This window comes from Bos taurus, chromosome 9 (genome assembly GCF_002263795.3).
Source record: "Bos taurus isolate L1 Dominette 01449 registration number 42190680 breed Hereford chromosome 9, ARS-UCD2.0, whole genome shotgun sequence".
NCBI classification, from domain to species: Eukaryota; Metazoa; Chordata; class Mammalia; order Artiodactyla; family Bovidae; genus Bos; species Bos taurus.
The window spans coordinates 102,542,956-102,601,864 of NC_037336.1; the positions used below are offsets into that span (position 1 = coordinate 102,542,956).

The 58,909-nt window shown below is 56.0% G+C and overlaps 1 protein-coding gene across 1 annotated transcript; it reads right to left on the minus strand.

Annotated features, from left to right (window-relative positions):
• Positions 1-8,831: 8,831 nt before the first annotated feature.
• Positions 8,832-19,429, minus strand: DACT2 (dishevelled binding antagonist of beta catenin 2). The gene is made up of 4 exons (XM_024997160.2): positions 19,131-19,429; positions 13,115-13,247; positions 11,725-11,988; positions 8,832-10,955 (listed from the first exon to the last, which is right to left on the minus strand). The coding sequence occupies exons 1-4, from the start codon at positions 19,365-19,367 to the stop codon at positions 9,433-9,435; spliced, it is 2,157 nt and encodes a 718-aa protein (XP_024852928.1). The 5' UTR covers positions 19,368-19,429; the 3' UTR covers positions 8,832-9,432.
• Between the last annotated feature and the right edge of the window lie 39,480 nt (positions 19,430-58,909).

Here is a 58,909-nt window from a genome sequence, read left to right on the forward strand (position 1 = left end):
ATAAAATATTGAAAACAAATTCAAATAAACTCAATAATCTTCAATGGACTTAATTAGCCATTAAAATATGAGGGACGGAACCCGTGTAAAACAGCATCAGAGGCCGGTTGAAAGTAAACGTATAAATAGATCTGTCAGGAAGCACAAAGCACAGAGGGCGGGGGCTGTGACAGGCGACGGGCTGAAGAGATTTTCAAGAAAGAAGCCTTATCAGCGACATCAGCCTCCAGCGCAGTGATGAAAGGAGCCATTCACCAGGGAAATAGAGTGCTCCAGGGCAGAGACCTCGCAGGACAGGCTTCAGTGCGCCCAGCAGACGGGGCAGCCGCCAATCCACCGTCAGGGACTTGTCATCACACCTTCTTCAGGGACTCACTTTGAGTAGAGGCAGGTGAGCTCTGCCCCAGACACCTTCTGGAGGGTCTCCGAAAACTGGCCAAGGAGGCCACAGAGACGCCTCCACAAACAGGAACCAGAAGCAACGAAACAGGAGAGCCCTTGCAGTCAAGGCTGGTTCTCAGACCTCACAACACCTGAGGAATGAGCAACACCCAGGCAACCGGCAAGCCCACTGCTGTTTGTGAGTTTCTAAAGGCCGTCTGAGTAAATCACAGGTCAGAGAAGAAGGAATAATGGAAACTAAAAACATTTCCCACTGGCACCGGGAATGCACGGCTTCTCAGAGCTGCAGGATTTAGTGAATGCAGTGTGAGGCTGAGCCTCAGCTGAGCACAGACTCAACCCTAAGAAAAACAGAGAGGAGGGGGTGATGAAATGGGAGCAGAAGTTAACGAAACAGGACAGGAAGTGATGTCCAGAGCACCGCACACGTGAGGCGGGATCTTCGGAAACCGGGGTTCCATGGATCCACTTCTGGCAACGTCCACCAGACAAAAAAACTTTAAAAGACCAAAACAATTTCTTTTTGCTAAACTGAATAACATTGCTAGGCCTCTGGCAAGACCACACAAGGACAAAAACCAGGGAAAACAGAAATGAGCAATGATGCAAATTAAAAAGTAGAGCCATGAGTGCAGTCATCATGCTTAAATCTCAAGGGAAAATGTGAGCAAGTCTGTTGCTAAGGTTAAAAACTTGGATGAAATGGAAAATTTCCCAGTATACATTTACAAGCTGACTCGAGAGGCAATAGAAAAGGACGCGGCTGACAAGCGTAAAGAAAATGAAGAAGCTCTGAAAAGCGCCCCTCCCCACCACACGCAGGTGATTAAACACGGCGGTCCACCTGTATGATGGCGAACAAAGGGCTCCTGCTTTTCAAAGACTGCTCTCTGACAAGCAAGAGATGGAACCCTCCAGGGAGCAGCCCAGGGACTGGGAGAGCTTTGTTGTGATAATCAGACTGGCAGAGCACAGAAAGGGATTTTATAGGCCAGTCTCATTTATGAGCAGGAGATGCACAATGTTAGCAGACTGATTGCAGCAATGCACTCAAAAAGCCCATATAAGCATTTCAAGTCTTGACTTGGCAAAAATATGAGGGGTGGGAGTAAGGTGGGGTAAGATGAAAAGAGGGGCTTCCCTGGTGGCACAGATGGTAAAGAATCCTCCTGACAGTGTAGGAGACCTGGGTTCCATCCCTGGGTCAGGAGGATCCCCTGGAGCAGGAAATGGCAGCCCACTCCAGTATTTTTGCCTGGGAAATCCCATGGACAGAGGAGCCTGGCGGGCTGCAGTCCATGTGGTCACAAAAGAGCTGGACACGACCGAGTGACTAAACAACATGAAAAGACTTCTGTTGAAACCACTTGGCATTTTGAAAGTCCTGCTTTCTACTTCTGCGTATGTTTAAAACTTTCCACAACACAATGATTTACAAGTGTGAGCAAAACCTTCACAGTCAGTATTCTTCATTCCACGCACAGTTGGGTTAACGTTTCCTTAATGCAATTCATTTTACTAACAGATTAAAGGAGAAAAGAACGTGATTGTCTCAAAAATACTCAAATTTCACACTATTTTCAATATCTTTCGTGTATACAAGTCAGAAGAGAATTTTTCCTTTATCTAAAAATAATATATTTACCAAAAATCAATCAAAAATTGTGAGATATTAGAAAGGCTTACTTTACAATGAAAAAAGAATGCACACTAACTTTCATTACATGGTTAGTGAAAGCCAGGTGGGCCTGCAGACCTCCCCCGGGAGCCACGGCCTGACCTTGGCAAGACGCCCCCGACAGATGGGGTGACCCAACTACCCGCCCGTGCGCTTGCTTTAGGTCCCCCAGCTTTCCCGTGTGGTGTCAGGGTAAGAATCCACCTTGTCTGCCTCACACCTTTGTCCTGAGAGACACAGGGAGACCCTGGGGAGATGACATGTGAAAGGTGCTAAGTGAACATTAATCATTAACCGTAGGTACTTGTTAAAGATAAACAGCAAATAATACACCCCGGTCATTGCCAAGTACGCTGTGAGTCTGAGTTAATTAATACCTCTCTCAACCTAGAGAGCTGACTTCCTCTCAGCTATAGGCTTCTAATAATCCTCCGATTAACTATTTTTCCTAAATTATATGTAAAAGCACAATCTTCACCCTAAACGGGCTTCTGATATCATCCATTTCCCAGCTAATCCAGGGGCCGGTTTGGGTTTCCACAGCCTCCGTGTGAGTCATGATGGAGGTAAGCTGCACAGAGAAGTTAACTCTTTTATTTTCTGCTGTCTTTCCTGACCACCTCCGGTCTTTTTTGAGTGAACTTATAAGAGCTCCTGAGTAGCAGTTTTAAACACAATAGACTCTGTGAACCCGCCCATCTCTGCATCCTAACCACGCCACTGCTTCCAACAGTTTGACAAAATGAAAAGATATTTGATGGCAAATAAGATAAATAGAAAAACAATTTAAATGAAATTCAACTCCAGGAACTATCATTCTCCCTCCCTGATGGCATCACCAACTCGATGGATGTGAGTCTGAGTGGACTCCGGGAGTTGGTGATGGACAGGGAGGCCTGGCATGCTGCAGTCCACGGGGTCGCAAAGAGTCGGACACGCCTGGGCGACTGAACTGAAACTCACAACTTGGAGTGAGTCTCAGGATCCGTGACAGAGTCGGATGAAACAAGTGTTGGTTTAGAATCGAGCAAATCACCATGGCTGGTCCTCCCAAGCACAGGGTTTCCACGGCGCCCTTAGGGAGCTGCGTCTGGAACCCGTCAGCCCGAGGACATACACGGCAGCACAGGGGGCGTTCGCTGTCTGTGGCCTCTGAGGCCGTCCTTGTAAATGCCCCAAAGTGAGACTCTGTGTTTGACGATTTCTCAGCAGCTTGTCTGGTCATCAAACACCAACCCGTTCTGGAGGAAGCTGCCGCAGTGCTGGGCTGCTCCAAGGCTTGATCTCGGAGACCCGGGGAGACAGCCTGGAGACACGTGAAGTTTGGGAGTGTCAAGGAGGGGAAGGCGTGCTCTTCAGGACTGTTAGGACCATACAGGTGCCGAGCAAATGGCAGGGAACAAGCGCTTTCCAGCTGATGACAAGCTGCTCTCTAGATGTGGCTCAGAGAGCCACTGTCAGAAGCGCTTTGCGAGATGAACATGGCGGGAGCGCCCTGGCGTCTGTAGGTACCAGACCTACTCAAGCTGGGGCGGAGTCCTTGCTTGGCCTCTGAGCATCAGCTGAGCACTTAGTGCTAAAACAAGCCCCCTGGTGCGTCTGTTCAGTGTCCCTGGGGATTAGAAATGACTCTGTCTACGGACTTTCCTTGGTGGGGGGTGGCAGAGGAAGAGGCTTCCTCCCTGTGATGCAGCAGCCCCGCTGAGCCGGCCTCCAGGCTCCTCCTCCCTCTCCGTAGGAGGATGCAAACTGCAGTGGGGACACGCCTGCTGGCGGGCAGGCCGCAGGGAGGGCCCCGGCTGACACCACGGCTGTCCCCTCCACACTGGCCACCCAGGAGGTGATGAGTGTCACAGAGACTGATCTGAGACTCCAGGCTGTGTGCGTCATCCAGCCAGTGGTGTGGAAACTGGTCCAGTGGTGTCTGATGGGACTACGGCATGGAGATGGAGGAAGACGATTAAGGAAAATGAAGTCAGAGTGCACGGGGGTTAATGATTTGCTGCTTCGTTTGCTGGGGGCTTTATCCTTGGTTAGGAGATCATGGCTGCTGCTGCTGCTGCTAAGTCGCTTCAGTCGTGTCTGACTCTGTGCGACTCCATAGACGGCAGCCCACCAGGCTCCCCCGTCCCTGGGATTCTCCAGGCAAGAACACTGGAGTGGGCTGCTATTTCCTTCTCCAAAGTGCATGGGGGTTAATGATTCGCTGCTCTGTTTGCTGGGGGCTTTATCCTTGGTTAGGAGATCATGGCTGAGAGAAACATAAAAAGGGAAATAAAATGGAATGAACAATAAAAGAGAATGAAATAATAAAAGGGAAATAAAATGCAAACGTGGTAATAAAAATGTTGGCCAGGAGTTCTTGTTTCTGTAGGGAGGTTCTTCTTAGAGATAAGAACGTATCCTTGTTTCAGCGAGAATTCTCACTTCTTACTGGGGTAAGGGAATGACGTTAGGAAAATGCTTCAGTCTCCTTTGGACCCTGAGTCGCTTCTGCTCATGGGTGTCTTCTGCAGGGCACCGCGCCCCTAAACCACAGAAGGGCCGTGAGCTGCGTGTCTGGCCTCGAGCACACCCCTCCTCAGCATCTCCCGCCTCGACAGGGACAGACCTCCTGACACTTCTCAGACCCACCTCTGCAGAGGTGGTCACAGGCCTCTCCAGACACGAGCCTAGCAAGTTCTCCCGGTGTCTGAGAGCCTGAACACGCACAGGTCAGCGGCCAGACCTCCCGTGAGCACGGGGCTGGAGGCTCAGCCAGCGCCTACCTGCCAGGAAGACCCCGCTCCCGCTCATCTTCAGCAAACATCCCAGGAAGCAGCCCGAGGCCAGCCTGCAGGATGTCGGGTCGTCCACGACGGGGTGCCAGGCGCGGCTGTGACGGGCCGCCCCGACCCCGCAGGACTGACCTGCGGCAGATGCTGCCTACTTCCTGTCCTGCTCCCAGCTCAGGGCCAACCGGAGGACCCCGAGTGCGCCCTCCCAGGCTCATGGGACCCCCACTCCTGCTGACCCCTGCAGCGCCCCCTCTGCCTCCAGTACTCCTGCCTTCCTTCCCAGGAAGCTCCCCCACCCGTCTGCCCAGCCTCTGCCGGACGCTGACCCCTGGCTTCAGCAGCCCTGCGTGGACAGCCCCCACTGGGGGTGGTCTTCTCTCACTCCCACGCCTCGAGGACTCCCACGTCCAGGATGAGATCTGGACTCTCTGGGAGCACCCCGCTGGACCCACTCAGCCTCCCTCCCACCCCAGCTCCGCGTGCCTGCTCGGCCGTGGCCTCCTTCCCCACTGCCCCATCTCCCCCAGCTAAACCTCTAACTGCGCTGTCTACGTGGAGTCCAAACACTGTTCCTTTGGGCCCGGGTGCCAGGCATTGACCTCTTCAGGGGCTGCTAGGTCATCCTTAAGAAGACTCTTGAGAATCCCTTGGACTGCAAGGAGATCCAACCAGTCAATCCTAAAGGAAATCAGTCCTGACTACTCATTGCAAAGACGGATGCTGAAGCTGAAGCTGAAGCTCCGATCCTTTGGCCACCTGATGCTAAGAGCTGACTCATTGGAAAAGACCCTGATGCTGGGAAAGATTGAGGGCAGGAGGAGAAGGGGACGGCAGAGGATGAGATGGATGGCATCACCGACTCGATAGACATGAGTGTGAACAAACTCTGGGAGACAGTGCGGGACAGGGAAGCTGGCGTGCTGCAGCTCATGGGGACGCAGAGTCGGACACGACTGAGCTCCAAAGAGCAGCGGCAGCAGGTCACCCTTGCTGGCTGCGTTTCCTCCAAGTGGACAAAGCTTCCCCAAAACCGGCGTCTTGGGTTTCCGTACCCAAGCCCTAGCAGCTGGTGCGGTTCCTGTGAACAGCAGGGGCTCAGTGAAGGGGCCTGAGTGCAGGCAGCGGTGAAGACAGGCTCTGGGTGGTCACCCAGCCACCCCCTGGTTGTGGGAGAAGTAGGCAGGGGGCGAGTCTCTCCTCCCTGCAGCCGTCTGTGCTCTCTTCCTCAGCTCTTCCCCCTCCCGCTCTGTGCCTGCTGACGGGCTGTGGGTGTGGAGCCACCCCCTCTTGGGGTTTAAACTACAGGGATTCTGAGATGGCAGTGCTTGTGGGCGCGGGTTTATTCTGGATCTGCAGGGGCACCGCCCGCGTGAGCTCTTCCCACGTGGGCAGTTCCCCCGGGGCCCCCACCTCAGGACTCGTCTCTTCCCCAGGACCCCCTCTAATGCCATCCCACGGGAGGTCAGGGGGTCAGCGCAGGAACCCGGGGATAAGCACATTCAGGTGGTAATAGGAGAAAAACCTGCTCCCTTAAATCAAACAAGGCTGTTTGATAAAATGGCTGAGGTATCTTCCTGATACAATTACATGTTTTTTTCTAATTTTTATGAATTAGCTATTCTTATCTGTTTAATTTCTATCTTAGTTTGACTTTGATACTTGAAGAACTAGTTTATCCTTTATATATTCTCTTTCTTGCTAGAATATTTGTATTTCAGTCATGCTGGAAATTACAAATGCTTCCTAATGATCTCAACAGTCAGAGAGTAAATCTCTTTTTTTTTTTTTTTGGCTTCAGGGATGGGGAAATAGCTCACCCACCTTCTAATGCACTGGAAGGACCCCCATCGTTGAGTATTCCTCCGCCCTCCCCGTCACAGGCCACCTTCAGCCCAGAGCAGCTGCCTGCTTTGTCTTCCCTTCATCCTGAGCAGTTACGACCATATCTGTTCCGAGGAAAAACATGCTAAAAACACAAATTATTCAGGCAAATACATGGAATGTCTCAGTTAATCTCTGTTTCTGCACACTCTGCCCTCGACCTTCTGCCTTCCCTGAGCATCTTTCTTCTCTGAGTTTCTGGCACCTCTGGGCTGGGGGCGGGCTCTGTCTACTGTCGCACATGTTCTCAACTTTGATTCTGTGCCTTTAGGTATTTTCCACAGAGCCTTCCCCACAGCGCTTGCCAGCCTGCCTGTGCTGCTCCCAGGGGCCAGAGACCCTCGCCGTCTGTCTGCCTGATTCGCTGTCTGTCTGGCCCTCTATCTGCTCTTTACCTGGCCGTAGCCTCCTCTGCGACCGTGACCTCCTGGGCTGTCCAGGAGGACAGGCTGTTGGCACAGTTGATCACTGGTTGGTCGGTTGGCATGGTTACTTTGCTGGTTATTGGCACGGTTGATCGCTGGTTGGTGGGGTGGTATGGGTACTTTGCTGGGTTATTGGCACGGTTGATCACTGGCTGGTCGGTTGGCATGGTTACTTTACTGGGTTTTGGCACAGTTGATCGCTGGTTGCTCAGACAGGCCCAGCATCTTCTGGGTGGGGACGCATTCCTATCTGGCTCACTTCAGAGGCTGAATCATGAGGAAACAGCCTGGCTTCCGAGAAAGAGAAGCACTGTCAGGACACCCACTGCACCCCTTTTGCACTGACCCTGCAAGACCTTAGCCAGAGACAGAGCCCGGGGGCTCTCTATGAAGCAAGGACAGTCCCTGATGACGACAAAGGAAGTCTGCACTTTGCAAATGCGGCACTGCGGCCCCTGAACTGGGAGAAGCTCTGCCCGATGCAAGAGAGGACGTCAAACACAGCAGGACACGCACTGTGAAGGGAGCCTCACGGCCGTTTCTCCAGGGTGCTCAGTGAGGGGCGCAGGCTGTGGACACTGTGAGGACCGGGGCAGGGCTGGCCTCTCAGCCCCTGGATCCTCTCACAGGACCCCCACCTGCTCAGGGACCCCTCCCCTCTCAGGCCACATGGATGAGAATTAGACCATTAAAGAGAATGTCCTATGAGCTGTGCTGTGGTCACTCGGTCATGTCTGACCCTTTGTGACCCCCTGGACTGTAGCCTGCCAGGCTCCTCTGTCCACGGGATTCTCCAGACAAGAGTACGCTCTCCTCCAGGGGGGATGTTCCCAACCCAGGGATCGAACCCAGGTCTCCTGCGTGGCAGGCGGACTCTTTACCAGCTGAGCCACCAGGGAAGTCCATGAACACTGGAGTGGGTAGCCTGTCCCTTCTCCAGGGGACCTTCCCGATCCAGGGATCAAACCAGGGTCTCCTGCGTGGCAGGTGGACTCTTTACCAGCTGAGCCACCAGGGAAGTGCCTGTCCCATGTACAACCTTTTACCAAAAAACCCACCACTGGTAGGTTTGGCTTCTTCCTCCAAATATCAATACAGCTTTAGAAAAAGCTTAGGAAGACCCTTTCAAGTGGATTCCATGAGGCCCACGCGGGAATTCTATCCAGACTCAGCGGAGGCCTGGGTATCGACGTCTGTGCCCAGCCCTTGGAAACAGCGGCATTTTAGAGGCTGTACAGAAAGCAGTCCTTCTGTTCTGCCCTCACTTCTGGAAACCACCCAGTCTGAACAGATGAACTTCTTTATTCTAAAATGTTAATCTCCAAAGAGTGCCTCTTGAGACTGTTTGTTCATGACTATCTAGTGTCTAGTATAAAATCTACTATTTCAGCTTGCTTTCTTGTTGTCTGCCTTCAAAAGTTTCTGCCAATCTGTGCATTTAGCCCAGGAGGGGCCGACGGAGCCCAGACCCCCTGAGGCTTCCCAGGGGGGACGCCCCTGCCCCCCAGGCCTTCTCTCTGCCTCCAAGCCATAGAAGCAGCCTGGAAATTTTCAGGGTAAAGTGCTCTACAAACTAAGATGCTCTCAGCAAACAGATTCCCCGAAAATCCCACCTTCTGGAAAAGCTGAGGGAAATTTCCTTTGAAAAATAAACACCACGGACAAGGGTTTCTTTTCAAAAGCACTTTTATGCTCAACACAGGAGCGCTGGAGACTGCGGCGTGGACTCACACGAAGCGCGTCCTCCCCCCGGGGTGAGAGGGCGTCCTCACGGTGTGAAGGACAAGGGTTTGCTGACCACCAGCTATGTTCCTGAAGGGGGAGGCTACAGGCTCAGACTGACTTGCAAAGACAACACATTGCCGGTGTTTATTCACCTGGAGCATCTGACAAGGATGCATATTCCAGCCCCGTTTCTCGAGCACAGCGCTGCAGCCATCGGGTTCACCGCCCGCCCCCCGACGTGCACAGGACTGAGGGCACCCATCCCGGGCTCGGGGCACAGGGCCTGGGAGGCTGGATGTCAGGCCTGCAACCCTGGAGTCCTGGAGACATCCACTGGGCCCTGTGGGCGACGCACCAGAGTCACAGCCTAACCCAGGGGCAACTGCCCAGGGACACCCCGGCAGCTCCTCTGAGGGGACCCCTGTCAAGGGGCGGCTTCTGGGTGGGACCAAGCAGAGGTGTCAGACGGCAGCCTGCACACCAAACCCCGAGCGAGGCTGGGTCAGTCCTCGGCCGGAGGCCCCTCTGCCGGCGGGCCCGCCCCTCACACCATGGTCATGACCTTCAGGGCGGCCGGCTGGAACCTGCGGATCTTCCTCTTGAGGGCCTTGGAGGCCTTGACGCGGCACAGCCTGGGCACCGGGGGCAGGGCCAGCCTGGAGCTGCTGCGGGCTCGCTGGCCCAGCCGCCTGCCGCCCCCCGAGTCGCTGCCACTGGACTCGGCGTCCCCGAAGCGGCTGGTGGTGTGGTCGCTGGCCTCGTCCCCGCTGCTCTCGGCCGCAGTGGAGAGGAGCAGCGAGGCGCACTCGGCCGAGCGCTCCGAGCCGTCCGACGCGCTGCGGGCGCGGGCATCCTGCAGGGCTGGCAGGGGCCTAGGCCTGGCGCACACAGGCCGTGGGCCGCCCCCTCTCCGGGCCGCGGGCCTGTGGGGCCCCAGTCCGGGATCCGGGCGCGCCCGGGCTGAGACGTCCGCCGAGGACCGCCACCGGCGCTGCCTCTTCCGCGCCACCCCGCCGGACGCCCCAAGCGGCGCGGCTTCCCAGGGGAACAAGGCCTGAGCCGACGCCCGGTGAGCCTCCCGCCGCGCCACCAGCAGGGGCACGAAGAAGGACACAGGGTACAGGCTGGACTCGGAGCAGGACCGGCCGGGCGCCTCTGCAGCCAGCGTGGGCCTCCGGGGAGCAACCCCCGACTCTGGGGGCGGCCGGGGGATCCCGAGGGCGCCCCACTGCAGCTGCGGCCTCCCGGGCCCTGGCGTCTTGTTGCTGGGCCCCCTCCTGACCGTCACAGGCTTGGTCTTGGGGGGCCCCGGGGGGGAAGCTCCACTGGCGACCAGGGCAGGGTGGATGCAGCGTCCGTCCACGCGCCCACTTGGCCACCTGCCTCCGCCCGGCCAGCCAGCGAGCACCGACGGCTGAGCAGGGCAGCGGGGAGCGGGGGCCCGGCCACAGGCCAGCTGGGGGGCATCTGGACAGGCCTCCAAGTGCACATGGCCGTGACATGGGCCACGTGCCCCCTCGGGATGGCTGCTGGGGCGTGGGGTGCCTACAGAGGGTGTGGGTGGCGGCCGGGCGAGGCCGTCCCCACTGGCAGCCCCGCTCACCACCGCCCTTCCGGGGGTGCAGGCCGGCTTCTCCAGTCCACCTTCACCGTCCACCTTCCGGGCCCCGAGCTGCAGCGGGGCTGGGGACGCCTTCCCTCTGGGGGGCCCCCGGGCACTCCCACAGGCCCGCAGCCGCAGCAGCCGCTCAATGTAAGCTGCGGCTGGGCCAGCCTCGAAGGCCAGCCCAGGACGCACGGAGCTGGGGCCTGCGGGGCTGGCGGGGGGCGGGTGTGGGGGCGCGTGGCCCTCGCTCTGTGGCGTCTCCCTGGCCAGAGCGAACAGTGGGCTCTGCAGGGCCACGGCGTGCAGTGGGCTGGGGTAGGGATACACCTCCCGGCCACCCCGGGACACCAGGTCACACTGGTACTTGGGGTCCACACCGTGGCAGAGGAAGGGAGCGGCCGTGGGGTGTGCCCCGGCCTTCTGCAGCCCCACATCGGCTGGCAGGATCCTTTCAAGGTCACCTGGGAAGGAGAAAAAGAGGGATGCGTTGAGGAGGGAAGACGCAGGCACTGCCCTGGGGCAGGAAGCGTCCCCCGCCCAGCTGCGGCGGGACAACCCTGGCCCCGCACACGCGGTGTCTGGACACGCGGGCAGCCTCCGCACGTCCACCACCTGGGCAGCTCCAGCCACAGCCGGCGGGGCGAGGCCGAGACCCTGACGCTCAGTTTCCGCCCTCGTGCGGCAAAGGTGCAGAGACGCAGCGAGAAGCAGGGTCGGGGACAAGGTCACAGGGCAGACCGTCCCTGAGACGTCTGCAGATGCGCCCACATCCGCCGGCTCAGGTCCAGCACCAGGAGTGAGGGGTCTCTCCTTTCGGGACCATCTGAGGGATGGGGAGTGTGGGGACCGTCTGCGGGCCGGGGTGGGGGAGCCACGGGTGAGCTGAGCTCTCTCCACATCCATGCCCAGCTCTGCTCCAGCCTGGTCCCAGGCCGGCCACGGAAGGGTGTGGACGGATGCTTGTTTTAAATAAATAAACGTGCTTTTCATCACCACAGCCCTGCTACGACGAACAGAAGCAGGCCTTTGATTCCTCTGTCCATCCAAAAGCCCACGGAAACCCTGGAGCAGCCCCTGTTGGGGTGGAAGCCCCCTACAAGCACAGGGCTCCCTGTTCTGTGCTTGGCAGGTCGGGGCCGCCCCCACCGGGATGTGAGCTCGGGGCTGCCCCCACCTCCTCAGGGGGGGCTCGAGGGCCCAGGGGGTCCCCCACCGTCTGGCTCTCCTCACCTGTGGACACCGGCCGCGGCCGGGGCTCCTCCTGGAATAGCTGGCCTGGCTCCTCCTCGCTGGCCGGGGGCCCCCACGCAGGCAGGGGGACCCCACACACGGCGGTCTCGTCAGCCGACCGGGGCCGGCAGTCCCCCGAGCCAGGCCTGGCCTTGGGGGCGGCGGGCAGCAAGGTGCCCAGGGAGCAGGACACGTGATCGCTGCACACGGATGTGCAGGAGGTGGACAGGGAGCAGGAGCCGCCGTCGCTCAGCTCGTAGAAGCCTGGTGGGGGACACAGGTGCTCAGTGTGGTCCAGGGGACCCCGTGCGAGGGGGCTGTGGGGCTCAGGGGGGTTCCCGGGGCGGGAATGCCCAGGACCCCCGCTGCCTCCTTCCCCTACCCCGACCCGGGGGGTCAGCGGGCCCTCCAGCCTCGCCCACACCCCCGCCCACCACCTGCTCACCACCTGCTCACCCCTCTCTGGGATGACTGGCTCACTCCCCAACGTGACCACTGGCGTCTGGCCCTGGGAGTGGGACCCTCTTCTCCCCTCCCTCCTTGAGCCCCTCAAACTCCATCTGAGGCATCAACCAGAAAAGGGGTCGCGTTCAGGGAGGCCCCAGCCCGGCCCTGCTACAGGCCTGACAACCCAGCCAGCGGAAGGATCTTGCAAACAGAAAGACAGAAAGACGCGGCAGAGAGCACTGTCCTTGGGGAGACGCTGGTCTCCCGGGTTTGCTGTCTGAGCTGCTGTCTAAGCCTGGCACCTGGAGAGGAAGCCAGGTGCCCAGGACCGTGTCAGTCAGAAGGCTGCCAATCATTGCTGTGTGGCCCTGAACGAGCTCGACACAGGTCACACAGGCCGCGGTTCTGCCCTTAGGCTGCATAAACCCACGGCCTCAAAACTCGCCGTGCTACCACACAAAAGCCGCTATCTGCAGCTCCCACATCGGCTCCACCCAGACACAGCCCAGAACGTGCCTCGGCCCAGAGAGAGGAGAGTAACTCACGCAGTTTCTTCCCCCCAAAGCAGCTAAACTAAACTTCCCAACTAAACAGCGCACGCAGCACTCTCTTCTTTTCTCCTGTGAACGCTCAGGCGCGTCCGACTCTGTGCGACCCCAGGGACTGTGGCCCACCAGGCTCCTTTGTCCATGGGATTCTCCAGGCAAGAATACTGGAAGGGGTTGCCGTGCCCTCCTCCAGGGGATCTTCCCAGCCCAGGGATCGAACCCGCGTCTCTTGTGTCTCCTGCATTGGCAGGCGGGTTCTTTACCACCAGCGCCCTTTGGGAAGCCCCCTTTCTTCCCAATCGCACTTAAATACAAGCATTGAAAGCATTCGGATCCTTCCGTGATGCGCGCTGACCCCGGGGCCCGAGCAGCGGTGGGCTCGCCGGCCGGCGTACCTGAGCTGGGTCTGCTGTCGCTGTCCGCGGTCTCGCCGGGGCCCCTGCGCACGTCCAGCTGCAGCGCGCTGATCTGCCGGTCCAGCTGGTCCAGGTGCGTCTGCAGGCCGACGTCCTGGCGTCTCAAGCGGTCCTACGAAGGGACAGAGCGGGGCACGGACCCATTCTGAGTACAGACCAGGAGGCTGGGGCGCCTCATGAAGCCACCTCACATGTGGCAACCTCCCCAACCCCCCGACAAACCCCGGCCTGCAGCCCCGCTCCCCGCCCCGCACACGGCCTCCCGGCCCTCCCGCCAGCTCCTCTTCCCAGGTACAGACGCTGGAATCAGCAATAGTCACTTAGACATCTTCCTTTTTAAGGAGACAGGGTAACGCAGCTTATGAGAGAGGGACTGGGATCTAAACCAGCCCCAGGTCCCCAACTCCAGCAGGAGCCCGGAGGGTATTTTCAAGGTCTTTCCATCTCTGCAAGAGCCCGCTGCCCCGGGCTCGCGCCCCGTGGACCCTGCGTCTGGCGCCTGTGCCACCACGTCCCTTCACGGCGGTCCGTCCGTGGCACCAGGGGGCTGGGCTTTCAGCTCCTCGGGGGGGGAACAGGAGAGTCCCCAGGAGAGAAAAAGGGCTCCACCTTCTGCAGAGCTGTAGCCTACATGGCGCAGCTGTGCCCCCCTGTTGGCTCAGATGGTAAAAAGTCGCCTGCAACGCAGGAGACCTGGGTTCAATCCCTGGGTTGGGAAGATCCCCTGGAGAAGGGAATGGCAACCACTCCAGTATTCTTGCCTGGAGAATCCCATGGACAGACGAGCCTGGTGGGCAACAGTCCCTGGGGCCACAGAGAGCTGGACACGACAGCTGTGGCATCTCAAGGATCAAAGACCAGACTGAACAAGCAGGCCCTTGGAACGGAGGCAGAGAACAAACCAGACCCTCATCGTCCTTCCCTCCCCTGTGTCCTGGCCGTTAACAAACCTCAGGTCCTTCCGAGCAGCGTGACCTGTCTCCCCTCCCACCGCACAGGGAGAAGGTGCTTGCCTTCCTCTCCCGCACCCAGCGCACGACCCACGAGGCCCCATCCCGCGCCTGGCACCCTGGCATAAGACGCAAGGACCTGCTCAGGGTGGGCCCTCCCTTGAGCCGGCCTGCTGTTGTAACAGCGTCTCCCACACAATAAACCCCATTCTCCTCTCGTTCTGCTTCACGTCTGGAAATTCTTTTCCAGCCCGCGCATGGACCACGACATGAGCAACGCACACACACACGGCTCGCACAGGAGGCGCTGAGGATGGCCCTGCAGGGCTCCAGGGAGCGGGACGGGCCTGCAGGAGGGGGTGCCCGGCGCCGGGGCAGGTGCAGCCTGTGCTGCCCAGCGCCCTCTGGTCTCAGGGCCCACCTCCCAGCTCTGTCCCGCTCCAGGCTTTGGCTGCCCCGGCTGTGAGATGCGTGACTGTGAGTGCTAACTACACGCGTGTGCGTATCATGTAACACACACACGTGTATGCGGCCAATGCTTACCACACATGCCCACACGCGTGCACACACGAGTCACATGCATGTGAAACGGCACCCGTGTTTCACAAACGCTGACGCCCTTCCTTCAGTGAGAAAACTGCGCCCCGCTGTCGAGGCTCACAGCCTAAATCTCTCGTTTTGATTACCAATGAAGTTCAAGGCCAATAATTAGTGTAATTATATGGGTCTTCCTGTAAGAAGGTGGTTAATTGTATTTCTGTTTATTATATAGGAAATGAGTAATTACTTCAGCAATTTCAATAATACGAGAAGCCAGTCCCAGAGCAGGTGGCAGCAGCTGCTGATCCTCATGGGACGACGCCGTCGGCACGCTGCTCCGGGTTAGGGGCCAAGAGCCCGGCGCCCGGTGGGTGGACCCATCCTGTCCAAGTCCACTTTCCCCAGGACCCGATGCAGGGGTCTCAGAACAACCCCCACGTTTTGCAGCAAGACAGTCTCCAGCCTCGTGGAACAGTATCTGTAATCGTAACACTGTGAAAGGCAGTCCTGAGTTTATTCACGTCTTACACACTCAGAACCACCGAGACCTCCTGGCCACCTTTGTCCCTGAATGTTCTCACAGAGGGAAACCCTCCCCAGGTGGACGGCCCAACCTGAGAGCTGGGGGCAGGCTCCAGGACAGGCTCCAGCCAAGGAGAATCACTTAGATTCAAACAAAGGGAGTTTTTCCTGCAGGAGGCCCTGGGGCCGCTGGAAGCCTCAGCTGCCTGCTCAACCACACTTCAGGGTTTAAACTCAGCGACGAGACCACCTCCCTCCCCAGCCTCAAGCCCCTTCCTCCTGAAAGAGGCCCCCTCTGGCTTTTTCCTCCCTCTCCAGCCCCGTCCCCCTACCAAAACTGACCCTGGCCTGTCTGTGCTGGAATAAATGCTCTGCGATTACCGTGTGCCTGGCCTGGCTGCGGCTGGCGGTTTCTGTTTAATGTCGAAAGGCCCTGGTACCTTCCAGGGAATGACCATGTCCCCAGGACCCCGCCGCAGGGCAACAGGGCGTCTCACCCCGATGCACACCGTCCTCCATGGGGGGTTGTGTCTCTGCTTCTCCGTGGGCTCTAAGGCTGTGCTAAGTCAGGGGTTCCTGCGGAACCTGCATAGAGCATGGCCCGCTGCAGAGCCGGGCACCCAGCATTCCTGCGCTCGCCTGCATTTCTGCAGAGACAGGCGTGCGGCAGAAGTGTCACCACGGAGTACACGCGATGGCCATGCCGCATGGGCTCCCTCCAGAGCAGCGAGCCTCACTGTTCCCACGCCCCTGACGCACTGCAGGCCTTCCGGCTCACTCGGGAAGCATGTCCTGAGTCCCCCAAACCTCGCGAGGGGCGAGGGTCTGCTGTGGAGGAGAGACAGCAGGGTTCCCAGGGGCGGGGAGCCCTGGGGGCCTCTGTTCAGACCCCCAAGCTCCCTGCCACACCAATTAACTGAGACTAGGACGCACCTGGGAACCTGCACTTTGACAAGCTCCCCGGGGAACAACTTTCTGTGACCATGAACGCTTGAGAACGTCTACCCAGGGAATGCCGTTACAACCAGACGTCTGGCTTAGCCCGTCTTCGAACTGCTGACTTCACAGGCTGCAGAGGTGGATTTGATTTCCTCTTGTTTGGCCCTTCCGCTCCCATTTGCAACCCAGCTTTCTGGACCTCTCAAAGCTCTGCAGCAGATTCGGAGGGCAAGAGGGGGAAACGTCCCCACATTCAGGGTACAGAGACGGGATCTAGAACACCTCCGCCCTTTCCCCGAAACCCGGGCACACGCACAGGAAGCAGCTTGGGCATCAGTCCCATGGCACCGCGAGAGCCCCACCCGGCTGGAGGAGAGGCCCTCGGAAGGCCAGGGTCCCAGGTGAGCCTCGGGGACAACGGGCGCCGGCCCCGCACAAGGGGGCCCGGCCTGGCCTGTGGACGCCCCTGTGCCGCCCCGTGACCTCAAGCCAGTCCGTGTTCCCGAGAGGTCAGGGCGCAAGCACCAGTGGCCCAAGGACAGCACCAGACGCTGCGGCTCCAACGGCAGTCAGACCTCCAGCCCCTGCTAAAGGCCAGTGCCTACCAGGGAGGAGGAGCCTCTGCCGCTCGGGCCGGGCAGCGTGACCAGCGGGACACTCCCCACGGGGTCCCGGCAGGTGCCCAGAGCCTGCCCTCTTGTCTCCCCCGGGCCCCTCTCACGCTGGCGGCTCCTGGCGGGACGTGGAGCTTGCAGGCTCTCTGGGGTGTTCAAGGGTTCTCATCAGGGCCGCTGGGAACCTGACCCTGACAGAGACGGGAAGGGCAGCTGCGTCTCGGGGAAGGACAGCCCCGGAAGACGGAGGTGACCGCAGCGCCGGCCACAGAGGCAGGGTCGGAGGTCACGGGGCTTTCATGAGCTTGGAAGTCTAGGACGCAGAGACGGCAAACACTGAACCCTTCTTCCCCTTTGCTATCAGCAGTAACGGTAGCTCGTTTACTTATCCAACAAAGACTCACTAAGCACCTACTTCACGCTTCCTGCTGTGACTTCAGCCGCAGCAATTAACAAGGCGCAGCTCCTCGTGGTAAACGTTGGCGTGGGGACCGCTCCTAAAGGCAGCACAAATCCCCCAGGTGCTCGAGCTCATTGGCACCTGGGGCGTCTGGGACAAAGCTGCTGCGGGTCCCATAAAGGTTCTTCCTGTCTTCACACCTGATTGGCGCCCCTGCCCAGGTTAACCCAGGGCGGGCGGCAGGGGCCCCTGCCGGAGCCGTGAGTTACCCAAGTGTGAGACAGAGATGGAGACTGCACCCTGCGATTGCACCCTTCACCACAGAACTGGGATCCCTCCTAATACCTTCCCTGTAAGAAAGATGTGAGCCTGTTAATCGCTGGGCTGATGTCACACGTACTCAATTCTTCTTCCCTTCTGATCACACAGTCTGTGCCAAGAACAAAGTTTCAAGACAAAGCGTGCGTGTTCCTTCTGGTCCCCACATTAAAAAAACAACAAAAAAACCGGTTTGATCTTCTCTCCCAAAAGGCTACTTGTAATTAGAGGCTGAGAACCCACAAGTCTGATCTGTATATGACTTAAGCTCAATTAATCATCAACTGTGCTCCAGCGCCCCCACAGAACAATGCACAGCAGCACCCGGAGCTCCTTCCCGTCACACACGTGTCAGGCACCTCGGCAGGCTTGTGTGTACCTCCTCCAGGGAGGCTGTGTCTGGGTGCGCACGCACACACACACACACACACACACACACGGAAGCTACACCTGCAGCTCTGACTGGATTAGATGGGGCGGTGAGAAGCCTATAAAGTCCCACTTGGGAACTGGCTCCTTCCCTCCATGGAGGAGCCGGGGGATCCCAGGAGGAGAGGCTGCACCATCAGGAGACAGTGTGGAGAGACAGCGGGAGTCCTGGGAAGCATCGCAAGGCACTGGGCTTCCGGATTCTCTAACCCAGAAGCAGCTCACCAATCACTGACACGACATGACTGCGCTAAGCTGACAGCAAGGTGGCAGCTTCATCCAGCCTGCTTTGTACAGACGGCAACTTTAAACAGGGCCGATTTAACTTCTCAGTCAAAAGACTTTCCACTTGGAGTAATAGAGTCCGTTCTCAAACAGGCATCTTTCTGTGGACTGTAGCCCACTCAGTCATGTCTGACTACTCCTGACCCCATGGACTGTAGCCCGCCAGGCTCCTCTGTCCATGGAATTCTCCAGGCAAGAGTACTGGAGTGGGTAGCCATTCCCTTCTCCAGGGGACCTTTCTGAACCAGGGTCGAACCCGTCTCCTGCATTGCAGGCAGATTCTTTACCGCCTCAGCCACCAGGGAAGCCTTCTAATTTTTCATTAAAAAAAGTACAGCAACCCTGCAAAAACTCTCTTCAGCTGACGCCAATATATGAAGTGAAATCACACAGCAGATCAATAACCGGGCAGTGAGCTGAGTGTCCTCAGTGGCACAAAAGGAACCCGCGTGTGGAGGAGTCCGCTGCTGGCCCAGGAGGCTTGGTCCCACCGCCTCTCCGTCCAGAGGACACACCTCTTTTCCTAGGTCAGGTTACATTTTAAAGTTGGAGAGGCCTCATCAGATCCATGCTTCCCCCAACGTCCAGTTACAAGGACACGACCCCAGAGCTCAGCCTGGGCGCAGGCCAGCTGAGGGGCGCGTGGCACTCTGTCCCCCGACCCACTCCGCAGGGAAACACTAGCTCCCGGAATAGGCATTCCAAGGAGCCCCCCGCAGGGCAAACCGATTTGATGCGTTCTTATCAGCGCAAGAGGGAAACTCCAACACACAGGAATTCATCCTCAGAGTCTGTGTGCGCCGGGCGACACGCAGAGCCGGGCGCAGCCCCAGGGTGCGGGCGGGCCGGGCAGCTCTCAGCACCCGCATCCGTGGAGCCTCCGCGTCCGTCTGCGTTGGGACCGAGCTGCGTCCTCCGAGGCCGCCGAGGGTGCCCTTCGATCGGCCGCCTCCGGCCCCGCGCGCCCCCGCTCCCCCCGCGTCTCCCGCGCTCCTTACCAGCTGCTCCTGCAGCGCCGCCAGCGCCGCCTCCAGCCGCAGCTCCTGGGCGCGGGGGCCGCGGGGGGCGGCGGGCCCCGGCGGGGGCGGCCCGGCCAGCGCGCCCCACACGCGCGCCTGCTGCCTGGCGCGCAGCCCCCGCAGCTCGTGCAGCCCCGCGAGCGCCGCGCGCAGCCTGGCGCCCACCCGGCGGCGGTCCCAGCCCGCGGGCCCCGGCGGGCCGCCCGGCGCCCACATCCCGCGCTCGGCCCCGCGAGCCGCCCGGGCCTCGCTCCCGGCCTCCGGAGCGCCCGGCCGTGCGCGCGGCCTCCGCTCCCCGCCCCCGGCCCGCGGGCCGCCGAGGCAGGCTGGGACCTATCGGTGGCCGCGGAGGCGGTGTCTGCACCCGCCCCGGGGTCACAGCGGCCGCCCCCGGGCCCGCCCCGTCGGCGGGGCCCCGCGCCCTGGGCACCCGGGCCGCGCGCTCCCAGGCGCTCCGGAGGACGCGCGGGGACCCAGGAGGGAGTCTCCGGGGGAAGAGCCGCCGCGCGGGCGGCGGGAAGGTGTGAAAATAGACCGAAGGCGGTGGGAGGTTTTGTTCAGGTTAAAAGCAAGTTTTATAAAACAAGTTGCTGCATAGTATCGCATTGTAGGATTTTTACCATTATAAATATATTAGAACTTTGAAAAAGAACTCCCCTTTTCCTAGAAGCCTGTTTGTCCTTTTTTTTTAAATTTTATAATGAAAGCTTTATTGAGATATAATTCCCTTTTAAAATATACAGTTCAATGGTCCCTTAGTATACTCACCAAGAACTATTACCCAGTCACCTTCGTGGGCTTTTAGCTCCCTCCCCCAAAGAAGCCCTGCCTCGCCAGCCGTCCATTCCTCCCGGGGCACCCCCAACATAAAGCTGCCTATTTGGGACATTTTATACAAATAGAATCAAACAAGAGATGGTCTTTTTGGACTGACTTCTGTTACTGATCATGCTTCAGGGTTCATCCACGTTGTAGCAAGTATTACTTCATTTCTTTTTATTGGTAAATACTGTCCCACTGTATGGCAGGACTCGCTTTTATTTATCTGTTTATTCCTTAACAGGCTGTTTTCCACTTTGCGGTAACTATTATGATTAGTGCTGCTATGGAATTCGTGTGTGTGTGTGTGTGTGTGTGTGTGTGTGGAGATGTTTGCATTTCTCGAGTGTTTATCTAAGAGTGGAGTTGCTGGGTCCTTGGTAATGTCTGTGTCCAGCCTTCTGAGGAACTGCCAGGCTGCTTCCCATCATTTCCCGGACCCATCAGCGCTGTCTGAGGGGTCCAAGTGCTCCACACCCTCACCAACACTCCTCTTTTTGGTGTTGGCTGTTCTAGGATGAATGAAGTGGTCTCGCTGTGGCTTTGACTGCCATTTTCCTCAAGGCCAGCGATGCTTGTACCTTTTCACGTGCTTACTGGCTGTCTTTAGCAAAATGTCTGTTCAGATCCTTTGCCCATTTAAAAAAAACTGGTTTGTGTTCTTTCTGGAATGTAAATATTCTTTGTGTATTCTAGAAACACTTCCATTTCAGGTACAAGATTTGCAAGTATTTCATTCACTCTGGGGTGTCCTTTCACTTCCTTGATAGTGTACTTTGCAGCAAAAAGTTTTAATTTTGACCAAGACCAAGTTATCTTTTTGTTGTTGCCTGCTGTTTCAGCGGCATGTCTAAGAAACCACTGTTTAATCCAAGGTCAAAGGTTATATCTGTGCTTTTTTTTCCCCTAAGATTTTAAGAATAGTTTTGGTGCTCATGTTGAAGTCTTTGGTCCGGTTTTAGTTAATTTTTGTGCATGTTATGAGGTAGGGATCCAGCTTCATTTTTAAACATGTGAATATTCAGTGTTCCCAGCACCATTTGTTAGAAAGACATTTTCCCCCATTAAATTGCCCTGGGACATTTGATGAAAATCAGTTGATTCAGAAAAATCAATTCCTGGATTCTCAGTTCTGTGTCACCAGTGTGTCTGTCCATCCTTAAGCCAATTCTGCATTGTTTTGAGCATCGTAGCTTTGTAGTAAGTTTTCCAGTTAGGAAGTGTGAGTCACCCACAGCTCTCTTTCAAGACTGTTTTGGCTATTCAGGGTTCGCTGCACTTCCACCCCAGTTTTAAGCATAGCTTGTCAGTTTCTGCAAAGGAGGCAGCTGGCATCTGTCGATTGGCTGAAGAAGCATTGCTGCCTTAAGGGTGAGTCTTCTGAACCATAAATGTGGTGGTTTTTCCACCTGTTTAGGCCTTTAATGAACAGTGTTCTGTAGTTTTCAGTGTTCAAATCTTGCACTTCTTTTGTTAAGTTTATTTCTACAAATTTTATTCCTTTTCAAATTATTATAAATGGAAACGTCTTCTAATTTCATTTTCAGAATGTTCATTGCTAGTATATAGAAATAAGCAATTAATTTTTGTATACTGATCCATGCAAGCTTTCTGAATGTTTTTTTATTAGTTTAATGGATTTTTAGTGGATTCCTTTGCATTTTAAAAAATTTTCAAAATTGTGTCACCTGGACACATTTCTTGCTTTCTTAGATGGTTTTAATTTGCTTTTCTTGCCTTATCACTCTGCCTGGAGCTTCTAGCACAGGTTGAATAGAGGTGGTGAGAACAGGCGTCCTTGTCTTGTTCCTGCTCTTGGAGGGGGAGGGACGTTCAGCCTTGAACTCTTGAGTACAGTGTGAGCTCTAGGTTTTCATTAGGTGCCTGTTACCTGAGTGAAGAAATTCTCATTGACTCCTACTTTCTTGAGTGTCTGTATCATTGAGTTTTTCAGGTTATGTTTCTTTTGTTTTTTCCCTTGGTTATCTATATTTATCTTATCTAATATTGAGAAAAAACATTAGGCTGAGACTAAAGAGACCTCAATTCCAAGCTCTTTTGCCTTCAATTTTCTAAACTATAAAATGAGTCTATTAACGATTCTTAATGCTACTTTCTTTGTAACCAAAAAGCAAAAAAAAAAAAAAGTATGATTCCTCTTTACATTTATCCAAAGAGAGATTTAGAGAGGAAGACTGGCCATGAGTCTTTTTTGGTCATCTGTTGTCTCCCCATCTGTGACTCACTTAATGGTGTCTTTTGAGGAACAGAAGTTCTTAATTTTTATGTAGTCTTACTTATCATTGATCCTGTTTGGGTGATTTTAAAGAAGTTTTTGCTTCAGGAAAGCCAAAAACATTATTTAAAGCTTGAAGATATTATGTGAAGCCGCTTCTAGAAATGTTATCATTTTACCTTTCTTATTTAAATTTACAATCCACCTAAAACGGCCTTTGTTTATTGTACGAGACGGGGCGCTCACAATTTACTTTTTCTCACAGGCGCGTCTCAGTGCAATACTTACTGCCCCAGACGTCTTAGTGTGTGCTTCCTGTACAAACTTGTCTTAAATAACCAAATCCAGTCCTTAAAATCAGGAAATTGTCATTGGTTCATAATCATCATCTAATTTTCAGACCCAGTGCGGGTTTTAGCCCACTTAACGTCCTTTGGCTCAGAGCAGCCCCCTCCAGAGTAATGCACTGACCTGACCTTTCTTGCTGCTGGCCTCTCGGCCTGGAGCAGGGGCCTGGTCTGTCCCTGGCCCATCACTTAGCACTTTGAAGATGCTGTACTTTCAGAACCAGTTGTTTTGAAGGCTGCTCCTTGATTTCGTCTCGCTGAGGCTCCCTCCTGGGTTGCGCTGTCTTTCTGAGTGGGAATATCAGGCTGCATGCAGTGCTCCTTGCGTCTTACCAACAGGGACGCTGCGCCCCCGCATGACCACCTCATCTGTATCAGTAGCTCTGGGTGTCATCTGTCTGTCCGTCCCTTCATCTGTCTACCATCTAGCCAGCCATCTGTTTTTGTAAAAGTTGATTTGTCCGCTTTGGGCTGTTCTGGGGCTTCGTGGCAGCTCAGGCTTTTCCCTGGTTGCGGCGAGCGGGAGCTGCTCTAGCTGTTGAGCGTGGCGGGTTTCTCACCGCAGCGGCCTGTCTGTTGGTGCGGAGCGTGGGCCCTGGGGCACACGGGCCTCAGTGATGGTGACGAGGGACTCCGTAGTGTGGCACACGGGCTTGGTTGCTTTGTGGCGTGTGGGGTCTTCCCAGATCAGGGATTGAACTTGAGCCTCCTGCATCGGCAGGTGGAGTCTCCACCACTGAGCCACCAGGGAAGCTCCTGTTAATCTGTTTACCTATCCATTGACCCATCAATCCATCTTTCTATCTGTAACCGATCAACTGTCCAGAATGGAAAAGGAGGGGAAGTAGGGGAAGAAAGAATCAAGAACCCCGAAGAGCTGCGGGTTTTGTCCTCCACGTGGGGCAGGCAGAGAAGGGCTGTGAAGTCCCAGTGCTGGCCTGGGGCTGCGGGGGTCAGAGAGGCCGGGCGGTCCTCCCTGAGCCTTGGGCCTCAGTGCTCCTCCTCTGGAGGTGGGCATGCCTCGGGGTGGCTTGAGGCAGTCCGTGTGCCCAGTTGCCCCTACACGCCAGCCTCTGCTGTTCTGGGATTTAGGGATGCGATGAGAGGACCCGAGGGCTCCTCACCCTCTGACTGTCCTGGGAGCCCTGGGGAGGCGCTCGCGTCCTTAGTGCTCTTGGGAGCATCTGCCTGGGAAGGACGTGGGGCCCGAGGCTGCAGACTCTGGACTCCACCTCCTGCCCTGAGTTTCCTGGGGCTCAAGTGTCAGCTGTCACCTCCTTCCTTACCCACTGCCCTCCCTTGGGGTGGCACTGAACTCAGAGGGGGGAGCCTCTCTTTTGTGAGTATTGGAGGGTCTGCAAGTATGTGTCTTATTCAGTGATTATACATTTATGTAGCTCTTAAAGATTATCACTTAACTGTAACTAAACAGGGGTGAAGGAAATGTGTATAAGATGCCAAGGAAAAACAAACTGAATTAAAACTTGTAAGTGTTTAAAAAGTGCAGCTGCAAACCAGCAGGGTCACTGTGGAGCAGAAGAAAGTTAAGAATCCTTGGTCAGTTTGCTGTGCTTCTGAGTGGCTTTCTCCACTGGGTTAATTTGTTCTCTTGTTTGTTAATTTGTTCTCTTGTGCTGCTGCTGCTGCTGCTAAGTCGCTTCAGTCGTGTCCGACTCTGTGCAACCCCATAGATGGCAGCCCACCAGGCTCTGCCGCGCCTGGGAGTCTCCAGGCAAGAACACTGGAGTGGGTTGCCATTTCCTTCTCCAATGCAGGAAAGTGAAAAATGAAAGTGAAGTCGCTCAGTCATGTCCGACCCTTAGCGACCCCATGGACTGCAGCCCACCAGGCCCCTCCATCCATGGGCGTTTCCAGGCAAGAGTACTGGAGTGGGGTGCCATTGCCTCCTCCGTGCCATAAGCCAGTATCCACATGCACACGCACATGGCCCTACATGCTGTAAGAGACTGAAGAGAGCAGGAGGCAGTGGGAAGGCCCGCCCCCACACACCCTCCTTCTTCTGACCCCTCCTGGCCCCCGCCTTCCTCACCGACGCCCCGGCCCCTCCAGCTGGGCCTCCTGTGGCCCCTCGGTTCCCCACGGCCTTTGCACATGCCATGCCCTCCCCTGAAGTCTCGGCCTCCATGTCCGTGTAGCCTCCTCTCCCCTCCTCATGCCTTTTTCCAGGTCAGGCTCCCATCAGGCCGGCCTGGACCTGGCAGTGCCCCAGGGCTCACTGTCCGCTTTTGTTTTTTGCAGCGCACTGCCCGCTCAAGTTCTTCAGAGGCTTGTCTGTTATGATCCTTCTTCCTTGTTCGCTTCCCCCACTAGACTGTGAGCTGGGTGAGAGCAGAGACCTTCATTTTTAGACTGATGTATTTTAGGTGCTAGCCTGGCTCCAAGTAGCTGCCTAGTAGCATTTGCTGAATAAACGCTTGGTACTTTGTTCATCATTGAGCTGAAAGGAAACTTCAGAACTGTATCTAGGGAATCCCTGATGGCCCAGTGATTCTGACTCTGCACTTTCACTGCCAGCACCTGGGTTTGATCCCTGGTCTGGGAACTGAGATCCCGCAAGCTGGAGTGGTTTGGCCAAAAAAAAAGAGAAAAAATTATATCATGGTTTTCTTAGATCATCCCCCACATGATACATTTTTACATGGTTGAGTTTTGTTACAAAAGTAATATGCAAGGTTCAAGAGATATGTAAAGAAAATTTAATATTTTCTAACGTCCAACTCAGTGGACATGAATTTGCGCAAACTCTGGGAGACCATGAAGGACGGGGAAGCCTGGCATGCTGCAGTCCACAGGGTCACAAAGACTCAGATATGACTGAGCGACTGAACAACAGCAACTCAATCCCCTTGGATTAAACCTTATTTATGTATTCTAAGGCATGGCCGTTCACATCCTGTCATCTCTCTATCTATCTGTGTGTCCATGCATCTATGTATGTGTGTGTCTGTCTATCCATCTATATATGTATGTACGTGTCTGTTCATCCATCCATGTTTGTATGTATATGTCTGTCTACCTGTCTTTCCATCTGTGCATGAGTCTTTCTATCCACGCATCTTCCAATGAACATTCAGGGTTCATTTCCTTTGGGACTGACTGGTTTGATCTCTTTGCAGTCCAAGGGTCTCTCAAGAGTCTTCTCCATTAATTAAATTTAAAAGTTAAAAAGGTAATGAGTCTTCTTGACCAATAAAAGAAAAGCTACCAACGTAGTTGTATCTTCAGACCTCTCTAGCTATCACCACATTCGTACAGTAGATAGGAAAAATATTAAAAATGAAGAGAGCTATATAGGTATTTCTTATCTAGGACTTGATAAAGACTATAGTGGCTTGTTTATTCTGATTAAAGAGAATGATGCTAATAGAGTTGTAGTGAATACACACTGGCCTCTATGCATGTTAAACCAAACATATGAAATCGATAATTATATTTTTGCCAAAGGCAGTTGGGGATTAAGCAGTTAGGTTCTGCATCAGCATGTCCGTCAGCAGATAGGTTTCCCTTTATCTATAAGATCATCTCATAAAGAAGATTGGGACCTGTGACCTCCCACCAGCAGACTGCTTGGTCAGCTCCCCCATGTATCTGGGGCTCAGAGGGTGGAGCTTCCTCACTGGCTCCAGGTCCGTGGTGCCTGGGCTGGACCACTGCGTGCAGTTCTGCCCTGAGCAGCACTGGGAGTTCCCCCTACAGGGTCAGGAGAAGACGCCAGATGTGTAAGTGATGTCTGACTGCAGCAATCCCAGCTGCCTGCTCGGAAAGGCTGACACAGTCCACCTTCGAGGCCGCAGCGGGTCATGGGGGAGACTGGTGGAACATTCGCAGTGGGGCCAGCACTCAGCCCTGGGACAAGAGGGGACTGGTGAGCTCTGCGCGTCACCTGGGCTCACAGCTGGTGATGTAGCTCATCTGAGGAGACCCGTATCTGTCATGGTGGAGGTTTGTTACCTGATGATGTTTGTTTGGCTCTGAAAAACTAGAAGGATGGCTGACGAAGTCTGAATTCAGATTTGTGCACGTTTTCAGTTTCTCTGGGTGTTCGTGAAGGACCTTGAGCATTGTCTCTGGTTTGAGACACGTAAAATTCCACGTAAATCCACGTGAAGCGTGGATTTGATTATTGAGCAGTAGTTCCTGCCGCTCCCGTGTCTGGATGGAGCAGCGAGCAGGCAGCCCGTGGCGTGAAGCTCCAGTGAGTGTCCCGAGAGAGGGCTCCCCAGGGTGTGGACGCGGAGAGGTGGCTCCGTGCCGATGTGCACGGCCTGAGAACACTTGCAATCCGCAACCAGGAGACGGCAGGGCTGAAATTCCATGTGGCTTTCGCCTGAAGCCACCATAAACCTCACAGGATGACATCACTCATCCAGACTGGGGCGTTTTGACTTGATGTGGTGTGACTTGTCTGCACAGTCTTGCTGAGTTTCTACAGCGTGGAAGTCGCATGTCAAGGAGCCAGATTATTGCACTGTGTGCTGCCATTGGGCCGACTTCTTATTTCAAAACTGAAGTCACGTCTTAATTCCTCCTTTCCCCTTTCTTTAAATTCGCAATTTAAGAGTATTAGCTCAGCAGTATTTCAGTCCTGACTCCTTCCGTGATGATCGCCTGGGTGGGTGTCTGTTTCATCAGAGCTCTGAGATGACAGATAGGCGGTGAGAAAGCCTCAGAGTGCTGTTGACGGCGTGTTGGCACATGGTGGGGGTGAGCGTTGCAAGTGGAATGTATTTGTGTGTCTCTGTGTGTGTTGTTCTGTTAAAAACACCAAAGGACACTGTGTCCCACGGTCAATTAGCAATGCAGTCACTTTTGTTCCAAGATTAAATCCGTAAATCTGTAGCCTTCTGTAAGCTGGAATTGAGTTGGAGAAGATAAAGCTGCCTTGTGACTTCAGTTTTATTGCGTTTTATTTTTCCACTGTAAAGAAAACTCTGATGTCTGCATCGTTACGTGTAAATGGTATGCCGAAGGTGACTTTCTCTTCTAGGGTCATCCATCATCTGGGTAATGGTGGTTAGTGTTACCTTTTATGTATTTCTAGTTGCTTTTTGTGCTACAGACAGATGTTGGTTGTCCAGAGTTTATTATAAAGTGTTTATGTCCGGGCCTCTGTCTCACGCGTCCTAATTCTCCTGGGCGTCCTGCAAAGGGTCACTAGTGCATGCCACCACTTTCCAGACTCTGGGGTCCAGGTTATAACGTGTGTCCGTGCACCCAAGGTGGGTTTTTAGTAGGTCAACAGTATGTTAGTTACACAGTGGTCTGGGGATAATTTCATGGGGCAGCTACCATATTCTCCCTACTTTTGGGTAGCTACTATCAAAAATATTTTCTCTTCACATGTGGAAATAACTCGCTTGTTCCACTGATTATTAAAGAAATGCATGATGATGGTTAAATCATTAACAGGAGAACATTTGTCATAAATCCACCCCATCGTGCACAGCTTTGAATATATTATATCTTCCCACAGATTTCTGTGTAAATATAATTTTAATGCAAATCTAATCTTTCTTTAGTTCAGTTCAGTTCAGTTCAGTCGCTCAGTCGTGTCTGACTCTTTGAGACCCCATGAATCGCACCACGCCAGGCCTCCCTGTCCATCACCAACTCCCGGAGTTCACTCAAACTCATGTCCATCGAGTCAGTGATGCCATCCAGCCATCTCATCCTCTGTCATCCCCTTCTCCTCCTGCCTCTAATCCTTCCCAGCATCAGAGTCTTTTCCAATGAATCAACTCTTCGCATGAGGTGGCCAAAGTACTGGAGTTTCAGCTTTAGCATCATTCCTTCCAAAGAACACCCAGGACTGATCTCCTTTAGGATGGACTGGTTGGATCTCCTTGCAGTCCAAGGGACTCTCAAGAGTCTTCTCCAACACCACAGTTCAAAAGCATCAATTCTCTGGTGCTCAGCCTTCTTCACAGTCCAACTCTCACATCCATACATGACCACTGGAAAAACCATAGCCTTGACTAGTCGGACCTTTGCTGGCAAAGTAATGTCTCTGCTTTTGAATATGCTATCTAGGTTACACTTTTTTCTCCTTTTTCTATGTTCATGCCTAATATCTAATTTTGTGACAATATAATAATGTATTTTACAACCCCTCTGTTCATGGACATTATATAATCAATTATTTTTCTCTAGTCTAAGTCATCCTGAAGTAAAGTGCTTACTTCCTCCGCACCCTCTGAAAAGTCTCGCCAATATAAGGTGTCATTGAAACTTTCCCCTAATTTTATATGATTCTTAGGTTAACATTGAGATTGAACATTTTTTTATTTTTTTTATATATCTGTAGATCTTCTTTGGTATTTTCCTGTTCAAATATTTTGTCAAAACTTTAATTGGGATATTTATCATGGGTGTGTAAGGACCCTATAGTAAAGATATGGGCAGAAAAGTGAACACATAAAGTAAAGCAAATTGGGGAGCCCTCAATGTGAGGATCAGAGTGCGGTAACATTTGGGGTTGTCGGCAAAAGAAGATTGTTCAGAGTGGAAACCCTAAGTGAATGAGGCGATCCGTTACAGGTGTATCTGCTTTGAATGCGGATTTCCGCGTGTGGGAAGAGCCCACTGAGATTCACGAAGGTGACGTTGTGTGTAGGCTGAGGCTGGTCCACGGCGTCCACGGATCGTCCACTCTCGAGCACGAGTCAAACACTCCCCCCACTGACTCCCACAGCCCGCAGAGTCTGGAGAGTACCACACACGTGCTCCTGTGCCTTTTATTTGAGAGAAACCACAGCATCACTCACAACCAGGCTCTCCGTTGTGACTGGAAAGTGAGGGAGCACTTTAATCTTCGAGACACAGCAAACCTGGGGGCAAGTTTATGTGATTGCCCACGTCTAGTTGTTAAGCAGTTTTGTGTGGGGTTAAATGAAACGATGTTTAATTGTTGGATAGACACACTTCGCTGGTTATCCTCATGTGCTTTCAGCTCATGTAATTACAGGAAGCAGGGACAACCCTCTAACTAGGAGCAAAGAGAGTGAGAGGTGGCTCTGGTTTACAGTCACCTGAGTCTGAATTCTCACCATCACCACCTCCAGGCTTGACAGTCACCACCTGAGGTTCCCGCTGGGACGGAGGAGCTGCCCAGGCCTTCTGTGCCTGCACCAGGCCGCTCACCTTCTGTGCCTGCCCACTCACCCTCTGTCCCTGCCCTCTCACCTTCTGTCCCTGCACCAAGCGCTCACCCTCTGTACCTGCCTGGGATGGGGTATGGCTCCAGGTAACCCTGCTGATTGAGGAATTCAGACCGTGAGGGTTAAGAGACCTGTCTGCGTTTACACAAGGAAATTAACGATATCTGCTACGGAACCATTCAGACAGCGCTTGTCTCTCAGGTCAAGGCTGCACCTTCTGGGACGGAGAACCGAGTGCGTCCCCGCCTGTGTGTGGGCTCCCCAGAGCCAGCCTTGGTATCAGAAAGCATCCAGCTTTGAAAGGTGAGAGTGCGGTGCATTTACCTGGGAGGAAAATTGGAAAAGGACGAAAAGGGAGACGTTGGGGGACACTTGTGGATCTTCTTTTGAGAAATGCAGATTTTTTTTTTCAAAAATGAAGTTTTATTGGAAATCTTAGTTATTGTTGGAGAAAAATGAATCTTTTCTTTCCTTATTGTATACATGTAACATTTTTATAATAAATGTTTACATATTTTAAAGTTTTGATGTGTTTTGTAATAACTCCATGATAGTTTCAGAGTATAAATAGAGTAGAACTAAATAGGCAGGTATAAAATGCTTTCAGATGAGAAGAAAGTGTGTCAGAATCCCGCACAGCGGCTGTAGGGGGTAGGGAGGAAGAAAAACAACCATTGAGAAGAAAGGCGTAACTTTTTCAGGCAGCCATGACCTAAACGCTTTCCATGTAAAACATTAATCAGGCCCAGTGTTAGATTAGATCAGAATCTACCCCATACACAATAGAATTCCACCCCGCAAGAAGCCAGATGGGAGTAAAATCAAACAGATTCCGAGACCCTCTTACAATATCACACAAGACTCCTCTGCTGGGTTGAACCACGGGAAGTTGTTGAGTTTTTCATCTTAAAAAGATTGAACACTGACTGTATCATGTAACTTGATCACACACTGATGTACACAGTGAGTTTTAAATAGGCAGAAGACTGCTTATATCGTACGTAGGAAAAAAAATTGCAGACTTTTTAAAAAAGGAAATGAAGGGAAGGGGGGAATTCAAACAAATTCAGTAAGATGACAAAGAATTGTTAAGAAAAGAGAGACAGAAACCATAGCTGATCAGGAGATTTAAAACAATCTCCAGGGTGAGAAACCTCGTGTGCACTGATGTCACCGCTGCCAGAAAGTCCTGTGTCCACAAGCCCCGAGGTTGGGCAGGGTTTGCTGAGACGCACGGGCCTGGAATTAAATAAACCAACGGCTGGTTACGCTCCTGAGACGTGAAGAGACAGGGCTCCCGGGGTGACGCCGAACAAGAGCCAGACCTGCTTGTTTTCCGCACATTCCTAATTTAGCTTATCTGGGGAATAAAACCTCTTCTGTTGCCTTGCTGGTACAAAACTAATACATGCTTATTCTAGACTGTTTGGAAAATACTGATGAGCAAAAGAAAGAGAAAGAAGTCCAAACCCTCAACTCCCAGAGCTCAATGCAGCTACCTTTTTTTTTTGTCTGATTGGTATGCTCTTTTCCACGGGTGATACTCTGTGTTAAAGAGGAGGGCACACCGTGCTGCTGGCAGCCTGGCCCTTGCCCAGGACTCCGTGCCCCCCTCCCGTCTCTCACCACCAGTGCGGTGTCGGCTGCATGCGTGTGCGCTCAGTCACTGCCGTCGTGTCCGTGTCTCTCACCACCAGTGCGGGTGTCGGCTGCTCAGTCACTGCAGTCCGACTCTGTGTGACCCTGTGGACTGCAGCCCGCCAGGCTCCTCTGTCCATGGGACTCTCCAGGAAGGAACACTGGAGCGGGTTGTCATTTCCCCCTCCGGGAGATCTTCCCGACCCATGGATCCAAGCCATGTCTCTCATCTGTCCTGCGTTGGCAGGTGGATTCTTTACCACTGAGCCAGTATGTGCATCTTTTTTTGTGTGTAGACAAAGGGATCTGTTTATGAACCCCCTCCTGGCTTGTGTGACCTCCCAGAACCTGCTGGGCTGCCCCCCGGCCTTGTCCGCCCTGGGCCTGTCTGCTGGGGGAGGCCTGGCCCCGATGATCCCTTGCCAGGAGAGAAGGCGCGCTCGTCTTCCTGGGGGGCTCGCACTGCCCCAGACTCCCTCCCCCCGACACTGGACCCCCCGCCTGACTGCCCCTCCCAGCAGGCTGGACCTCCCCTCTCCCGGGCCCGCCCTGTCCGCTGCCTCGGGGTCTGTGTCTCAAGGTGACTCTCCCCCGCTGGCAGAGGTTTATGGGTGCTGTCTGTTCGATCAGGGCCTGAATCCCGTCACGCGCTTGCTGTGACCCGGCCCACGGCAGACGCACCTTTGTTCAGCTCCGTCTATGTGTCTTTAGGTCAGAGACAGGAAAGGTGAGTGAAAGCGTTGCCCCTCAGAAAGTCTGTGCTGTGTGGAGACATGGCCTCGACCACCCCATCTGGCTAAACCAAGTGTTATTACTTTAAAAAATGTCATTATTTTAAAAAATCATAACGTTATGAAGTCAGCTACATATAAATATTAAAGAATTAATTAGATAATCCGGAATAGCAAGGAACTAAAGGAAACTAAATTCTGTGCACAGTTTCCTAACTTTTAGACTGTATTTTTCTCTTAATTTATTATACATTTACTAAGTACTTGGTGGGCTACAGTCCATGGGGTCGAAAAAGAGTCGGACATGACTTAGCAGCCGAACAACAGCTATGTACCAAGCACTGTGCTTTGTGAACCTCAGTCTGCTTGTTGCTACAAGTCACCCGGGAGTGTCCACTGGCCCTCCCTGGACACCCTGAAGACACTGACTTTCAGTGACTGACTCCAGGCCTGTGTCAGCCCTGACGCATCGCCACGTGTGTCTGACCCCAGTCAGTGTGGGGGCAGGACAGGGTCACCGCGCAGCGTGAACTACGGGCTTGGGAGTCAGACCTCCAGGTCGGAACTGCTGGACCGAACCCAGGACTTCCACCTTCTCAAGAAACAGGTGGCTGAGAATTGCGGGGACCACACCGGCTGGGACCCCAGGACTCTCTGTGGGGAAACCCTGGGTGCTCTGCTTGCTACCCCAATGAGACAGGGCGTCTCTCAGGCCAGGCCCAGCCGAGCCTCACAGCTCCTTCCGCTTCTCCGGGAGAAGAGCTCCTCACAGCTCCCACCGCTTCTGTGGGAGAAGAGCTCCTCACAGCTCCCACCACTTCTGTGGGAGAAGAGCTCCTCACAGCTCACTCCGCTTCTCCGCGGCTTGTCCTCCTGACTGGTGTGGAATTTCCCGGGACACTTCCAGAAACCGCTGATGCGGGCCACCCTCTTCCTCAGCCAGCTTCCTCAGGCTGCTGAGCCAGGCAGAGCCTGTGAACCGGCCTCGTTTGGGGTCCTTCAGGTGATGCTGCAGGGGTGTGGGGGTGGGTGAGCCCCTGTTAGGGTTTCTGCCCCGGGGTTAGAAGCAGGCTCACGAGTCCCATCCCTGCCCCTCAGCTCCAAGCCGCAAGGTGACCCCCACAGGCCTTGTGCGGGGAGGGACCCGTGTTTACCCAGGGAGGTGCTCACGTGACCACTCCATGCGCGTGGTGACCCTGGCCGTCTCCGACCGGATGCCCAGAGCGCCGTGCTGGGAGACGAGATTCAGCTCCTAGGCTGGCTGACTTATTGGGCAGTCCAATGCCAATAGATTTATCAGTTTCGGTATTAAAATGTTGTGTAAGCACCCAGAGGCTTTCTAGCAAAGGGTGTGTGATTTTATTCATCAAGTAAAATATGAAACTCTGGGCAGGTCCTCCTCAGAGGGTGTTTCCATTGTCATGGCTCATGGCTCTGTTTCAGGATGAAGCTGTTGTTCGTCGATCTGAGGACAGGCCAGAGCAGAGCCCGTGCGCCTGATTTACGACAGCTCTGCGCCCCATCACCTCAGCACCACGCCTGCCAGCGATGGCAACATTCGAGCCCCAGGCAACTACAGAAAACTGCGTGGACGACGGGTGGTCCTTGATGACGGTGGTCTGCTTGCTTTCTCCCTCACCAAGAATATGCAGAAACTGAAGGAGTTCAGCCAGCAGTATCGTCATGAACCAGCCAGAGGCACTAAATGGATTAAGCCACGTTCACTGGTGCTAATCTAAGTTCTCTGCTGGTGGGATGCTGGGTCCTCGATGCCTTGTGGAGCGGCTGCACGTGACTTAATAGACAGGGGCCCTTCCACTTTGCAACCACTCAGTAACTGTTAGAGTAGGGTTAACAACAGAGGGTGGTTTTACTGTCCTTGAGAGGATGAAAAGTCTAGATGGTAAGAGAAATGACACCAACTGTCATTGGAGCGTTTCCTCTTTGCCAGTCACCAGACCGGCACTTTTAACAAGTTATCTCACAAATACAGGTCAAAACACACAGGAAAACGTAACAGGAGCTGTGTAGCCAGCGGGGGCCACAGGACCCACACGTTCAGAACACAGGCTATGGGGTTTGCAGAAGCCAGGCAGGATTTATCGGGAGGTGATTTGAGCAGAAGGACCTTACAGAGGAGGCTCTGGGTGACTCCGGGAGCGGCTCCACGAGCCCACCCTGGGAGACGTGGGGTGAGGAAGGGCCGCCGGGCCGAGCCCGAGGGCGCGGCGCGGAAGGCGCTCTGCACAGCCTCCGTGGCGCCCGCGGCCCTGCCTGCGGGTCGGACAGACTGGATCCTCCTTCCCCGGGAAGACGTGGGCGTGAGCGCCGAGCCTGCGGGGAAGACGGGGACTGAGCAAAGGGTTTAGAAGAACTCCTTATCTGGGTTAATTCTGAAAACAGGGGTCACGACGGGCCACTGGCGCAGCGACCGCAGGCAGATCTCCGATGCTGAGGCCAGAAGCCCGAGGAGGAGCGGCCGGGCCCGCCTCTGCGGCGCCCCCTCCAGGCCGGGTGGGGCCTGGACACCCTCGAGGGCGCCTTCAAGGGCGGAGGAAGCCTCGGCGCGGAAGCGCAGGGCCCGCAGAAGGGCTCTGCGCGCGGCCGGGGCTGCAGGGAGGAGGAAGGGTCCGGACACCTCAGTCTGGAAGCGTGAAGAAGGGTGGCCTTCCGGGCAGGGCGGGCCTGTGATGACAGCGGGTGTGCAGCTGGAGACGCGGAGGAGGGACGGGTGTGGCTGACGTCTGTCTCTGTGAGGGTCGGGGGGAAGGTGTGGCTGGGGATGGAGGTGGTGAGCAACCTGACCCCTCCTGTGGAGACGCTGACCAGCGGTCCTGTCACCCAGGAGGCTTCGTTGGGGGAGGGGGGTGGCGCCCACCAAGCAGAGGACGGCCCCCTGGGGGTCCAGGCAGCCCAGCGGCCCCTCCAGCCACCAGAGGATCATGCAGGTCAGACCCACCCGGGCTCAGGGACCTGAGAACCCGGACCCGTGTCCTTTTGAGCAGACAGAAGACCTCTCCCTGGGAGCGTGCACAGACAGGGACCCCTCCCCGGGGGTGTGAGCAGACGGGGGACCCCTCCCCCGGGGGTGTGAACAGATGGGGGACCCCTACCCGGGGGCGTGAACAGGAGGGGGACCTCTCCCCGGGGGCGTGAACAGATGGGGGACCCTTCCCCGGGGCGTGAACAGATGGGGGACCCTTCCCCGGGGCGTGAACAGGAGGGGGACCCCTCCTCGGGGGCGTGAACAGGCGGGGGACCCCTCCCCGGGGGCGTGAACAGACAGGGACCCCTCCCTGGGGCGTGTTCACGCCCACTGGTGACTGCGGAGCCCATCCCGGGAGGGGCCCTGGAGAGGGTGCGGCCGTGCGCTGCCTGCACCCTGGCGTTCCCAGTGTTGGGGGGCTGTTCTGGGGCCTCGTCTGCTCTGCCTCTGCACCAGGCCTCAGGTTCTCCCAGGTTAGGGCTCTGCTTCCCTGGTGGCTCAGGTGGTAAAGAATCTGCCAGCAAATCAGGAGGCGCAGGTTGGATATGCGGGTTGGGAATCTCCCCTGGAGAAAGGAATGGCGACCCGCTCCAGTATCCTTGCCTGGGAAATCCCATGGGCAGAGGAGACTGGAGGATTACAGTCCATGAGTCGGACACGACTGAGTGACTAGCACTTAACACCTCGGGGTCAGAGTGATTTCCTGGGTGCTCGGCTCTCCTGCCTGTGGCAGGTAGTCAGGAAAGAAAGAAAGTGAAGTCGCTCAGTCGTGTCCGACTGTTTGCGACCCCATGGACTGTAGCCTCTGAGGCTCCTCTGTCCATGGGGTACTGGAGTGGGTTGCCATTTCCTTCTCCAGGGGATCTTCCCAACCCAGGGATCAAACCCAGGTCTCCCGCATTGCAGGCAGACGCTTTATCGTCTGAACTACCAAGGAAGCAGATCATCAGGAATGGTGTTCAATTCCCAAAGGAAAGGGGGCAGACAAACACTTCGAGGCTGGGAAGGAAAGCCCTTCACCTCCAGCCACTGTTTCTGGGTCAGTGGTTCTGAGTTCTGGAGCCCTCCGAGTGGCTGCAGGGGAGCAAGCCAGATGTGTTCAAAATGCGATTTCTGGGCCGCAGCCCGATCCCCATGACTGAGACACCCCAGGAGGGGCGGTTTAAGCCACGTCCTGGGCTGTCCCCTGGGTCGGCCTCACCTTTGTAACGTCTGCTTCCCCATCACCCAGGCCTGTCCTGGCCGCAGACGGAAGGCCACTAGCCCACCTGTGGGTTGGACGTGAAGGGAGGGGAGTGGGGTGGTGGGGGCAGGGCTGGCTCCTGGGGGAGGAGACACGGGGGTGTGAGCACATGTCTGGAGCCAGGTAACAAACACACCATCTGTGCCTCTCAGAGAAGTGCTGAGCAGGGGGCTAACACAGGCGATGCCCTCGGAGCACCCGTAAAGGCCACGATGGGGCTCAGGGGGTGGGGCACCCGTAAAGGCCACGATGGGGCTCAGGGGGTGGGGCACCCGTAAAGGCCACGACTGTGGCTCAGGGGGTGGGGCACCCGTAAAGGCCACGACTGTGGCTCAGGGGGTGGGGCACCCGTAAAGGCCACGACTGTGGCTCAGGGGGCTTCCCTGCTGGCTCAGATGGGAGAGTATCTGCCTGCAATGTGGGAGACCTGGGTTCAATCCCTGGGCCAGGAAGATCCCCTGGAGGAGGAAATGGCAACCCACTCCAGTATTCTTGCCTGGAGAGTCCCATGGACGGAGGAGCCTGGTGGGCTACAGTCCACAGGGCTGCAAAGGGTCAGATGAGACTGAGCGACTGCACTTTCGCTCTCATGGCTCTGCGACGGCAGGTTTCCGCCCGCATCCTGTTGGGGCCCCCTGTGCCACTCCACGCAGCTGCGGTTCATTCTATGATGAACCACAGTTTATTTCTCCATTCCACGCACATCCCCCGCACGACAATGTTGCTTTGAAACGTCTCACGTCTGCCTTCCGGGTGTGTCTGCAAGAGCTTTGCTCAGATGTAAGGTTGGCAGTGGGCATCCAGTGCCCACGACCCATGTGGCAGGTTATTCCTACGCGTGGGACCCCCTCCTACCTCACCTGCAGGCGGGGAGGGTTCTGTGGTCAGGGGTCATCCCCAGCACAGTCACTTTTTGCCATTTTGCTGAGTGTGGTATTTTGTTTTATTGTGGTTTGAACTGTGTCTCCCTGGTTACTAATGGGTGAGGTTTCTCTTCAGTAACACTTTGGATCTTCATGCTCCATCTGCAACACGCCTCCTGTCTTTCTCCTGTGTCTCTGAGGGTTGCTCGTCTTTCTCTATTTGATGTCCCAGGTCTTTCTCTGTCCTGGGGGCCAACCCTGAGTTGTATGTGGGTTGCAAAGAACCTCAGGCTTGTAGCTGGTTTTCCCGTCTCTTCACACTGTAGTTTGAGAAGCAGAAGCGCCTTGTTTGACGTAGCCCAGTGTGTTTGTCTTTTCGTGACTTGAGACCTCACCTGAAGTGGTGCCCGGTACACCTGCGAAGGTGGTTCTGAGCTCATCGAGTCGTTCTCCACGTACCTGACATACTGCTCAAACTGTGCCTTCAATCGCTAATTTCACGCACGTATTACATTTTGGATGTTTTCTTTGGTTCTTGTGAAAATCCAACCTGTCAGTTCTGACAATTGTATTTTCTTTCCTCACGTTCTCCATCTTTCATTTCTTAAAACAAAAAACACCTCCTAAAATCGCATCCTCCTTAAACTTGGCACCTGTCTCTTTGTGGTGTGACTCTGTCCTCGGACGGCACCAGGTGAGCTGCTGGCCCATGTGCTCAGTGACTATTGACCATGAACTTCCGTCTCTTTGATCTTTGAGGAAAGGGCTGAGATGGGAACCTGTCCTTCCAGGGGAGGCTTCTGTCTGCTCCTGTTGGCTCCCAGGACCTTCAGGGACACTGTAGCCCGAGTTCCAGCCTCTTGGCTGGAGTTCTGGCACAAAAGCTGGCTTAGCAGGCCAGAGGGTCACACCCCGGGGTCTCCTGGGATGGAGGGGGCTACCTGTCCTCCACTGCAGGGACCCCACTTTGGGGGGAGGCTCCGGGGGCAGGTCCCTTGAGAGTCCCTTGGACTGCAAGGAGGTCAAACCAGTCCATCCCAAGTGAAGTCAACCTTGAATATTCATTGGAGGGACTGATGCTAAAGCTGAAGCTCCAATACTTTGGCCACCTGATGAGAGGAGCCAACTCATTGGAAAAGACCCTGATGTTGGGAAGGATTGAAGGCAGGAGGAGAAGGGGACGACAGAGGGTGAGATGGTTGGATGGCATCACCGACTCAATGGACATGAGTTTGGGTAAACTCTGGAAATTGGTGATGGACAGGGAGGCCTGGTGTGCTGCAGTCCATGGGGTCTCAAAGAGTCGGACACGACTGAGCGACTGAACAACAGCAACCAGTGTCAGATGATTGAATGTGCCAAGAATTTATGGGAAAAGTTATGGGAGAAGAATTCAATTTGAGACAATTTTTTTTTTTTCCTGACAACTGGGAAAAGAAGACAAAACAAAACACCATCAGGGCTAGATTCTATCACAGACGTCATTCCAGGGAAACAGCGCGGGCCAGGGCGGTGCTCAGTCCTCTCCTGCTTCTGTCCCGAGCTGGGGACAGGAGGGACTCGCCCAGGGGAAGAGACAGCAGCCCTGCGCTCACGCATTTGGCTTGTTTCCTGGAGTTCCCTCCCGGGCCTGGCCAGCCCACTCCTCATGAGCTGCCCCGAGCAGCTCCCTTAGGTAGCTGGTGGAACCAGAACTATCTCATCCCTCTCTTAGGATAACGGGCGGAACCAGAGCTATCTCATCCCTCCCTTAGGATAACGGGTGGAACCAGAGCTATCTCATCCCTCCCTTAGGTAATGGGCGGAACCAGAACTGGCCCAGTAGGAAGGATGGGTGTGTGGAGTCCTGGGCCCCATTGGCCAAGCGCCCAACAGCAAAGCCCACGTGTCTCCACAGTGATGCACCCCACCCCCGGGTCAGGGGCCCATCCCAGGGGGAGGGCGGCAGGCAAGCTCACCTTCTAGAACAGGACTGGGTTCACAGTCCACCAGGGTCAGAGACGGTGTCCTGGACTTTGTGGACAAGACCCAAACCACGCATCTCCTGTCGGTGCTCGAGTGACTGGAGAGAAAGCAGATTTCCACGAGTTTTTACTGATGAAACTAAAAACTTGATTTATACACTCAGTTTGAATTTCATCTGCTTTTCACATGTCATAAAATGTTCTCTTTTGATAGTTTTCGGCCCCTTTAAGATGTAAAAACCACTCTGGGGCTCAGAGGCTGAACAGACCCAGGTGTGGGCCGGCTGCTGACCCTGGGGTGGGGAGCTGAGGTCAGGGAGGGGCATGGTCCCCAGCGCTCAGCTCCTGGGGCTCTGGAGGGCCACAGATAATCCACCCACAGGAATTCTTGCTCATAAGTAACTCTAGTCAGTGACACATTGCTCTAAAAACTCACTGTGTTTGGTTGCAAAGTGACAGTGTTAGCTGCCCAGATGGGTCTGACTTTTTGTAACATCATAGACTGTAGACCATCAGGCTCCTCTGTCCATGGGACTTCACAGGAAACAATACTGGAGCGGGTTGCTATTTCCTTCTCTAGGGGATCTTCCTGACCCAGGGATCGAACCTGGGTCTTTTGCATTGTAGGCAGATTCTTTACTGTCTGTGCAAACCCTAGTGAAATGCCGTAACGGGGCTCAGCACTGCAGCCCCCTGGCCGTCACAGAGCAGATGCCGGAGCTCCTTGCTCTGATGGGCTTGGTCTCTCCTGGCCATGCGGCAGCGAGGGAAGGTCCCGTGCCCCCCACCCCCACAGCACACCAGGGTGGAGAACAGCTCCTCTGGTTTCCATCCTGCACCACTTGCCGGGGGAGAAACTTCACTGCGTTCAGGTGGTGGGTGGATGATCCTGTAAAACTGTTTCTCAGGGTGAAGCTGGGCTGGGCTCCCGTCTGACCGGGCCACTCGGGTCAGCAGCATCGATTCTTTCCTTGGGGACGCGGGTGGCAAGTTAGAAGGTGTCCAGGGCCCACTAAGCCCCTTCCCTGTGCCGAGGACCAGCTGCTTTTCTTACACTGAAGACGCGCAGAAATGCTGGAACCTCTTTCCTTCACCTGGATGTAGGCGCCTGCATTTTCTCACTGATCGAACTGACGTGACTTGTCTGTGACAAAGGATGGGTAAGATGCAACTCTGTGTTTACTATTATGCTTTTTAAGAAGTGGCTGAAAGTGAAAGTGTTGCTCAGTCGTGTCCGACTCTTTGCAACCCTGTGGACTGCAGCCCACCAGGCGCTTCCGTCCATGGGCTTCTCCAGGCAAGAATACTGGGGTGGGCTGCCATGCTCTCCTCCAGGGGATCTTCCAGACCCAGGGGTCAAACCCCCGTCTCTTGCATTGCAGGCAGATTCTTGACCGTCTGATCCACCAGGGAAGCCCCTGGGGGTTAATGCACTTTCAGATGGAGCAGCGCAGCCCTAGGAATGGATGGGAAGGCGTTCTCCAGGGATTTTTCCAGCCAATCAGGAAGCTCCTGGTGCCACCAGACAGGTCACGCACGTGTCCTCAGTGTGGCGATAAACCTTGATGCCTCTGGTTCAAAAGGCCTTGGGAGCCTGGCTCCCTTTCTGCTGCCTGGAAGGCGTCTGAGCTGAACATCTAATGTCCAGATAGAGCACCAAGCGCAGTTTCTCAATATGTTTGAGATGAACAAAGAGTGGGGGGCAAGAAGGGACCCCCGGGCGTCTGGGAGCCCATCAGCCAATTATGGACCAAGGGCAGAGAAGGCGACTGACAGGGACTGAGGGCTCACAGAGCGACGCCTCCTGTGTTCACCTGCACGTGAGGATTTTTTTGTGTTTCCTGTTTACCACTCAGAGCGTGTAAACAAATAAAGCAGAATTTCAGAGGTTTTCTTTTTCTTCAAGATGGAATGTGTTTCCTTTTCTAATTAAACAATGATGGCTACCGAAAAATCCAGGAATTAGTTTTAAAAATGCCACGTTTAAAATTAAAGAAACGACACGAGAAGAGCAATGATATGACATCAGCGCCTCTAAAGTTGGTGCTGATAATCCGACTGTCTGGATCCACGTGTCTTCCAGGCGAAAAGCACCTGGATTGAACGGAGTTGCCGGTTCTGCGTGGCGTTCCCAGTGGTAAAGTTCTTAGGAAGGATGACGCACCGTCACACCTTAAGTGCCCAGCACGCGAGCTGATGTTCCGAGTATTTGGTGAGACAGGCGCCTGGTGACAAAGGAGAGCGGAGACCACACTCACATCACTGCTGTGACGCCCCTTAGCTGTAATTACACTTTATAACACCAGTGGTTTCACTTGAATTCTGACAAAAGCCCTGCAAGTCCTGGGGTGTTTTCACCCTCATTTGACAGATGGAGAAACCAATGCAGAGAAGGGTCAGATGATTTTCCCAAGATGCCTCTGCTGACAGGCGATGGGCCCACGCTCACGCCGGGACTGAGGGTTGGGACTCCCACCCTGTCACTAGCCACGGCTGTCAGGCTGCGCGTTGCCACCTCTTGTAAAGACTTTTTCTCAAGCCAAATTGGAGGTGCAAAAGTGGTCTTGGTAGATTTTGGCTTTCTGTTTCATCATTCTCATAATAATATAATCTAAAATGCATTGAACTTTTAAAAAAGTGAAGTCTATAAATTTTTTATCATGAAATAAAATCACGTCTCACATCAAATTTAGGAAGCTCAGAAGAGAAAACTTAGACTTTCATTACTGGAACACAACCGCACTAGTGTCTTAGTTTAATTTCTTTAATCCTTGATCTTCTATACCTGTATTTTTAACATAACTGCACATACAACTGGAAACATTCTGAAAGTGAGAGTCACTCAGTTGTGTCCAACTCTTTGTGAGCCCATGGCCTATAGAGTCCATGGAATTCTTCAGGCCAGAATACTGGAGTGGGTAGCTGTTCCCTTCTCCAGGGGATCTTCCCAACCCAGGAATGGAACCGGGGTTTCCTGCGTTGGAGGTGGATTCCTTACCAGCTGAGCCACAAGGGCAGCCCAAGAATACTGGAGTGGGTAGCTGTTCCCTTCCTCAGGGGATCTTCCCGACCCAGGAATGGAACTGGGGTCTCCTGCGTTGCAGGCACATTCTTTACCCGCTGAGCCACCAGGGAAGTTCCGTGTACCATGGAACCACACCTTTGCGTCTGCACATTACTCCATTGTGTGGTGGTGAGAGGTTTCTCCTTTTTAAGGCTCCTAAAGGGTTACTCTGGGCTTCCCAGGCAGTGCGAGTGGTAAGGGACCCCCTGCTCATGCAGGAAACGTAAGAGATGTGGGTTCAGTCCCTGGATTGGGAAGATGCCCTGGAGGAGGGCATGACAACCCACTCCAGTATTCCTGCCTGGAGAGTCACATGGGCAGAGGAGCCTGACAGGCTATGGTCCGAGGGTCGTAGAGCTGGACACGACTGAAGCAACTTAGCACGTATGCAAGGGATTATTTTAACTACGTCTGTTGAAAATGTCACTTTGATGAACATTATGTGTAATTTTCCACATTTGGGGCTTTTTTCTTGGGCTAGACTCTTCAAAGTGGATCTAATAGGTAAAAGGACATAAAATTTCTCAGGCCACCTCCCAAGGCAGGTTGTTGAAGCTCGTCAGTAGGGCCAGCAGGGACAGAATGAAGGTGGGTGATCTCCAGCTCAGGGGGCGTCCTGGGAGTTTTCAATGTCTCCCTTCCCTGGAGGCCGACAGCCAAGGTCCTGGGCTCGGACTGTGTGCTGATGGTCTGCCTGGAACACTCGGCTTCAGTGAGGATCCGGAGCTGGCACAGAGACAGCCCAGGACTCTCAGCCTGGGTCCCCCAGCATCAGGAGCAGGCGCCCAGGACTCGTGCTCCCCTCTGCAAGGATGCTCTTGCTGCCTTCTGATGGAGGGGGACGGGAAGATCCTAGACTTAGGGACAGGCCACCCACGTCGCCTCCTCAACAGGCAAGAAACTGCAAGCGCCTGGAGGTGGTTCTGAGACGCGAGGCTGAGTCTTGATTTCCGGGAGCACTTCTGGGGACGAGCCTCGCCCGGCCAGGCGGGCTCCCCTCCGTGTGGACAGGGCGCCCCCTGGTGGGCGTGTGGGAGGCTGCCGGACTCCATGGAAGAGACCCCACTTCCTTCTGCAAACCCGGCTCCAAACCGGGGCTCCCAGCAAACTCCAAACTCAAGCTGCACACTCACAGCGGAAGGCAGTCGGCGCGTCCTCTGGGTGGTGAGTGCAGGGCTGCCGCCTGCCGCCCGCACCTGCCGGAGTCCTGCCTTCCCGTCCTGGCTGCCCGGTGTCTCCCCGGGACACCCGGAGCTCCATCCTTCCTTCTTGCAGGTGGAGGCTCGGGCTGGGCTCCAGAGGCAGGCTTTGATAGCAGCCCCGCCCCAACCCCGGACAGCGCAGCGGAGCTCTGAGTGCAGAGGTCACGGGTGTCTGCTCCCGAGAGGCGCTCTGAGCAGTGACCGTGTTAGCACACGCCTGGGGTCGGCACCCCGAACAGGCCGCCACGGTCTCCTCCCTGTCTGATCCGCCCTTCAGCTTTAGAGGGGCGCCTTCCCTGGAGAGCGAGGTCCAGGAGGAGGGACGGTGGCTCAGCTGGTTCCGGTGCCTCGTCCTGGGTTTTCAGTAAGCAGAGTGTCTTGAAGCTGCCGGGGTCTTGTCCCTCCCAGGGGACACAGAGGGTAGGTCAGGGCCACTCTTCACTGCCCTCGGGCAGTCACTCAGAGCACCATGCTCTGGAAGCTTCTGTGGGGCCATCCTCTGCCGCTCCTGCCCCTCCTCCTCGACAATCCCCCAGCCCTGCTCCTCCCACCCACGGCGCTGGTGCCCCGCTGCCGCGCCCCCTCCAACCTCAGCACGGCCGCCTCCTTCGCTCCGGTCAGATGCCCGCAGATCAGGCGGCGCTCTGAGTCGGGGTGCATGCCCGGCCCTGGTGCCCTCCCTGGCGCTTTCTGGACCTTCTCTGAAACTGCTGCGGGAGAGACGTTTGGGGGCGCGTGGTCGGCATCTTAACTGTAATGATGGCTTCATGGGCGGGTCCACACGTCAACATTAAGTGTGAGTGCAGCTTAATGTATATCAATTACATGTCAATACACTTGTTAAACAACTAACGTTACCAAAAGGAGTTTTTCCATATTTATGACACCAGTTGGCTGTATAATGAGTTTCACTTGTTTTTAATTTTGGGGTCTGCTGATTTGCTTTTGATTTGATTTTATATGCGAAAGTTTATCTACTTCCCACCGTAAGCTACAGGACAGGGGACATCCACAGAGACCTCACTTATATCCCGCTACATAAAGATAACTCTCTTTCCCTTAAAGTTTTGGTTAATTTTTCCATTAATTTCTTTTGAAAATATCGTGGAATGTGTGTGTGGGGGAGAATGCGTGTAGACACACACACTTGCAGACCCACAACACTCACATGGACACACACTCACATGGACACACACTCACATGGATGCGCACTCACATGGACACACACTCACATAGACGCACACTCACATGGACGACACTCACATGGACACGCACTCACGTGGACACGCACTCACGTGGACGCGCACTCACGTGGATGCGCACTCACATAGACGCACCCTCACATAGAAGCACACTCACATGGACGACACTCACGTGGACATGTACTCACGTGGACACACACTCACATGGACACACACTCACATAGACGCACACTCACATGGACAACACTCACGTGGACACGCACTCACGTGGACATGCACTCACGTGGACGTGCACTCACATGGACTCGCACTCACATGGACACACACTCACATAGACGCACACTCACATGGACACGCACTCACGTGGACACGCACTCACATGGACGCACACTCACATGGACGACACTCACGTGGACACACACTCACATAGACGCACACTCACATGGACGACACTCACGTGGACACGCACTCACGTGGACACGCACTCACGTGGACGTGCACTCACATGGACTCGCACTCACATGGACACACACTCACATAGACGCACACTCACATGGACACGCACTCACGTGGACACACACTCACATGGACACGCACTCACATGGACGCACACTCACATGGACGACACTCACGTGGACACACACTCACATAGACGCACACTCACATGGACGACACTCACGTGGACACGCACTCACGTGGACACGCACTCACGTGGACGTGCACTCACATGGACTCGCACTCACATGGACACACACTCACATAGACGCACACTCACATGGACACGCACTCACGTGGACACACACTCACATGGACACGCACTCACATGGACGCACACTCACATGGACGACACTCACGTGGACACACACTCACATAGACGCACACTCACATGGACGACACTCACGTGGACACGCACTCACGTGGACTCACACTCACATGGACGCACACTCACATGGACGCACACTCACATGGACACACACTCACATAGACGCACATTCACATGGACACCCACTCACATAGACGCACACTCACATGGACGTACACTCACATGGACGCACACTCACATGGACACACACTCACATGGACGCGCACTCACATGGACACACACTCATATAGACGCGCACTCACATGGACACGCACTCACATGGACACACACTCACAGAGACGCACACTCACATGGACACGCACTCACATGGACACACACTCACATGGACACACACTTGCAGACAAGCACACTTACCTAGACACACACTCACATGGACACACACTGACAATCACACTCACATGGACATGCACTCACAGACAGTCACACTCACATAAACACACACTCACAGACAAGCACACTCACACCCCCTCCGCCTTCTCCAGCCAGCCAGTGGCCCTCCAGGGCTATCTTCCTCCAGCTCGGACATCTGGTGCTGGCGCTTCATCAAGGTCCTGGGGAGAGGAGTCGGCGGGTGATTTATAAGGTGCTGTTAAGCCGGGGCTTCCTCCGGGGCCCCAGGCCCGGCTGTCACATGTTTTACCAACAGGAGATTGATGCTCTGCACCTGGAGATGCCGCTCACGCAGCCGGGCGTGGCCTCAGACCCGGGGCGCGTGAAGACCCCCTGGGAACCGGCTTTGGGCTCCACCGAGTCCAGCGTCCCTGCACTCATGAACGTCTCGGTGACTCCTGAGCAGAGGTGCCGTGTGTCCTGCGAGCGAGGCCGCTCGATCCCTGACGACTGATCCCGCAGCGCAGTCTCCTTCTCCTGGATCCAGCCAGACCTGTGTGCACCCCAAGGCTCGTATCTAACACAGGCTGTAGCTCCTGGTCCAGGGCTTGGCTCCCGAGACCTGGCCTGGGGGCCTCATTTCTACTCGTGGTGCCTGGGAGGATGAGAAGGGTCAGGAGCCATTGGTTCCCTTTTCTATTAACAAAGGGAAACCTCTGTCTCCGCCTTTCTGGGGGGTTGGTGACACTGGCACACTCCCATCCTTGAGCTCGGAGAGCACTGTGTCCACGTCACAGCTGCCCCTGCGACTCCAGGGTCGTTTAAGAAAATTGCAGACATTGCCGATCAGAAAGCCGAGGCTACCCGTTCACATCCCCCACGTGAAAACCATGGGGTCAATATGCTCACATGTGCACATTTTGTATATAAAACGCACGCAAGTCACCGTGTGTGTTCAGTTGCTCAGCCACTCCCGACTCTGCGACCCCACAGGCTGTATGTTGCCCACCAGGGTCCTCTGTCCCTCGGATTCTCCAGCAAGAATACCGGAGTGGGCTGCCATGCCCTCCTCCAGGGGATTTTCCCGATCCAGGGACTGAACCTGGGTCTCTTGTGTCTCCCACATTGGCAGGCAGATTCTTTCCCACTGAGCCACCTGGGAATCATGCGTATATCAAGACCATATTTTAATAGTAAATTATATATATACATATATACACTCACATATACATGTGGAGAGTGGGGCGGGTGGAGAGAGAGGTCCTTGGGTCCTCATATACTTTCAAAAAGCACTTTATTGTTCAAGATCCAGGATTTAGAAGCATGTTTCTAAATGTGCATAGTGTTAAAAGACATTCTTTGAGGACGATCAAGAACCACCCCCCCCCCCTCCAGGGTAAAACAAAAAATAAAGCTTTTTTTCATTCTCAAAGTTGATGGTTCAAATTTTAGCCGATATTGGAAATGGGATCCAGGTGTTGGTGATGACAAGCCTGACACTTTCTGGAACACGGTCTCTATTTGTGTAATAAAAATGTTTTGTTTGTTGAACATAATTCTGGCATGTGAAATCGGGCTTTGTCTAAGGTACTTGGTGGTGTTGAAAACAGTCTGGCTTCCACGAAAGCTGTCTGGTGGTGGGCGGACAGCCCCACGCTGGACTCGGACCAGCGGGGGGTCGGGGCTCGGGGCGGACAGCCCCCGGCCCCCCAGGTGTGAGTCTGCGCGGCTCACTTGGCTGAGAGCCCAGAGCTGGGCACTCAGGCCGGCGTCCAGGGCACAGGGGGCCAGGGAGAGGGTCTCCCCAGACCCCCCACTGCCCTGTCATCTTCACAAGGCAACCGGTGAGTCAGAGGGACACAGAAGAGACGCTCAGGGCCATCACCAGGGAGCAGCGGGGCGGCCCTGTCGCCGCGGGAAGGAGGGTGTCCGCCGCGCTGTGGGTTATGATCATGTCCGCCGCGCTGTGGGTTATGCTCACAATCAGAAACGGCACAGGGAGTCGACTGCGCACTTCCCTGGAAACAACTGAGCTAAAAACACGGCGAAACAGTGGACCCCTTGAAATACAGCCGCATCTGGGGAGCGATTCCAGAGGCGGTCCTCAGAGCAGTCCTGGGCCCTGGGATCCCAGGTCTTGGGAGCTGAGCCCTGAACAAGGAGCTACAGCCCGTGTTAGATACGAGCCTCGGGGTGCATGCAGGTCTGGCTGGATCCAGGAGAAGGGGACTGTGCCGCAGGACCAGCAGGACCTGCCGCATCCTGGGAGGGGCCTCAGCACGGACCCTGGGGGTGGTCCTGCGAGGGGCCTCGGCATGGACCCAGGGGCTGGTCCCGGGAGGGGGCCCTGGCGTCTTCCCTCCAGAGCCTCCGGGGCAGAAGGAGGAGGTGCTCCGGAGCCTGGGAAGGGAAGTCAGGTGAGTGAGGAGTAGGCCTATCAACAGAGAAGAATCTGCTCCGGGAGGAGCTTGCACGCTCAGCGGGGCAGAGCCTCTGAGGTCACATCACCACCATTCTGGGCAGTTCACTGGCCGCCGTGGAGCTTGGCCTAGACTCTTCTGTGCCCAGGAGATCAAAGCAGGGACCGCGTGAATCTGTTCCCATGTGCGGGGCTCCCCGCAGGAGGTCTCCCCAGGCCTTTGGAAGCGGGTGTCTCCCTGCCCACGGCTTGGGCCTTGGATTCAGATAGGCCCACTTGGAGTGTGTGAGGTGAACCCAGGGATGGGGGGGACCCCTGCATGTGGGCATGTGGGCAGAAAAGGGCAGGGAGGAGGCGCCGTCACAGGCGCCACCTGGGCTGTGTGGCAAGGAGGCGTCCGTGGCTGGGTCCCTGCTCCCTGCGGGCAAGTCCTCCCTAAATCTCTGTGCTGAGATGCTCCTGGGTGTGGATGCTGCCAGCGAGGACCACGGGCAGGGGCGGGAGGGTGCAGTCAGTCCCAGCCAAGCCAGAGCCTGCCCCGTGGAAGACGCTCGTCTCTCCTGAAGGGCCTTTCTGGTGGGGGGCTTTAATCCCCTCCGTAAGCAAGCACCCACTTCTTCCTCTGGGAGCTCAGGGCCTTGAAACGTTCCCGAAACTAGGGCCTCGGCCTGAGTCAGTGACCCTGTGTCAGATGACAGCAAAGACTGGCTCTGTCCTGGGAGAGGGCTTATCAGGGACCTTTGTTCCCTCTGCTTTGGGCCAGAGACAAGAAGACAGCGTAGGACTCAGGAGGGAGAACAGAGAAGATCACGTTTTTTTCTGGGGGTGCCGGGGCTCAAGGCCTGGACAGCAGGGCCGGAGTGGGATGATCGCAGTCAGTGGGTGGCCCCCATGGGCCCGGGGTGGAGCAGCGGATGGTCAGACATCAGGGTCTCCTTGTGACTGCGTTCCTTTTGGCCTCGAGGCTTCATGGCCCGTGTCCACCTCTGTAACTGGGCTTGGCTGTGCCACGAGGCACAAAGAACCCCAGAACCCCAGTCTTGCATCTGGCAAAGGACCTCCTGGCCCCCCCTAGTGAAGATGGTCCCAGGACGGAGCATGACCACGAGGCAGCCGCAGGACAGGGGAGAAACAGGGCAGAGTCTGGAATGAGAACTGACGTGTCATGACACCCCAGGGCCCTCAGATGCGGGGCGTGTGGAGAGGACACTGCGGCGAGGAGAGGGTGGACACTGACGGGCCGCAGGCAGGCTGGGGTGCAGGCTTAGGGACCCCGGCAGCTTCCAAGCTGCAGAAGCAGCCGCGGGGCTGATACTCTCATGCCGCAGAGAAAAGCAGGTCTGGGAAGCCCCCAGACCCTGACCGCTGGAGGAACCAGTCTCTGCGAGGTCGCCGAGCTGTTCTCAGCCCCGGCTGTCCCCAGGGGACTTCACAAATGCTGGTGCGGGACCCCAGCCGAGGTGCTGGTCTGTTTGGTCTGGCGAGTGGCTTGGTCATCAAGAGCCCACGAAACTCCCCAGACTGTTACAAATGTGACACCAAGGTCGGGACCACTGTTCTCCACGGCCCCCTCTACCCCGGCTTCTCGTGTGTGGCCAGGTCCCGGCGCCGCCCTGGGGAGCACAGGGGCTGGGGGAGACGAGGGTCCCGACTCGGGCTTCCTCTGCCCTTTCTTTCCCCACGGTCTCCAGTTCAGCCTCCTCTGTGACGGCTTTCGACACCCTTTCCCCTGTGTCTTCCCTCCGGGGCTGGGAGCCACCGGGGAGGCGCATGCCCACACGCCCCGGGGAAACTGAGCTGCCCTTTGCCGTCACTAACGCCTTCACCAAGTTTATGCTGCGGGGATTCCAGATTAACCCCACCGGGCACATTACAACTCGGCTCTTAGTTGGAGCCTCTAGGTGAACCCCTGGTCTCACAAGAATCGTACTTACGTCAAATCGCACCCTTACTCAAAGAAGTATTACTATTTTCATTGTTCATCTTGAAAATTGTTTGCAGACTTGCTGGCTCACGGTGAGTCTCCAAGTATTTTGCAATTCCTCTTCACATACTTCTGCAAGGTTCTGGCAAGTGCCACACAAAATGAGCTGGAGTCACAAATGTTTTGCAAGAGACGGCTCTGAGACCCGGAAACAGGGTGCAATGATCTGCTGGCGGCTGTGACCGACCCTGCTCCCACGCTTCCCGGGGCAGACAGGGTGCCATCCTGCATCCCTTCTGTCTCCCCTTTGAGTTTATAGAGCTGGAAGAACAGGAGTCGCTCACAGGCTTTCATCCTCAGCGCACAGAGCAGCATCTCCTCCTAGCAGGGGTGGTGGTGATGGGGGTGGCGAGCTGTCCTGGAGGCAGGCACAAGTGGGCCCTCGGAGGGCTGCCTGAACACAGTGGCTCCCAAACCTGCCTCTCATGGAGGTCAGAGGGTCCCTTCAGACGAGCTGTGCGCCTGGCCTGGCAGCACAGGAGGCCCTTCCCAGGTGTTTGCTGGAGTCAGCAGATGGGCTCCCAGGGCACCCACAGAGACACGCTCTCACTGTGTCTTTGCTGGGGGTGTGGGTCCCCTCTGGTCCCCTGTCCCCTTCAACGAGCGCCCTGGGCCAAGGAGACAGCAGCAGTGGGAAGCAGGAATGGGGCCACCAAGCGATCCCCTGCCGGCTGCATGGGGGCCGCGTCAGGCAGCTCTGGAGTTTCCACAGAGAGGGACGCTGAGAGCCAACACAGGCCCTGTGGCCTGCCTGCCGCACCCCTGCCCCGCTCTTCCTGAGACCCCAGCCCACCGCCGTCACCTCCCGCTGCCCGCTTTTCACCCTCCGTGGCTGAAGGTCCTCCCGGGCAGCCAGAGCGCCTCCCGGCTGTGCGAGGAAGCCCGTGTCGGACTCTGCCCTGCGTCTCCCTTGCCCCGGGCTCGGCGCGACCGCCCCGCCTGGACATGCACCCGGTCTTCCCCGGCTGAGTCCTCCCGGCCTGCAGGCCTCTCCCCAGCGTGGACGTGTCTCCACCTGCCGTCCCCGCAGTTACCGTTTCTGCGTCCGTGTGCCGTCCATCCACGGCCCGCCTGGGCCCCACACTGTGCGAGAGGAGAGACCGCTCTGCCTGTTCCTGGGCTCCAGGCTGCCCTCCCTGGCCCAGGCCGGCCTGTGAGGGGCCCCTGGGGTCCTCCCTGAGCGAACGAGCGTGCCCAAGTCTTCCTCAGGTGTGTCAATGCATAGACATGTTTAGAGCGGCTTCTTGCTGCACTTGCAAAGCCCAGGAGGGCTCCTTCCTCTCCCTGCAGCTCTCTGCTCCCCCAGCGCCCCCACCACAGCGGGAAGGGGCCTGCAGGTGCAGAAGCCCCTCGCCCCACCAGAGCCGGAAGCTGGGGCAGCAGCTCTCCATCCTGGAGGGAAGCCCCACCTCCTGACCCTCCTGAAGGGGTGCACTCCAAACAGAAGACCACCTGGCACGTGAGCGCCTCTTGTCCGTCGGCCCTTGAACAGAGACACGCTCATGTTCACCTGTGCTGTGGCAGTTTTGCTTTCCTACAATTTAAAATTATATCAGCATTTGCTTTAGAGGGCTTCCCTGGTGGCTCAGATGGTAACGAACCTGCCTGCAATGCAGGAGACCTGAGTTTGATCCCTGGGTGGGAAAGAGTCGCTGGAGAAAGGGAAAGGCTCTCTTTCCTCTCCACTTTCCACTCCAGTATTCTCGCCTGGAAAATCCCACGGACAGAGGAGGCTGGCGGGATACAGTCCATGGGGTCACAAAGGGTCGTGTCCATGACTGAGTGACTAACACTTTCACTTCTCTGCTTTATATAGTGTGTGTAACTGAACCATTCATTTCATGACTGTGCAATTTGCGTATTAACACGGCACACCTATTCTCAGTGCAATGAGAAGACGAACATAAGTGTAAGCTGCATCTTTAAAAGAATATCTTTATTTATTTATCTACTTGGCTGCACCAGGATCTTGGTTGCAGCGTGTGAGATCTAGTCCCCTGACCAGGGATGGAGCCCAGGCCCCTGCATTGGGAGCCCGGAGTCTTACCCACTGGACCACCAGGAAGGCCCATAAGCTGTATCTTCCCAGTAACCGTCTGTTCAATTGTTGTTGCTCAGTCGCTCAGTCGTGTCTGACTCTTTGTGACCCCATGGACTGCAGCACGCCAGGCCTCCCTGTCCATCACCAACTCCTGGAGTTCACTCAAACTCATGTCCATTGAGTCGGTGATGCCATCCAACCATCTCATCCTCTGTCGACCCCTTCTCCTCCTGCCCTCAATCTTTCCCAGCATCAGGGTCTTTTCCAATGAGGCAGCTCTTCACATCAGGTGGCCAAAGTATTGGAGTTTTGGCTTCAGCATCAGTCCTTCCAATGAACACCCAGGACTGATCTCCTTTAGGATGGACTGGTTGGATCTCCTTACAGTCCAAGGGACTCCCAAGAGTCTTCTCCAACACCACAGTTCAAAAGCATCAATTCTTCGGCGCTCAGTTTTCTTTATAGTCCAACTCTCACATCCATACATGACCACAGGAAAAACCATAGCCTTGACTAGACGGACCTTTGTTGGCAAAGTGATGTTTCTGCTTTTTAGATACACCATCTAGGTTGGTCATAGCTTTTCTTCCAAGGAGCAAATGTCTTTCAATTTCATGGCTGCAGTCACCATCTACAGTGATTCTGGAGCCCAAGAAAATAGCCTCTCACTGTTTCCATTGTTTCCCCATCTATTTGCCATGAAGTGATGGGACCGGATGCCATAATCTTAGTTTTTTGAAGGTTGAGTTTTAAGCCAGCTACTTGGCATTAAGTTGATAATATGGAAAACGGTTTCGTTTTTTTCAGTTAAGCAGACCCAGAGGTTCTGTGCTGCCCTGCTCTGAGCTGGTGTAAGAGGCGCTGCGGTCACCTTCCTGGGAATCGTCACAAGGTGCCCTGGGGGAGGCGGGATCTGGAAACCTCCGGGGCTGAGGGTGGAGGGAGGACCTTGGTGCAGTGCCACCGGCCACCACCAGGGGGCAGACGCAGCCCGCACTGGCCGTGGTTCTGGACACAGAGGACAGGCCCCGGCCCTGGCCTGGTCAGCAGGGTCTGGGGTGCAGAAGGGATGTTATGCGGCTGTCTGGAGCCTGCCCTGCTGACCCGCTTCCACCACCCCAGCTAAGGCCAGGACTCCTCAGGAGCAGGACCCCGAGATATGGATGAGAAGCCCACATGTGCAGGGGCCCAAGGAGCGTGGGGCGCCTGGCCAGCAGTGGGAGCGGGTTGGGGTATTCTCAGCCCTTGGGGTTCACAGGCTGTGGCTCCTGGGATGCGAGGACTCTGTGATTTGGGGAAACACCTGGCTTGCGAGCTATTATTTTGCAAAGCTGGCTTGGAATAGCGACTCTGGTGGAAAGCACAGGCTGCCTGAGCCCTGGGTCTGGGGCCAAGAGACAGGGCAGGGGTGGTGCTGGGACCTCGTGGTGCCCGTCGCCAGAGTCGGAGGGAAGGGGCCCGGAGCTCAGCACACCCAGGCGAGTGGACCGGCCGCGTCCCAGCGTCCCCTCTCCCTTGGTCGGCCCCCTGTATCGCTGTGCTGTCTTCCAAAGCTAACAGATGAGGCAGCGGATGTTTGAAAGATGCCCACTGCACAGTCCTGATAACTGAAGGCCGGGCCTGCGGTCTGCGCGGGACCCGCTCCAGTTGGGCCAGCCCAAGTCCCCAGGAAGCATCACTTGGCCAGTCTGAGGCTGACCTCCAGCAGCGGTCCTGCTTCAGGAAAAGCCTGATTGCCAAGACGATGGGGTGTGTTCCGTGTCGATGGCGCTTGACAGGAAAATCACCTACCTCCCTTACAATGAACATAAATGTTCCGTGTTCAGTCCCCCCTTCCGTCTTGTCCCCACAGTCTCTGTGATTCGCCTCAAGGGTTCCGAGGGGCCACAGCAGAAGGGGTTCTCCAACACCCGGGGCGCTTCGGCCTCCCCTGGGAGGAGCCAGAGAATGGGCACCTGGGCGCAGGGACCGTCACAGGAGTCCTGAGACAGGCACAAGGTCAGGGTTTTCTCACTTCAGCCCTCCCCTTGGCTCAGCTTTGGCCGAGAGCGTCATGGCAGCCCACCAAGGAGTCCAGGACAGACCTTCCTGTGTCCTCTGTACAGAAGTGCTGGAGCCTCAGCTAAATGGCACCCCCGCGAGCCCGCAGTGGCCAGGGGCAGGTGGACATGACCCAGCTCCTAGGTTGTGGGTGACACTTGCAAGCCTCGGCTGGAACTGGGTGGCAGCCGGGATATCACTGACTCACAGGGGCCAAGAAGCCAGACTTCCAGGTCTGCTTAGGCTGTCATTTCTTATTGCCAGCGAAAAGTGTCATACCTGTGTCTACACCCACAGGCCTGGTGCCGGGCAGGGTTCGCTGGCTGGAGATGAAGAGAAAAACCAGCAATCCTGATCGTGTCTTTACTTAAACCTTCACGATCATGCACACCACATAATTTGCATTTGTTCAATTGTTTAAATGCGGTGTTAGGTGTCATTAATCTTGATTTCTCGTTGCCCCACTGTCCTCCCAGCCCAAGATGGAGGGCTGGTTTGGCTCAAAAACATTCCTTCTCCAAAAGGATGACCTGTCCTCTACGTCCAGCATCCACCCTTTAAGACGCTGAAACCCACAAAAGTTAGAAAACCAGACATTTCGGCTTTTCTGTGAAGGGTGGGCCTGTGCCCGCCGGCAGAGGGGCCCAGTGCCTCCCCTCTTCCTGCTCCTTGGGGGAGGGGTCCTTGGGGGGCTCCTTGGGAAGGGGGGTCCTTGGGAAGGGGGGCCCTTGAGAAGGGGGGTCCTTGAGGAGGGGGGTCCTTGGGGAGTCCTTGGGAAGTGGGGTCCTTGAGAAGGGGAGTCTTTGGGGAGTCCTTGGGAAGGGGGGTCCTTGGGGAGTCCTTGGGAAAGGGGGTCCTTGGGAAGGGGGGCCCTTGAGAAGGGGAGTCCTTGGGGAGTCCTTGGGGGGATCCTTGGGAAGGGGGTCCTTGGGGAGTCCTTGGGGGGATCCTTGGGAAGGGGGTCCTTGGGAAGGGGGGTCCTTGAGGAGGGGGGTCCTTGGGGAGTCCTTGGGAAGTGGGGTCCTTGAGAAGGGGAGTCCTTGGGGAGTCCTTGGGAAGGGGGGTCCTTGGGGAGTCCTTGGGGGGGTCCTTGGGAAGGGGGTTCCTTGGGGAGTCCTTGAGGAGGGGGGTCCTTGGGGAGTCCTTGGGAAGTGGGGTCCTTGAGAAGGGGAGTCCTTGGGAAGGGGGGTCCTTGGGGAGTCCTTGGGAAAGGGGGTCCTTGGGAAGGGGGGTCCTTGAGAAGGGGAGTCCTTGGGGAGTCCTTGGGGGGATCCTTGGGAAGGGGGTCCTTGGGAAGGGGGGCCCTTGAGAAGGGGAGTCCTTGGGGAGTCCTTGGGGGGATCCTTGGGAAGGGGATCCTTGGGAAGGGGGTCCTTGGGAAGGGGGGTCCTTGAGGAGGGGGGTCCTTGGGGAGTCCTTGGGACGTGGGGTCCTTGAGAAGGGGAGTCCTTGGGGAGTCCTTGGGAAGGGGGGTCCTTGGGGAGTCCTTGGGGGGGTCCTTGGGAAGGGGGTTCCTTGGGGAGTCCTTGGGAAGGGGAGTCCTTGGGAAGTGGGGTCCTTGGGGAGTCCTTGGGGGGGTCCTTGGGAAGGGGGCCCTTGGAACCTCCTCAGCTTTGCTGCTGGCCTGAGCTGTGCCTGCCACTGGAGGCCACCCCTGAGCCTCGCATGGTCACTGGGCCGCCCTGTCCCCTTCTGCACCTGGAGACCCCTGTCGTTCCCCCGCCCCCCTCCCCGCCAAGGAGCTCCTGCCTCCCTCCCTCCCTCCCTCCTGCGCCTTCTCAGTCGTGGATTCACACACTTTCACCCAAAGCCAACTTCAAACTTCCTGACTCTGGTAGGGAACCCCCAACAGAGGGGGTTGGGTTTCCTGAGGCCCGATTTCCAAGTAAGGTCCCACTCACGGTCACGGGGTCAGGCTGGGACGCAGCTTTCTGGGCTCACAGCTCACCCCATCCCGAGGGCAGGCTGTGTGTCCTTCCCCCGGGGCTGCGCTCTGCTCAGACTCGGTTTGGGGCCCGGAGTCTGTGGGGCGGAGGGAGAGGGGGGGCGTCCAGGAGGAGCGGCCACCAGAGGGCGCTGCTGCCCAGGGCTCTCCTGCCCGCGTCCACCCGGCGAGGACCCCAGGGAGCCGACTGTCTGCGGGGCTGTGGGGGATCCTTCTTCCTCTGTCCTCCTAGGGGGGTCCGCCTTCCTCCGCCCTCCGAAGGTGGAAGTCCGCCTTCCTCCGCCCTCCGAGGAGTGCAGCCTGGTGGGGCCACCCGGCCACAGCGCTGGTCTCCACGTCCAGGCTCTGTCTGTTTGGAGGTGCTGGGAGGAATGGCTGGGGTCACTGCAAGTGGGCATGCAGAGGTCACGGGGGGCCTGGGGCAGAGCTGAGGGAGGGAGGGGGTGGAGACCACGGGGCCAAGGGGGCAGCCGTGTGCGGTGCCCTGAGGGCTAGTACGTGACCCGCGGACACCCACGCACACACACACTATGCACGCGTCAGAGGAGGCTTCAGGCTGGGGCCCTCTGCAGGGTGGACACTCTGCAGGGTGGACCGTGCCAGGCTTTGGCGGGGCACAGTGTGGACTGGACCCCACGGGGAAGGAGCCGGGTGACAGTCTGAGCCCGGGCCTGCCCTGTGGGCTGGAGGCTGGGCCGCAGGGTGGTTTCGAGAGTCCCCCTCCCACCAGACCGCCGGCGGGCTCACGTCTGATTCTCAGGGCTGACACGTGCATCCCAGCAGGTAACAAAGCCCTATTCACCCCCCTCACTTTTATGACCACTCTGTGGGTTCCTTGAGGATCCAGCCACTTTGATGTGGGTGTTTGCTCCTACGGACCGACACTGTTGATCTGAGCAACAGTCCATCCCCGACGGCCGAGCTCCTGGGAGCCCTGTCCTGGCAGCGATTACAACCGCCTTTTATTGCTCCACAGGTGTCTGCAGCCAGACAAACGGGGCACAGAGGCCGTTATTGATAAGGAAATGTGATACTTGAGGAGCCCCGGGAGCTTCCGCAGGGGCTCGGCTTGGCTGGACGGACCCCAGGAGCATGAAAAGGGCGATTGTGAAGGGCAGGAAACAGGCTCACCTGCTCCTCAATTCGAGGCACCTGTGTTGACTCGTCCCGTGAGGGGAGCTCATTTTTCAACCAGTGAGACGCGTGTTTACCTGGAAAGCCCAGCGTCCCACTTGCTCCTTTCATCAGGAAGCAAGAGATGGCTTTTGTCCCTTATGATCTGAGCATGTGGATGGATGAAGCAGCCTTCGCTGTCATTCAGCTCGGATGGTGGTGTTGAGGCTGAGCTGGGACCGGGCCCGCGGGTTGGTTGGGACCGAGTCCTGGCGGGCAGGTCGCTGGTGGGGAGCACCGTCCAGGTCCCCTTGTGCGGGGGTCACCGGGCCAAAGCGGCCATTCGGGACACCTTCCCTGCCGCTGTCTCTTTACTTTGTGGCTCGGGTCTGCGGGATCCGCCTCACATGCCCCTGAGGTTCACCTGCCTGAGGGTGCAGAACAGGGCGGCAGATAAGCCTCCCGCCTTGCTTTTATCACATATTCTCCAAGAAGGGGCCCAGTGCCCGTGAGGCCCTCCCAGCCCGTCTCTGACCGTCGGCGCACAGAACGGGTTTCGGTAGAGACAGCTCACGCCCAGAGCCTTAGGTGTCCTCAACAGCCCTGGGGGGCACCAGCCGTGGGATGGATGGCAGGGGACCCCAGGCCACGCTGAGGACTCACTGCCCCCTGCTCCCCAGAAGCTGCTGGCCGGAGCCGATGGAGAGAGGGCCCCAAAGGGTGAGATCGGTGTTCGAACTCTCGCCTGAAGCAGAAACTGAACCGGGCTGGAGGCTGGAGGACCCGGGGGCGGTTGGGGAGCATGTGGACTCTGGCCACCGCTGTCCACTCCCCCCCAGCCTGCTTCGCAGGTGACAGTGGCCAGGGTGGGTCTGCGTGGAGCCCGAGGAGGGAGCCTCTGGGGGTCCAGCCCCGACTCTCCCACCCCTGGGGGGCTTCCCCCTCTTCTTCTATCCAGAGGTGACAGCCTGGGGGGACACTGACGAGACAGCCTGTGAGGCAGGCTGCTGTGGCGGCTGGAGGGCCCCTGTCCATCACCGCTGTCCCACTCTCTGGCTCAGGGCACTAGGGCTCGTCCCTCCTTGGCTGGGCATGAAGACCGAAACCCAGCAGTCCTCCTAGGCCCCTCTGCCAGGGGCCGACACGCCATGGTGCTGCTGCGTGGGGGTTGGGGCGCAGGGGTCTCAGGCTCTTCTCCCTGAACCATTGTGGTTCTCAGGGCCTTGGGGTTGGGTCCCTGGGAGAAGGCCCCCCTCCAGCCTCCCTCCAGCCAGATCGCCACCAATTGAGGGGAAAGCCTCAGTGACTCGGCACAGTGACCTTCACAGGGTGAGGGAAGCTGCATGCTGAGCTGAGGCCACCAAGTAGATCCCTTGCAGCTCCCTGGGGGGGACAGGGCGTGGACCACCTGCAGCTCCCTGGGGGAGGGGCCGGGGCGTGGACCACCTGCAGCCCAGGTGCTCGGGCGCAGCCGGTCCCTGTGTGGGCTGTGGGCGCCGGACGCAGGTCCGTCAGGGCGGACATGTACCT

Coding starts and splice junctions, on each gene's coding strand:
- DACT2 (XM_024997160.2), bottom strand. CDS start 19,367: ATGTGGGCGCCGGGCGGCCCGCCGGGGCCCGCGGGCTGGGACCGCCGC. Junction 13,248..19,130: donor CGGCGCTGCAGGAGCAGCTG/GTAAGGAGCGCG, acceptor GTCCCTTCGTAG/GACCGCTTGAGACGCCAGGA. Junction 10,956..11,724: donor GCCGCGGCCGGTGTCCACAG/GTGAGGAGAGCC, acceptor TCTCCTTCCCAG/GTGACCTTGAAAGGATCCTG.